General features: G+C 42.5%; 1 protein-coding gene across 1 annotated transcript; it reads right to left on the bottom strand.

The window, feature by feature from the left end:
* Window positions 1–7,436: 7,436 nt before the first annotated feature.
* LOC147582683 (tyrosine-protein phosphatase non-receptor type substrate 1-like) lies at window positions 7,437–48,154 on the bottom strand (the record flags this gene model as incomplete). The annotated part of the gene is made up of 4 exons (XM_086702806.1): window positions 7,437–7,564; window positions 10,905–11,207; window positions 36,872–37,222; window positions 47,959–48,154. Coding segments are annotated over 4 exons (978 nt in total), but the record flags the coding sequence as incomplete, so codon positions are not given.
* Window positions 48,155–59,545: the final 11,391 nt, after the last annotated feature.

Genomic DNA, 59,545 nt, shown 5'->3' with positions numbered 1-59,545 from the left:
GTACCAGAGCCTGGAGTCTGCATTGCATCCTAGGGCTTCTGGGAGGCAAGAAAGATGGAAAAGGAAAAGCTGTCCTAGCAACCAGTTTTACAGACCCGATGACTTTAAAAATTTCTCTCCAGCTCTGACCCTGAACTCCAGACGCCTATGTTCATCTGCCTATTCAACATCGGCACAAGGATGATGAATAAATGCTACATTGAACGTGTTCAAAGCTCAACCCTTAATTCTCACCACCAAGCCTAGTCTACCTGTCTCCCCCATCTCATCCGTTGCTCAGCCTTGCCAGGAAGCCATCACCAATGACTTCCCCTCCATCACATTCCACATTCAGTCTTCAAACGTGTCCCATCATTTCAATCTTTAAGTACCCCTCACATTAGTCACATTCTCTTCATCTCCGCTGGCACCGCCATAGCTCCAGCCACCCTCGCTGCCCCTGGTTTGCTGCTGTAACCTCACATCTGAATTTTCTGGCTACCGGCTTTACTCTGCTTACCCCCCCCCCCCCCAGGCAGGAGTCATGGTGATTTCTTCAAAATGTGTATCTGATCTTGTCATTTGCTCTGTGTATTAAAGCTCTCTAATGTCTTTCCATTCTTCTTTGAGTGAAATCCAAACTCCCCACCATGGCCAAGAGCCCTGTGTGATTGTCTCCTGCCCATTTCGTCAGCATTGTTCTCTGTCCCACTACTCTCTAGTTCCAGCCCTACGGCACCCCCTTCCTCTTCCTTGAAGGTTCCAAACTCCTTCATACCTTAGGTCTTGACACAGTGGGTTCCTGTAACAGGAGTGTATCTCCCCAGGCTCTTGCAACTTTCAGATATCAGCTCAAATATTCCCTTTTCAGAAAGGCTTTCTCTGCTATCCTTTCTAGATAGCTGCCACATAATTCCTGATTACTGTGGAGCTCTCTGTCATTGCCATCGGAAGTACCTTGTGCACATCTTGTGTGCTCTTTATTTTCTCCAGAACACATATCACATTCTTCTTTCTTTTCTTCCTATCCTCCCCCTCCCTCCCTGCTATCTTCCCTCCTTTCTTTAGTATCTGTCTTCATCAGACGGTAAACCCCACAAGAAAAGGGACCATTCCTACCAACGTTCACCAGTGTTTCCTCTGTGTCTAAACAGTGCCTGTTACATAGTACAAACTCGGTAATATTTGTGGAATAAATGAAGACCTTACCTTCTTCGCCATGAGCAATTATTTGGGTGGAAGCTATGGGCTTGCTCAGGACGTGAGCTGTCTCCTGAAGGGATGAGGAACCTTCAGGTCCAAGTTAGGACTCTTCTGACTGCTTCATTTTCCCTCTGGTGTCAAGATACGGGACACCTGGGATAATCACTGTCACCTTCTTGAGGTATGACTTAGGGAGTGAGGAACTACCTAAAGTTTTTTTATGTGTATTTTTTTTTTTAATTTTTTTTTCAACGTTTTTTATTTATTTTTGGGACAGAGAGAGACAGAGCATGAACGGGGGAGGGGCAGAGAGAGAGGGAGACACAGCATCGGAAACAGGCTCCAGGCTTTGAGCCATCAGCCCAGAGCCTGACGCGGGGCTCGAACTCACGGACCGTGAGATCGTGACCTGGCTGAAGTCGGACGCTTAACCGACTGCGCCACCCAGGCGCCCCTTATGTGTATTTTTTAATTGAAGTATAGTTGATGCCTAAAATTCTTGAGCAAATGTTTAAAAAAGGCCACTGTCACGTCTGTGTAGCGTATGGATTGGCGACTCCAGAGTGAGGGTCGTGAGGAGGCAATTGGTGTGATTGAGGTACATGCCGATCAGGGTCTGAGCAACCAGGAAGACGAATGGGAGGGAGCAGAAGTCGTGACACCTGGACACCTGTGGCGTCTAGGACACAAAATACGAGGTGGCAAGTCTCTGCTGTCCTCGCTCAACTCAGAGAAAGTGTCTCCCTAAATTTTGTTCCCTAGGCCCTTTGCTGGCCTCATCCTTGTCCTGGCCCCATTTCTGGAGGGGGAGATGAGGGAGAAAGGCCAGCACATCCCAAGGCTCCCAGCATCGGAGGCTGGGGATGGGGAAGCTGAAGCGGAAGCCGCTCTACTGTCAGTAGAAAATGTTGAAGAGCAGATTCATGCCTGAGGGGTAATGGGGGTTGGGCTCAGCCCTCCGTCCCTGTGACTACAAAGGTTCAAGGCCACAGTTGAACAAACTCACTGTAGGATACCTGTTTCCCCTGGGCATATTTGTCCTACAGAGAGCCTTTCTCCAGAACTTGGCCTACCCTACCTCCCCCAGATCTTCACCAGGGCCATTTTGGGGCTCAGGTACACAGGTGGGCTGATTATTGGAAGGAAAGGAGGGAGGGAGAGAAGATGGATGGATGGATGGATGGATGGATGGATGGATCAATCTACTGACCCTAGATCTACTCCAGGGCTGGAAAAGTGCATGTGTTCTCCCCTTCTGCTCCCATTGAGGACATGGGGCGGGCTTTAACATAGAACAGCAGGCCTGAGAGATTGGGAAGCAATAAAATGAGGGTGAGTCAAGGTCTCCCCATCTGTCCATAGACAGTAGGCGGTGTGGCTCCCTAGAAAGCACTGAGCAGAGCTGTGTCTGAATCCAGGGGTTTTGGTTCCACCACTTGTTACCTGAGTAACACTGAGTGGCTTCCTTCAGGTTCCTCACTTGTAAAATGGAGAATGGTGTCTACCTTGTGCGATTGGTATGAGGATGAAATAATATACTGCATGTGAAGTGCTAGACCCATGGTGACACCCATTAGCTGTGCTTTCTTCCTAATGTGGACTTGTAAATATCGTAACAGGAAGGGAACTTGGGGGCTCTTTAGGCATTGTTCTTCTGTTTTTTTCTTTTGAATCTAAAGGAAGTGTGTAGAAGGGCACCTGTCATAATTTTTGCTTTACGACTCCCTCACTGATTCATGCATGACCCTCTTTTATTAATCTACTTACCTACCCATCCATCCACCCATCCATCTATCCATCCATCCATCCATCCATCCGTCCATCTGTCCGTCTGTCCATCCATCCATCCATCCATCCATCCATCCATCCATCTGTCCCTCTGTCCATCCATCCATCTGTCTGTCCATCCATCTGTCCATTCATCTGTCTGTCCGTCCATCCATCCATCCATCCATCCATCCATCCATCCATCCACCCATCCGTCTGTCCATCCATCTGTCCGTCTGTCCGTCCATCCATCCATCCATCCATCTTCTCTCCCTCCCTCCTTTCCTTCCAATAATCAGCCCATCTATGTACCTATGCATTTAAATATTTATTTATCAACCTTATATTGTTATTACTTCTATTTTTTGTTTATGATGATATGACTATTCATGAAGCCAACATCCAGCATGGAAGCTAGATTCCTGATATTAACTTCCATCTACCTCTATGTACCCACCTTTCTCATCCTTTTCCCCTCCCCCATTCTAGGCGACTACTATTTAAAATCTTTTTTTAGTTTTGTTTTGTTTTGCTGAGAAATTTAGGGGAAAGATCTTTATTTTAAAATTCCATGAACATCGCAAATTATACCAGTCACATTATCCACAGTAAAAATGACTCCTTTAAATAGGACTTTCCTGTTCTTTCTAATTCAAGAGCAAATTCTTGTTTAAGTGACAATAACTGCAGAATTTCAGGCTACACTCAGACCAAAACAAGTCCCTTATTTTTATTTTATTTTATTTTATTTAATTTTTTTGTTATTGTTCCCCTGAGCTAGGACGCTGTATATAAGGCACAGGCTACATATAGAGGGGTAGAAATTATGATCCATGTTCTCAAGGACTTTTGTTTTGACATAGGTTAAAATATTACATGACACCAGAGTAGTAATGTAAGGTTGTAAATAAACCCTAGCCATAAGTGCTAAAAAGATTCTAGTAAGCTTATGAATCATAGGATCCACCACCATCCTTTGTCTGAGAGCTGGCCTTCTCCCAACTTTGTTTTTTTTTTTTTTTTGTTTTTTTTTTAATTTAAATTCAGGTTAGTTAACATACAGTATAGTCTTGGCTTCAGGAGTAGAACCCAGTGATTCATGTCTTACAGATGACACCCAGTGCTCATTCCCCCAAAGTGCCCTCTTTATTGGCCATTTTTATCACCCATTCAGCCCCTCCCTCCACCCACCTCCCCTCCAGCCACCCTCAGTTTGTTCTCTGTATTTAAGAGTCTTAGGATTTGCCTCCCTCTCTGTTTTTTTTTTTTAATTTTTGAAAATATTTTATTTATTTTTGATAGAGAGAGACAGAGCACAAGTGGGGGAGGGGCAGAAGAGAAGGAAACACAGAGTCCAAAGCAGGCTCCACGCTCTGAGCTGTCAGCACAGAGCCCGATGTGGGGCTCGAACTCACAAACTGCGAGATCATGACCTGAGCTGAAGTCGGATGCTCAACCGACTGAGCCACCCAGGAGCCCCTCTCTGTTTTTATCTTAATTTTCCTTCCCTTCCCCCATGTTCATCTGTTGTGTTTCTCAAATTCCACATTGGAGTGAAATTATATGTTTGTCTTTCTCTGCCTGACTTATTGCGCTTAGCATAATACCCTCTAGTTCCATGTGACTATTTAAAATCTTGAGCTCATTGTTCTTTTTTTTTTTTTTTTCAACGTTTATTTATTTTTGGGACAGAGAGAGACAGAGCATGAACAGGGGAGGGGCAGAGAGAGAGGAAGACACAGAATCGGAAACAGGCTCCAGGCTCTGAGCCATCAGCCCAGAGCCTGACGCGGGGCTCGAACTCACGGACCGCGAGATCGTGACCTGGCTGAAGTCGGACGCTTACCGGACTGCGCCACCCAGGCGCCCCTCATTGTTCTTTTTTGAAAAGACACATGCTTATCATATTTATATGTTTCCCTAAAAAACATTTGGTAGCTGTTTTTAGCTTTTAAAAATAATGTCATGCTGTATGAAATCTTTTGGGGCTTACTTCTCTCTCTCTCTTTTTTTTTTTTTTTTTTGCTAAAATTTATCTATTTATTATGTGTAGTTGTAGTTCATTCACTTTTATTGCTGTATAATATTCCATTCTGGGATTGTACTAAATTACTTGCTCATCATTCTGTAGATGTGCATTTGGATTGTTCTCAGGTTTTTCTAATTAAAAAAATTTTTTTTTAACTCTTATTCATTTTTGAGAGACAGAGGGAGACAGAACGCAAGCAGAGGAGGGGCAGAGAGAGGGGGAGACACAGAATCCGAAGCAGGCTTCAGGCTCAGAGCTGTCAGCACAGAGCCCGATGCGGGGCTCGAACTCACGAGCTGTGAGATCATGACCTGAGCCGAAGTTGGATGCCTAACTGAGCCACCCAGGCGTCCCTCAGGTTTTTCTAATTTTAAACTGGGCTACCCCGTATGTATTTGAATATATCTCCTGGAGCACATGTGCAAGGGTTTCTTTGGGTATGTATAACTCAAGGATGTAAATGGCAGGTTATGGGGTATGTGAATGTTCAAGTTCAAATTTTTCAAGCTGTTTTCCAAAGTAGCTCTGCTGATTTACATACCCATCAGCAACATGGGAAAGACCCAGTTGCTTCTTTACTTTTTCTATTTGAATAGGGAAAAATGGCATCTCGGTGTGGTTTTGCTTTGGCCTTTCCCGATCACTAATGAGATTGGACATCTCTTCATAAGTGTATTGGCCGTAAATGTTTCCTTTAATACTATTTTAATGATGATGGGGCACCTGGGTGACTCAGTCGGTTAAGCTTCCAACTGTTTTTTTTTTTCATGTTTGTTTTTGAGAGACAGAGATAGCGTGTGAGTGGGGGAGGGGCAGAGAGAGAGGGAGACACAGAATCCGAAGCAGGCCCCAGGCTCTTAGCTGTCAGCACGGAGCCCGACGCAGGGCTCGAACTCATGGACTGCCAGAGCATGACCTGGGCTGGAGTCAGAGGCTTAACTGACTGAGCCACCCAGGCGTCCCATGAAGCTTCCAACACTTGATTTCAGCTCACGATTCATGGGATCGAGTCCCGTGCTGGGCTCTGTGCTGACAGCTCAGAGCCTGCTGGGGATTCTCTCCCTCCCTCTCTCTCCGCCCTTCCCCTGCTCGTGCATGCACTCTCTCTCTCTCAAAATAAATAAACTTTATAAGAAATACCGTTTTAATGATGGAGCTATAAAGGTTTCATGGCAGCTTGGGTGCCCACAATGGGCTTTCCTGGAGGAGTCAGGGAGGGGCCTTCCGAACTGCAGGTAATGTGTTTCTCCCTGGGTAGGAGCTTGTTTTGCCTCTGCTGGGTTTCTTGCTCAGGGCCATGAACTTCATGCCCAGAATTTCCAGAGAAGCTTCTTTCCTTCATTGGATGTGAGAGTCTACCTCTCACTACTGACTTTCCCGGTCCAGGCTCTCACCTCCACCGGGAACTGTAGGAGACAGGGAGGGACAGCCAGCACCGGACAGGTCTCAGAAGGCTGCTGAGGCAGGAGAAGCTTTGGCAGTGGCTGCAGACGTCATGGCAAGTGCCTCTCCTGGGTCAGCACTCCTAAATAAAACAGGAGGGCACCGAGGATCCTACGTCACTGAGGAGGGCCTTGTGGTGCCCGTGACCTGCCGAGGAAGCGGGGAGCTGGGGCAAAGCCCTTGTTCTCAGACTTCGCCTTGGAGACCACCTTGAGAGTGTTGACTCCAGACTAACTCTCCCTCCTTAAGTGTTCCCCCTGCCCGGACCAGGGGAGCCTGCATCTTTGTGCATCTTTAGACTGGAGCTGGGAGGGGCAGAGGGGACGGTTGACGGGACTGGGGTGTGACTCTTAGGGACGGTCTGGATTCAACATGCCTTCAAGCTGGATGTGCAGCAGGAGTGTGACGTGGCTTCTGCTCTCAGTGCCCCCTGTTGCCCTGGAATCTTCCCGCCCCCTGGAAGCCGTTTCTCTGTCTGAGGTTCCCTCTTAACTTGGAAGGGAATCTCCTCTTGAGGACACAGAAGATGCAAAGTACAGTCAGGGGAAACAACTTCCAGCCAAGCAGGATGAGGGTTCCGAAGAGGGAGCTGAATGTTCTGGCATCTGGTGACGGAAAGATACCAGGATGAACCAGGCTTCCTGCTCCCACCGCTCAACCCCCGGACAGGCTCAGCCTCACCCCAGACTCCGGGAGCAAGCCTGTACCTTGGGTTGAGGGAATCGCCCCGCCTCTCTGAGCCTCAGTTTCCTGATCTTTAAAATGGGGCTTATAACGTGTACCTTAGAACGTTTCTGTGTCAGATGAGAACTCCCAAACACGGTCCCTAGTAGGCCCTCAGTAATTGTTGAGCCTGAACAGCTTTTGAGAGGGTGGGTGGGAATGAGGGACGATAAGTCACTAAATCACAGGAAGATCTGGTGGACTGTGTGTGTGGTCAGGCACCAGCTGTGTGGCGAGAGCAGGACTTCCTGCTGTTTCGTGCCCAAGGCGGCAGCACCCTCTGAAGAGGTTGTCATAATCTGTTCGTCTCCAGCCAGGTGATTTGTACGACTCCAGGGTAAAACCTTTGCCCGTGGCAGGTGAGGCTAGCCAGCTGGAGGCTTGGGACACGGTGCGCTGACACGGTCACTGTGGGTGTAACTGAGACAATAGCCCTTCCTTCATTCCTTCCTATCTTCACGCAAAAGAGGTTCAAGGAGCATCGCTATCCTTCCAGGCACTGCCCTTGGCTCTTGGGATACAGCCTTGAGCAAGACAGACATAGTCCCTGCCTCACGGAGCTCCTGCTCTGGTTGCGGGGAGGGGGGACAGGGAAGAAAAAGCAGTCACGTGACCCTCGGAGGGTTCTGAGAGCCTACACGGGGGCACCTGACCTGGTCCGGAGGTGGGGCAGGTTAGGCAAGAGTTTGTGGAAGAAGTGACCTTTGAGCAGAAATGTGAAGGGCGGATAGGCGTTAAACCACGTGTGGCGGATTGCGTTTTCCAAAAATGGCCATAGCAAGTCCCCAGATGCCTTCTAGAACCTCGCCACTCCCCGCCAGAAGGGGAGCCTACTTTTAAAAAAAAAGTTTGTTTATTTATTTATTTATTTAGGGAGAAAGAGAGACAGAGAAGCGTGAAAGCGTGTGTGCGAGTAGGGGAGGGGCAGAGGGAGGGGCAGAGAGAGAGAGAACCCCAAGCCCTGACAGTGGGGAGCCTGACGTGGGACTTGAACTCACCAACCACAGGATCATGACCTGTGCTGAAGACAGATGCTTAACCGACCGAGCCAGCCAGGCCCGCCCCCCCCCCCCCCCCCCGCCTGCCCCCGAGAGACGAAACACTTGTAATATCTAGGGGTTCTGTCTGTGCGACCATTTAAGTCTGTGATGAACAATTTGAGATATTAACTTTAAAACGTGTGATGTGGATGCCTGGGTGGCTCAGTCAGTTACATGTCCGACTCTTGGTTTCCGCTTAGGTCATGCTCTCACGGTTTGTGAGTTCAAGCCCCACATTGGACTCTGTGTTACTGGTGCGGAGCCTGCGAAGGATTCTCTCTTTCTCTCCCTGTCTCTCTCTCTGTCCTTTCCCCACTTGCTCGCACACTCTCTCTCTCTCAAAATAGATAAGTAAGCTTAAAAAAATATATATGATGAACTACATAGTCCTTCACAATTTTCTCAAAAATGTTTTGAAGACTGCTGTTGAACATCCTGATAAGGATTTTATTTTACTTTTGCGAGAGCAGTGGTGAGCCACCAAGGGCTTTAAGCAAAGGAGGGACAAGATCTGGCTTCCTTTATAAAATGTCCTCGGCTGCTGGGGTTGGAGGGGATGGGCTGTCAAGGGTGATGGTGAGTATGAGAGAAGAGGCTGGGTGTCCAGGTAAGAGATGATGTTGTGAGGCACCTGGGTGGCTCAGTGGGTTCAGCGTCCGACTTCAGCTTAGGTCATGATCTCACGGTTTGTGAGTTCAAGCCCCGCATCGGGCTCTGTGCTGACAGCTCAGAGCCTGGAGCCTGCTTCAGATTCTGTGTCTCCCTCTCTCTCTGCCCCTGCCCTGCTCACTCTCTGTCTCTGTCTCTCAAAAAATGAATAAACGTTAAAGAAGTATATATATATTAAAAAAAAAAAAGAGATGATGTTGCCTTGAACTTGGGGATGAACATGGGCAGTGGCAGCAGAAAGAAATGGATGGGGTCAGAGAGATGTGGGAAGTGAATTTGGTAGAACTTGGTGAGGGGTTGGGTGAGAACAGTTCCCTGGCTTGGACGACTGGGTTGATGGAGTGTCTCTTTATTTATTGATATGGGGAAGGAGAAGGAGCCAGGGGTCTGGAGAAACTACAGAGAGCAGCACGATGCCATCTCTCAGATGACCGTGACCAAAGCACCTTCCTTGGGGAAGGGGGACACTGCCTCGCTCTGGCATCTCTGCGCGGGGACTCTTACAGGACGGAGGTCTGACATGGGCATCCAGAGAGGTGTATTACTGGGTTCACATCCCAGCTCCTGAACTTAAGAGCCACGTGACCTTGGACAAGTCATTTTACTTCCCTGGGCCTTGATTTCCTCATCTGCGTGAAGCAGGGACACATAGCTTCTTTGGGATGCTCTAGGTGGAGGCTGGAATTCTATTTCCAGGCTGGAACCCTCTGGTGGTATCTCTTAGCTAAGCAAAGGCAGATACTATTTAGGGAGGGAGGCATTTCAGAAACAAGGAGCTAGACTCTACGTTGGTGCCACAAATTGCCTTCAATGGAGGCGGTTTGCCGAGGAGACTGTGATGCCGTTAGTGGGTTTTCTCTTTGCTTCCCTTTGGCTGGAGCATACGGAGGAGGGCTGGGACTCTGGAGCCCTGGGAGGGATGTGCTCAGCTGCAGGAGGTGAGTGGGACTCTGCCCTCTGAGGTCACTGGAGGGGGGTGGCTGAAAGAGAGTGCAGACACCCCGGGGATGCCCTTGTGAAGGCCAGGCCGTGAACTTCGGAGCAGCGAGGGTGATGATTTCCTTCACCCCTCCTTCCGTATTTCTGCAAAGTCTGATTCAACCCTCGGTAATAGCTTTGTTTTTATGAAGTCAGAGCAAGAGTGGTGTAGCCTTGTCCGCACTGTCCCCTCCCCCGACTAGGGTGGGTTTGTTTGTTTGTTTGTTTGTTTATTTATTTATTTATTTTCCAACTAGGGTGGGTTTAAGAAGCAGGTTTCAAAAGTAGCGACTGGCAACAAAGCGATGGTTGGTGGTTAGCAATGCAAGAGGGAGAAACTTCCTTGCTGTGGCTCGAAGCCCTGTGTGGCCTGGTCTCTGCTTGTCCCTTTCCCGCCTCTTCTTTCTCCCCCGCACCCTTCTCTTCACTAAGCCCCGGCCACATGGGCCTCCTCTCTGCTGTTCACCGTGTCTCGCTCCCCACCCCCGTCGCGGGGCCTGGGCACACCTGTTTCTTCTGCCTGGAAAACGCTCCACCTTTTGCTTGGCTGACCCCCCCTTTCGTCTTTCATGCCACGGCTGAAACATCGCTTCGCCAAAAAGGCACTTCCTGAGTAAAGCAGACTTCTTCTGTTTTTGTCTGTGTTAACACTTAACTTCTTTCCCCTGCAGCACACGTTACAAGTTAAAACTGTAAAGGTCTTGCGTCTCGTTGATGGGGCCTATGGGATTGTGAGCTTGGTGAAGCAGAACGAGGCCTGTTCTGTTTACCGTGGGATCCCTGGCACCTAGAATAACGCTACCACGTAGCAGATGTTCGGTAAACACTCGTTGAATGGCACGAATGAACCTCTTCCTCCCGAACACAATAGGGCAGAGGGAGCTCTGAAAGAGAAGGACCTGACAATGGCGTCACGTAGGGAGAATGGTCGTATAAGATAGGGAACCTTGTACCCGTCTCATGAGGGGTTTGGTGAAGAATAACCGAGAAGCTGCAGGTGGAGTAGTCCAGACAGGGGAACATGACATAGTCACCCACGGTTGGCCATTTGGGTGGGTGGGTGGGGCCCTTACCTTGGAGGAATTTGGAGATGTTCACGTGCCTTCTGAGTGTACTGTGAGCCACTTGGCAGGTGATCTGGGACTGGAGTGAGGATAAGTCAAGGGTCACCAGGGCAGCACTGACAAGGGTGCAGGACGAAGCATCTTCAGGCAGGAAGATGAGGGTCTCCAGGGCCCGAAGCTCCACGCCATCTTGAAACCATTTCACATGTATATTTTTGGGAAAGAAGCCAGTTGATGTGCAGGTGAGATTCACTCTCTGGCCCGGGCCGACCCTGCTGGAGGGGCCAGAAATCTCCGGAAGAGAGGGCTTCACTTTGAGCAAGGCAAAGTTGAGAGAGAAGAGGAGAAACGAAGATGGCAAGTTACTCTCTGGTGTGATACCCCTGCTTAAGGTTCACCCAGCTAGTCTTACCCCCATCTCTCCTCTCCAGTTTTCTCTTCTGCGTAAGTTTTATTGTGACACATCTTAACATGGCAGCTTGCCAACTGGCCTCGCTGACTGCTTCTCCACCCTTCCAGTCTGCGCTCGGACACCAGACCATGGTGATCAGAACTTGTCATTCCCCATCCTCCGCCCTATCTCCCCTCCTTCCCAAAGTACATTGTTTTAAAAAGTCATATCAGGTAAATAATTAAAAACACATCCCTTGCATGCAGGTGTGCTGTTTCGAAGGGGCACATGCACCCCTATGTTTATAGCAGCACTATCGACAATAGCCAAAGGATGGAAAGAGCCCAAACGTCCATCGATGGATGAATGGATAAAGAAGACGTGGTATATCTATACAATAGAGGATTACTCGGCAATCAAAAAGAATGGAATCTTGCCATTTGCAATGACGTGGACGGAACTGGAGGGTATTAATGCGAAGCGAAATTAGTCAGAGGAAGACGAATATCCTATGACATCACTCGTATGAGGACTTTAAGACACAGAACAGATGAACACAAGGGAAGGGAAGCAAAAATCATATAAAAACAGGGAGGGGGACGAAACCTAAGAGACTCTTCAATATGGAGAACAAACAGAGGGTTACTGGGGGGGTTGTGGGACAGGGGGTGGGCTGAATGGGTAGGGGGCATTAAGGAATCTGCTCCTGAGATCCCTGTGGCACTATATGCTAACTAACCTGGATGTAAATTAAAAAATAAATAAATTACAAAAAAACGAAATAAAACACATCCCTTGCTTCCTCTCCTGGAAAAAAAATTACAGACCAACCACTTTTAACTATTTCGGTTGATCCTTTGGACATTTCTGTGTTTCTAAATAACATGTTTATACAATTATTTCTCTGTTTTTCAGTTTTATATATTATGGATAGACCTTCTACTATGGAAGATAATGGTTTAGCTCTCTTACATCTCCCTCTACCTGCCATTCACATTTCCTTTCCTTATGTCCTCCTATCATAGACACATTAAAATCATTTACCAGTATCAGCCTTTATATTTCTATGACCAAAGGAGCATTGTTCACAACGGGGCCATTTAATATATATCATGATTGCCTTTTCTTTCTTGTATAGCTTTTTGTTTTCCTAGGACTTTTAATCTCTCTTCTTTAAAGTTTTTATTTATTTATTTTTTATTAAAAAAAAAATTTTTTTTTTTTAATGTTTACTTCTGAGAGAGAGAGAGACAGAGTGTGAGCAGGGGAGGGGCAGAGAGAGAGGGAGACACAGAATCTGAAACAGGCTCCAGGCTCTGAACTGTCAGCACAGAGCCCGACGTGGGGCTCGAACCCACAAACCGTGAGATCACGACCTGAGCCAAAGTCGGACGCTTAACTGACTGAGCCACCCAGGCGCCCCATAAAGTTTTTATTTATTTAAGTAATCTCTGTACCCAACGTGGGGCTCAAACTCATGACCCAGAGACCAAGAGTCACACCTCTTCCCACTGAGCCAGCCAGGCACCCCTAATCGTCTCGTCCTTTTCATTTGCATAATTTTTATGAACCTGTGACAAATTCATCTGTGTCAGATATGTAGATTGCTTTGGGTAATATTAGCATTTTAACAATATTTGTTCTTCCTTTCCAGGAGCATGGAATCTTTTTCCGTTGTTTTTTGTGTCTTCAATTTCTTTCATAAGCTTTCTATAGTTTTCAGCGTGTAGATTTTTCACCTCTTTGGTGAGATTTATTTCTAGGTATTTTATGGGTTTTGGTGCAATTATAAATGGGACCAATTCCTTGGTTTCTCTTTCTGTTGCTTCATTGTTGGTCTATAGGAATGCAACCGATTTCTGTGCATTGATTTTATATCCTGTGACTTTGCTGAATTCATGGGTCAGTTCTAGCAGTTTTTGGTGGAATCTTTTGGGTTTTCCATATAGACCATCATGTCATCTGCGAGTAGTGAAAGTTTGACTTCCTCCTGGCCAATTTGGATGCCTTTAAAAAAAATTTTTTTTTAATGTTTATTTATTTCTGAGACAGAGACAGAGCATGAGTGGGGGAGGGGCAGAGAGCGAGGGAGACACAGAATCAGAAGCAGGCTCCAGGCTCTGAGCCCGACGCGGGGCTCGAACTCACAGACGGCAAGATCATGACCTGAGCTGAAGCTGGACGCTCAACTGACTGAGCCACCCAGGCACCCCAGATGCCTTTTATTCCTTTGTGTTGTCTGATTGCTGAGACTAAAGCTTCCAATACTACGTTGAATAACGGTGGTGAGAGTGGACATCCCTGTCGTGTTCCTGACCTCAGAGGGAAAGCTCTCAGTTTTCCCCCATTGAGGATGGTATTAGTGGTGGGTCTTTCATATATGGCTTTTATGATCTCGAGGTACGATCCTTCTATCCCTATTTCATTGAGGGCTTTTATCAAGAAAGGATGCTGTATTTTGTCAAATGCTTTCTCTGCATCTGTTGAGAGGATCATGTGGTTCTTGTCCTTTCTTTTATTGATGATGTATCATATCGATTGTTTTGCAGATACTGAACCAGCCCTGCATCCCAGGTATAAATCCCACTTGGTCGTGGTGAATAATTCTTTTAATGTATTGTTGGATCCCATTGGCTAGTATCTTGTTGAGGATTTTTGCATGCAGGTTCATTGGCGAAGTTGGTCTCTAGTTCTCCTTTTTAGTGGGGTCTTTGTCTGGTTTTGGAATCAAGGTAATCCTGGCTTCACAGAATGAGTTTGGAAGTTTTCCTTCCATTTCTACTTTTTGGAATAGCTTCAAAGGAATAGGTGTTAACTCTTCTTTAAATGTTTGGTAGAATATCCCTGGAAAATCACTTGGTCCTGGACTCTTGTTTTTTGGGAGATTTTTGACTACTAATTCAGTTTCTTTACTGGTTATGGGTCTGTTCAAATTTTCTATTTCTTCCTGTTTCAGTTTTGGTAGCATATATGTTTCTAGGAATTTGTCCATTTCTTCCAGATTGCCCATTTTATTGGCATAGAGTTGCTCATAATATTCTCTTATTATTGTTTTTATTTCTGCTGTGTTGGTTGTGGTCTCTCCTCTTTCATTGTTGATTTTATTTACTGGGGTCCTTTCCTTTTTCTTTTTGATCAAACTGGCTAGTGGTTTATCAATTTTGTTAATTCTTTCAAAGAACCAGCTTCTGGTTTCATTGATCTGTTTTACTGTTTTTTGTACGTTTGTTTGTTTTGTTTTTGTTTTTGTCTCAATAGCATAGATTTCTGTTCTCATCTTTATTATTACCTGCTGCCTGCTGTTTTTGGGTTTTATTTGCTATTCTTTTTCCAGCTCTTTAAGGTGTAAGGTTAGGTTATGTATCTGAGACCTTTCTTCCTTCTTTAGGAAGGCCTGGATTGCTATATACTTTCCTCTTATGGTCGTCTTTGCTGCCTCCCAGAGGTTTGGGGCTGTGGTGTTATCATTTTCGTTGGCTTCCGTGTACTTTTTAATTTCCTCTTTAACTTCTTGGTTAGCCATTCATTCTTTAGTATGATGGTCTTAGTCTCCAAGTATTTGTTATCTTTCCAAATTTTTCTTGTGGCTGATTTCAAGTTTCATAGCGTTGTGGTCTGAAGATATGCATGGTATGATCTCGATCTTTTTGTACTTGTTGAGGGCTGATTTGTGTCCCAGCATGTGATCTATTCTGGAGAATGTTCAATGTGCACTGAAGAAGAATGCGTATTCCACTGCTTTAGGATGAAATGTTTTGAATATATCTGTTAAGTCCATCTGGTCCAGTGTGTCATTCAAAGCCATTGTTTCCTTGTTGATTTTCTGTTTAGCTGATCTATCCATTGCCGTAAGTGGGGTGTTGAAGTCCCCTACTATTACGGTATTTTTATCAATGAGTTTCTTTATGTTTGTGATTAGTTGATTTATATATTTGGGCACTCTACGTTTGGAGCATAAATGTTTTCAGTTGTTAGATCTTCTTGGTGGGTAGACCCCTTAATTATGATATAATGCCCTTCTACATCACTTGTTACAGTCTTTATTTTAAAATCTAGATTATCTTCTGAAATAAGTATGGCTACTATGGCTTTCTTTTGGCGACCATTAGCATGATAGATGGTTCCCCATCCCCTTATTTTGAATCTGAAGGTGTCTTTAGGTCTAAAATGTTTTTCTTGTAAACAGCATAGAGATGGATCTTGTTTTCTTACCAAATCTGTTACCCTATGTCTTTTGACATTTATTTATTTTTGAGAAGAGAGAGACAGAGCATGAGTGGAGGAGGAGAGAGAAAGAGGGAGGCACAAAATCTGAAACAGGCTCCAGGCTCTGAGCTGTCAGCACAGAGCCCCATGCAGGGCTCGAACTCACGGACTGCGAGATCATGACCTGAGCCGAAGTTGGACGCTTAACCGACTGAGCCACCCAGGCACCCCTGCCCTGTATCTTTTGATTGGAGCATTTAGTCCATTGACGTTTAGAGTGAGTACTGAAAGATATGAATTTATTGCCATTATGTTGCCTGTAGAGTTGGGAGTCTCTGATGGTGTTCTCTGGGCCTTTCTAGTCTTTGTTGCTTTTGATCTTTTTTTTTTTTTTTTTTTTTTTTTTTTTAAGCTTCGCGTAGAGAGTTCTCCTTAAAATTTCTTGCAGGGCTGGTTTAGTGGTCATCAACTCCTTTAATTTTTGTTTGTCTGGGAAACTTTTAATCTCTCCTTCCATTTTGAATGACAGCCTTGCTGAATAAAGAATTCTTGGCTAATGTTTTTCCGATTCAGCACATTGGACGTATCCTGCCCCTCCTTTCTGGCCTGCCAAGTTTCTGTGGATAGGTCTGCTATAAACCTGATCTACTTTCCCTTGTAGGTTAAGGACTTTTCTTTCCCTTGCTGCTTTCATGATTCTCTCCTTGCCTGAGTATTTCGTGAATTTGACTATGATACGCCTTGTTGATGGTCGGCTTTTGTTGACTCTAATGGGGGTCGTCTGTGCTTCCTGGATTTTGATGTCTGTGTCTTTGCCCAGGTTAGGAAAGTGTCCCGCTATGATTTGCTCACACAACCCTGGGGAGGACTGTGAAGGTCAAGGGTCCACGGTGGTCAAAGCCCAGTATGTAAGTGGGAAAGTGACAGGAGATGGGTGGGGCAGCTCGCCTGGTAGGCCATCATGGATTCCCCTCGGCTTTCCTGTGAGATGGGCGGGCACTGCCGTGTTTGAAGTGTGATGGGCTCCCCTGCTGCCCTGAGGGGAGGAGGCTGAGGTGTGCATAGGTGGGAGCAGGGACACCAGAATTGAGGGACTATAGCAATAATTCAGGTGAGTGCTGACACCAACTTGGACCAAGGTGGTACCTTGAAGGTGGTGGGAAGTGAGGGATTCTGGGTCTTTTTTGAACACAGAGACAATAAGATGTGGAGTATGACTTGGACATGAGGTCTGAGGGAAAAGAAGATCAAGGATCAAATTATGGAAAGAGCCTCAATGTCCACCAACTGACGAATGGGTAAAGAAGAGGCGGTTTCGGGGCGCCTGGGTGGCGCAGTCGGTTAAGCGTCCGACTTCAGCCAGCTCACGATCTCGCGGTCCGTGAGGTCGAGCCCCGCGTTGGGCTCTGGGCTGATGGCTCAGAGCCTGGAGCCTGTTTCCGATTCTGTGTCTCCCTCTCTCTCTGCCCCTCCCCCGTTCATGCTCTGTCTCTCTCTGTCCCAAAAAAAATAGGTAAACGTTGAAAAAAAAAAAAAAAGAGGCGGTTTCTATATACAATGGAATACTACTTGGCCATGAGAAAGAATGAAATCTGGCCGCTTGCAGCAACATGGATGGAACTGGAGGGTATGAGGCTAAGTGAAATAAGTCAGGCAGAGAAAGACAGATACCATGTGTTTTCACTCTTATGTGGATTCTGAGAAACTCAACAGAAAACCAGGGGGGAGGGGTAGGGGGAACAAAAAGAACAAAAAGAAAAAAAAAGTTACAGAGAGGGAAGGAGGCAAACCATAAGAGACTCTTAAATACTGAGAACAGACTGAGGGTTGATGGGGGGGTGGGGGGAAGGGGAAAGTGGGTGATGGGCATTGAGGAGGGCACCTGTTGGGATGAGCACTGGGTATTGTACGGAAACCAATTTGACAATAAATTTCATTAAAAAAAAAAAAAGAAGAAGGTCAAGGGTCATTCTAAGATTTTTGACATCTGTGGTGGACAGTCTGTAAGATCTCCCAGTGATCCCTGCTTCCTGGAACTCACATCCATGTGCAGTCTGCCTTGAGAGCAGGCTGCACCTAGTGACTCAGATCTAAATGAATAAAATACAGGGACACCTGGGTGGCTTGGTTGGTTAAGTTTCTGACTCTTGATCTCGGCTCCGGGTTATGATCTCATGGTTCATGAGATCGAGCCCTCAGTTGGGCTCTATGCTGACAGCACGGAGCCTGCTTGGGATTCTCTCTCTCTCTCTCTCTCTCTCTCTCTCTCTCTCTCTCCGTGCTCCTTCCCTGCTTGTGTGCTCTCTCTCTCTCTCTCAAAGTAAAATAAACTTAAAAGAAAATTTAAATGAATAGAATACAGCAAAAGTGATGGGATGTCACTTCTAAAATTAGGTCTCGAACATTCTGTGACTCCTGTCTTGTGCATCTTCTCTCTCTGGCTACCCTAAGGAAGATCAGCTGTCATGTTGTAAGCTGCTCCATGGAGAAATCCATGAGGTAATGGATCAGTCTTCAGTCAGTGTCTTCAGTCAGTGGCCGGCAAGCGTCTGAGTCTTGTCAACAGGAAGTGAACTTGAAAGCAGACCCCCCTCCCCCCAGTCAAGCCTTGAGTTGACAGTTGCTGGGGCTGACACCCTAACTTCACCTGAGCCAGAGGACCCAGGCTGTGAGAAATGTTTGTGAGATAAGCCGTGAGAAAATGTTTGTTGTGTTAAGCCACTGGGCTTAAAGTAATGAAAAAAATTTTTTTTTAAATGTTTATTTTTGGGAGAGAAAGAGACAGAGCACGAGTGGGGGAGGGGCAGAGAGAGAGGGAGACACAGAATCCGAAGGAGGCTCCAGGCTCCGAGCTGTCAGCACAGAGCCCCACGCGGGGCTGGAACTCACGAACTGCGAGATCACGACCTGAGCGGAAGTCGGATGCTTAACCGACTGAACCACCCCGGTGCCCCTAAAGTAATTTTTTTTTTTTTTTTTTTAATGCAGCAACGGAAAACTAATATAGCATGCTAGAGCATTTGTACTTTAAAAAAGCAGGGTTGAGAAGCATGCAGCATGCTATAAATTGTGTCTTCCCTTGATACAGATTCAAAACCACCCCCCTGAGCTGGAGAAGTTGGGGCTGGGGCTGAGTGGGAAATGGGCAAGGCTCAGGAGAATTTAGACATGAGGATGGGACTCAGGACCCTTCGTTCTCCCTCCCTAGGGAGGTGTGATGACCCCCTCCCCCCCCGCCAAGACCTCCTGTACAGCCGCCCCAGGTTTTGTCCAGAGAACTCCCTGGGGGCTGTGGTGTGGACAGGCATGTGGGGGGGCAGGTGTCCAGTGAGCCGGGGCATGTGGAGCCCTTCCGACCTCAAAGGCGCCTCTCAGTCCAAGTTCCTCAGGAGGGAAGGGGCAACAGAGACTGAAGTTCCTGCAGTGCTGGAAAGGGAGTGGCTGCGGACGCACGTCCATGTGTCTGTTCAGTCAGTGCAAGTGTCTGCCTATCTACTTGTGCCAGCGTTTGCTCCACCTTGGGAGGTGTAGAGGGAGTCGATGTTCAGCCCTGTGAGGTCAGACACTGCCCCCTCTCTGGGTCCTAGTCCCCCGAACCATTCCTCAGGCATCTTTCGCAAGCCCTGGATCCGGCCCCATTTCCCCCATTATCACACCTGAGATGGAGATTCTAAGAAGGTTCCAGGGAATCCCTGGGGAGGTGAGAGTTGTGTGTCCCTCTTATCTCCAGATGCACTTCGGCCTCATGTGACCTCAGGGCTCTTGGACTGACGACTCCTGACCTTAGCGTGCACCTGGGCCAGGCTGTGGCCACAACCTTGCCTTACCTCCCTGAGCCTCGTCTCCACTTACAATCTGGCCCTCTGCTTCCTGCAGAATGGAGGGTTGAGACCTCCATTACCAGCAGTACCTTGCGGCACAGGTGGAGGGCCACAAAAGGAAGGGTGGGCCCCACCCTCGGAGGGCATGGGAGTCCATATTCCAGTGTCTTCACTTTCCCATCATTGGTGACAACTGTTTGTCCTGTCCTGTGCTCTGCCTGGCACAGAAACAAACCTGAGGCAGCAACCCGGGCAAATACACACACATCTCCCACTGCTGGGCGAGAAAAAAGGAGGGGCAGGCAGCCTTAGTCATTCAATCATCTTGCACTGCCTTGTTTACTCCTCAGCATAGTCCTAGGACTTGGGTATTATTATCTGCAGGTTGGTGAGAAAACTCAGGCTCAGAAATTTTAGGAAACTTTGCAGGGTCACAAAGCAGTGAAGAGTCCAAATCATGTCTGTGAAACACTATGCTGATCACTGCTGCCTCTTTAGGGCAAGAAAGGACAGGATCTCCAGACATCCAGAGGGGGACTAGGAGAATAACGACACAGGCACAGGAATGTTTGTCTACACGGGTAGTAAACGGAATACAGACACGTTTCTGTTGGGAGATTTTCAAGGCTCCCCTGCTCAGCATGGGACTTGGGCTCAACAGGATCTGAGGAAATACTAAAAGGCCCCCTGGCAAGAAGCCATTCTTGGGAGAACGAAGAGGTCATTCAAGGGAACACAGACTTCCCTAGCTTAGGGATCTCAGACATTACCTAGTCCTCCCATCACCTACATCCTGAAACACACTTTGTGGATGCATGAGACCTAAAAGGATGCCCAGCACATCATAAATAGGAGATCTCTCTGGGGAGTTGGATTGCAGGTACTTGACTTCTAATAGATATTTAGCTTCTGATCTGTATATTTATATAAATCTGGATTGTTCGGATGTGTGTATGGGAGAGATGGAGTGAGGGAAGGAGCAGGCTTTATTTTTACAACTTAAAATCTCATGGTTTTGAAAAGAAATTTTGAAGGAAAGATGATGGTGCCTCCATCAGCAAGTCATGGAGGTCTTGCCATTGGCTACTTCTCAGACTTACCCAGATAAACAGAAACGCAAAATGTCATTTTTGCAGCGGCCTCCTGCCGCCCATCTTGTTCTGCCCGGCAGGTGAGCATAGCCCCTTGGTTAGTTCTGTTCACCAGGATCGAGCTGTGCACAGCGTATAGTCCATCTCTGCTCATGGTAGGGGTCAAGGTCTTATCTGTCTGGGAGACATGTCCATTCTTCAGCCAGGTCAGCTGTATGCCATGGGGATAGAACTTCTTTGCCTTGCAGGTGACATTTACCTTTTTCTTTGAGATGGGCTGTTCAAAAATAGTCATGTTGGGTGGAACTGAAATAGCATAGGACAAAGGCTCAGACCCCGTGAAACAATCAGATTCACCTTGCTTATTAGTCAGTGGCTGTTTACTTAGCACCTACTTAGCATGTGACAATTCCTTGCACATGGTAGGTGCTATTATTATTTAGACTTATTCACTGGAGTAAATTTGGGGAGAACTGTTTTCCAAAGCTAGGTCACAGCCTGGCCCCACGTGGTGTCACCTACCTAGTATAGTCTTAGACAAATCGGCATTCCCCTGAAGAGCATAATGTGAGCTTAGGTGATTCCCATCACAGCTGACATAGGAGTGGAAGTCCTGTAGAGTCAGGGCTCCCTCAGTGGTACTGGCGATTTTGTAGGAATTGCTGTCCCTCATCTGGACGATGTGTGTCTGGAGGGATGAAATTTCCTTCCCATTTCTGAACTGCTTCAGGGTGATGTTTTTGGGAAAGCCGCCATAGGACATACAGCTGTAATTCACAGGTCGCCCCATTGGGGCCCTTTCCAAGGGACCTATTACCACAGGCAGAGAGGGCGGGGCTACAAGAAGGAAGAATAATGTACAGTTAATGTTGCTAAGCCGGGCAGTATTGTATGTGCTTCATATAATCTTTTTTTTTTAACTTTATTTTTTATTTTTAAAATTTACATCCAAATTAGTTAGTATATAGTGAAGCAATGATTTCAGTAGATTCCTTAATGCCCCTTACCCATTTAGCCCATCCCCCCTCCCACAACCCCTCCAACAACCCTCTGTTTGTTCTCCACATTTATGAGTCTCTTCTGTTTTGTACCTCTCACTGTTTTTATATTATTTTTGTTTCCCTTCCCTTATGTTCATCTGATTTGTGTCTTAAAGTCCTCATATGAGTGAAGTCATATGGTTATTGTCTTTCTCTGACCGACTCATTTCACTTAGCATAATACCCTCCAGTTCCATCCACGTCATTGCAAATGGCAAGATTTCACTCTTTTTGGTTGCCGAGTAATACTCCATTGTATATATATATATATATATATATATATATATATATATATATATACACACCACATCTTCTTTATCCATTCATCCATCGATGGACATTTGGGCTCTTTCCATACTTTGGCTATTGTTGATAGTGCTGCTATAAACATGGGGGTGCATGTGCCCCTTCGAAACAGCACACCTGTATCCCTTGGATAAATGCCTAGTAGTGCAATTGCTGAGTCGTAGGGTAGTTCTATTTAGTTTTTTTGAGGAACCTCCATACTGTTTTCCAGAGTGGCTGCACCAGCTTGCATTCCCGCCAACAATGCAAAAGAGATCCTCTTTCTCTGCATCCTCGCCAACATCTGTTGTTGCCTGCGTTGTTAATGTTAGCCATTCTGACAGGTGTCAGGTGGTATCTCATTGTGGTTTTGATTTGTATTTCCCTGATGATGGGTGATGTGGAACATTTTTTCATGTGTCGGTTGGCCATCTGGATGTCTTCTTTGGAGAAGTGTCTGTTCATGTCTTTTGGCCATTTCTTCACTGGATTATTTGTTTTTTGGGTGTTGAGTTTGATAAGTTCTTTGTAGATTTTGGATACTAACCCTTTATCTGATACGTCATTTGCAAATATCTTCTCTCATTCCGTTGGTTGCCTTTTAGTTTTCCCGATTGTTTCCTTTGTTGTACAGAAGCCTTTTGTCTTGATGAGGTCCCAATAGTTTCATTTTTGCTTTTGTTTCCCTTGCCTCCGGAGATGTGTTGAGTAAGAAGCCGCTGCGGCCAAGATCTAAGAGGTTTTTGCCTGCTTTCTCCTCGAGGATTTTGATGGCTTCCTGTCTTACATTGAGGTCTTTCATCCATTTTGAGTTTATTTTTGTGTATGGTATAAGAAAGTGGTCCAAGTTCATTCTTCTGCATGTCGCTGTCCAGTTTTCCCAGCACCACTTGCTGAAGAGACTGTCTTTATTCCATTGGATATTCTTTCCTGCTTTGCCAAAGATTAGTTGCCCATATGTTTGTGGGTCCATTTCTGGGTTCTCTCGTCTGTTCCATTGATCTGAGTGTCTGTTCTTGTGCCAGTATCATACTGTCTTGATGATTACAGCTTTGTAGTATAGCTTGAAGTCTGGGATTGTGATGCCTCCTGCTTTGTTTTCTCTTTCAAGATTGCTTTGGCTGTGCTTCATATAGTCTCAATTCTGGCAACTCCATGATTAAGTATGGTAATGTTCATTCTTTAAACAAGGAGATGGAGGCTGGCAGAGGCAAGGAATACACTAACAATTTGCAGAACCAGAACTGGAATGTACGTTTCTCTGATCACATAGCTTATGCTCTTTCTTCAGGCCACATTGTTTCTGTGTGCAGAAGCCACCTTGCTGTGTCTTTCTCACTTTTGGTATTGATGAGTTCCACTGCTCATTCTCATCTAATAAGGTTTAGACAGCTACGAATAGAAAGGAGCTTTCTTAACCTGATATGTATCTACCAAAATCCTAAAACGGCATATCATCTGTGATGTGCAACTTCACAAAAGTGTCCTTGAAAATGATGATCAGGGCACCCACTCTCACTGCGCTGTTCAACTCTATACTGGCAATCCTGGTCAATGCAGTGAAACAAGTAATGAATTAATAACGATTGGAAAAGAGGAAAAAATGTTACAGACACAGAGCACACAAGTCAATCTGTTGACTAAAAGAGTAATGGGTTGGAAAACCCACACATACATGGGAATTTGGGGATTGGTGAGAAAAGAGAGTGAGCCAGGCAACATGTGGTGTTGGGGGAAATGACCTTTTTATAACTCTCATTGAACAATAAGAAATAAATTCCAAACAGATTAAATTCTTATGTCTAAAACTTGATAAAACTGTTAGGAGAAAAAAAAAAAAAAGAATATCTTTATGTCTTTGGGATGGGAACGAATTTAAGATAAGATCCTTAAAAAAAACAACTGATTCAGATTTGTGAAGTCGACTGTAAAGGCTTATAACGGTGACCGTAACAAGGATAAACATTGCATATGATAAGAAACACCATAAACAAAATTTAAAGGCATGCAATAAATAGGGGAGAGAAAGGAAATAATAAATGTAAGAGTAGAAGTTAATGTAACAGGAAATGAGACATGCATGAAAGAGACATGCTTGACAAAACCAAAAGTTAGTTCTTTGAATGTTAGAATCCTCTGGTAAGGACGGTAAGAAAGGGAGAGAGAGGAGTGAGGTAAGGGAGAGGGAGGAAGGAAGAGAGAGAGGGAGGGGAATGTAGTCAGTGTCAGGAGTGAAAAGGGGGCATTACTATAGATCATGCACATGTTAAAATGATGAAGAGAGAATATCACGAAGAGCAATATAAGATGTAAAATTTAGAAGAAATGGAAACTACCTGGAAAATGTAAGTTATCAAAGCTGCATAAGAATAGGACATACGGAGTCCCCAAACCATAAAAGATACTGATTTAGTGATTTAAAAAAAAATGCTTCTTATAATGAAAACTTCAGATCTAGATCTGAATTCACAGGCAATATCTACCAAACATTCAAGGGAAATAATTTCAATCTTACACAAGCTTTTCTAGAGAAATAGGAAAACAAGGTATATTTCCCAACTCATTTTTTGAAGCCAGCATACCCTCAAAAGAATGGGATGGAATACACTGAACTTTTATTATTACTGTATTCCATCATTACTCATCAAGAAAGTAAAAAATAATCCATAAGGCATTTGTGAAAATAGTATGAAAATTTAACAAGCTTGCTAGATACAAATCAATGCACACACATTAATTTTGACGGATATTAGAAAGTGAAAAAAAAATTTAAACGATGTCATTTTGTGATAGTGTCCACTATATTATGTTGGAATCAATGTAACAAGAACTGTGATGTGCTCAGTTGACACATCAAAGGGAGCAGCATTTTTCTAGCATCCATACTTGTTGAAGGCTTCCACTGTGAGAGATTTAAGGTTACTTAATATACTCCAAGCTCACAACTCATGTGGCTGGAGGATTGGTATTGAATTGACAACATCAGAAGAACAGGAAATGTGATGTGTTTTACGCGTGTCAATACAGGAATGATCTGTTCCTGTTCTATAGAGAATGGAAATTGGAAGTCAGACACCTTTTCCAAAAGAGGGTCTCAAACAGTTTGTAATTTTCTCTTAAATCGTTAGGAGACTTGGAGCCGTTTGTTCATTTATCTTCCGATATGTTGTTTAATTTTTTTTTTTTAACGTTTATTTATTTTTGAGACAGAGAGAGACAGAGCATGAACAGGGGAGGGGCAGAGAGAGAGGGAGACACAGAATCTGAAACAGGCTCCAGGCTCTGAGCTGTCAGCACAGAGCCCGACACGGGGCTCGAACTCACGGACCGCGAGATCATGACCTGAGCCGAAGTCGGAGGCTTAACCGAGTGAGCCACCCAGGCACCCCTCATTCGATAGTTTTAAGGTGTGTGTGTGTGTGTGTGTGAGTGTGTGTGTATTAGAAATTTTCTAAATACAAGATCATGTTATTTGTGAATAGAGGTAATTTTGCTTCTTTCCACTTTAGATGTCCTTTAAAAAAATTATTATTGGGGCGCCTGGGTGGTTCAGTCAGTTAAGCTGCCGACTCCAGCCTAGGTCATGATCTAGCTGTTCCTGAGTTCAAGCCCTGCGTCAGGCTCTGTGCTGACAGCTCAGAGCCTGGAGCCTGTTTCAGATTCTGTGTCTCCCTCTCTCTCTCTGTCCTTCCCCACTCATGCTCTGTCTGTCTCTCTCAAAAATAAATAAACATTAAAAAAATCTTCTTATAAAAAAATTATTATTGTTACCTAGTTGCCTTGGCTGGAACATTTAGTACCATGTTGAACAGAAGTGATGAGAACAGACATCTTTGTCTTGTTCTTGATCTAACTGATGGGGAAAACATCCAGCCTTTCACCATGAAAAGTGAGGTCATCTATGGGTTATGCATGTTTGCCCTTTACTAAAGGGTTGAGGAAGTTGCCTTATATTCTTAGTTTGTTGAGTTTTTAAAAAAATTTTTTTGGGGCGCCTGGGTGGCGCAATCGGTTAAGCGTCCGACTTCAGCCAGGTCACGATCTCGCGGTCCGTGAGTTCGAGCCCCGCGTCGGGCTCTGGGCTGATGGCTCAGAGCCTGGAGCCTGTTTCCGATTCTGTGTCTCCCTCTCTCTCTGCCCCTCCCCCGTTCATGCTCTGTCTCTCTCTGTTCCAAAAATAAATAAAAAACGTTTGGAAAAAAAAAATTTTTAAAAAAATAAAAAAATAAATAAAAAAAAATTAAAAAAAATTTTTTTAATATTTATTTATTTTTGAGAGATAGAGCATGAGCAGGGGAGGGGGAGAGAGAGAGAGAGGGAGACATAGAATCCGAAGCAGGCTCCAGGCTCTAAGCTGTCGGCACAGAGCCCGATGCAGGGCTTGAACTCAGGAACGAATGGCAAGATCATGACCTAGTTGAGTATTTTTATAATGAAAGGGTTTTTAATTTTGTCAAATGCTTTTTATGTACCTCTTGGGAGGATCATGTGGTTTTCTTTTTATTATATCGATATGGTTTATTACATTAATCAATCTTTGGATAGTCAAACAAGCTTGCCCGTATGGGATAAATCCCACTTGGTCGTGGTGTATGATGCTTCCTGTGTGTTACCGGATTCAGTTTGGTAGTATTTTATTGAGGATCTTTGTGTTCACATTCATGAGCTATGTTTGTCCGTGCTTTTGTCTTTGTGATGTCCTTGCCTGGCTTTGATATCGGGGGACTTTTGTGATCACTAACTTAATGTGTTTTCTTGTGATCGATAGTTTCAAATACTCCTTCTTCTTGAGTCGGTTTTGGTAGTTTTTGTGCCTTTCTAGGAATTTGTCCATTTCATCTAAGTTATCTAGTTTAACAGGCACACAGTAGTTCATGGAATTCCTGTATAGTCTTTTTATTTCTGGAAGGTCACTATATAATGTCCCTTATTTCATTTGATTCTAGTAATTTGTCTTCTTTTCTTTTTTCTGGTGCATCTAGCCAAAGGTTTGCCAATTTTGTTGATCTTTTTTTTTTTTTTAATTTTTTTTTCAACATTTATTTATTTTTGGGACAGAGAGAGACAGAGCATGAACGGGGGAGGGGGCAGAGAGAGAGGGAGACACAGAATCGGAAACAGGCTCCAGGCTCCGAGCCATCAGCCCAGAGCCTGACGCGGGGCTCGAACTCACGGACCGCGAGATCGTGACCTGGCTGAAGTCAGACGCTTAACCGACTGCGCCACCCAGGCGCCCCTTTGTTGATCTTTTCAAAGAGCCACTTTAGCTTTATTTATTTATTTTTTTTAGCTCATATGGTAATTCTATCTTTAACTTTTTTTTATTATTATTTTTTTTTATTTTTTAAATTTATATATGAAATTTATTGTCAAATTGGTTTCCATACAACACCCAGTGCTCATCCCAAAAGGTGCCCTCCTCAATACCCATCACCCACCCTCTCCTCCCTCCCACCCCCCATCAACCCTTAGTTTGTTCTCAGTTCTCAACAGTCTCTTATGCTTTGGCTCTCTCCCACTCTAACCTCTTTTTTTTTTTTTTTTCCTTCCCCTCCCCCATGGGTTCCTGTTAAGTTTCTCAGGATCCACCTAAGAGTGAAACCATATGGTATCTGTCTTTCTCTGTATGGCTTATTTCACTTAGCATCACACTCTCCAGTTCCATCCACGTTGCTACAAAAGGCCATATTTCATTTTTTCTCATTGCCACGTAGTATTCCATTGTGTATATAAACCACAATTTCTTTATCCATTCATCAGTTGATGGACATTTAGGTTCTTTCCATAATTTGGCTATTGTTGAGAGTGCTGCTATGAACATTGGGGTACAAGTGCCCCTATGCATCAGTACTCCTGTGTCCCTTGGATAAATTCCTAGCAGTGCTATTGCTGGGTCATAGGGTAAGTCTATTTTTAATTTTCTGAGGAACCTCCACACTGCTTTCCAGAGCGGCTGCACCAATTTGCATTCCCACCAACAGTGCAAGAGGGTTCCCATTTCTCCACATCCTCTCCAGCATCTATAGTCTCCTGATTTGTTCATTTTGGCCACTCTGACTGGCGTGAGGTGATACCTGAGTGTGGTTTTGATTTGTATTTCCCTGATAAGGAGCGACGCTGAACATCTTTTCATGTGCCTGTTGGCCATCCGGATGTCTTCTTTAGAGAAGTGTCTATTCATGTTTTCTGCCCATTTCTTCACTGGGTTATTTGCTTTTCGGATGTGGAGTTTGGTGAGCTCTTTATAGATTTTGGATACTAGCCCTTTGTCCGATATGTCATTTGCAAATATCTTTTCCCATTCCGTTGGTTGCCTTTTAGTTTTGTTGGTTGTTTCCTTTGCTGTGCAGAAGCTTTTTATCTTCATAAGGTCCCAGTAATTCACTTTTGCTTTTAATTCCCTTGCCTTTGGGGATGTGTCAAGTAAGAGATTGCTACGGCTGAGGTCAGAGAGGTCTTTTCCTGCTTTCTCCTCTAAGGTTTTGATGGTTTCCTGTCTCACATTCAGGTCCTTTATCCATTTTGAGTTTATTTTTGTGAATGGTGTGAGAAAGTGGTCTAGTTTCAACCTTCTGCATGTTGCTGTCCAGTTCTCCCAGCACCATTTGTTAAAGAGACTGTCTTTTTTCCATTGGATGTTCTTTCCTGCTTTGTCAAAGATGAGTTGGCCATACGTTTGTGGGTCTAATTCTGGGGTTTCTATTCTATTCCATTGGTCTATGTGTCTGTTTTTGTGCCAATACCATGCTGTCTTGATGATGACAGCTTTGTAGTAGAGGCTAAGGTCTGGGATTGCGATGCCTCCTGCTTTGGTCTTCTTCTTCAAAATTACTTTGGCTATCCGGGGCCTTTTGTGGTTCCATATGAATTTTAGGATTGCTTGTTCTAGTTTCGAGAAGAATGCTGGTGCAATTTTGATTGGGATTGCATTGAATGTGTAGATAGCTTTGGGTAGTATTGACATTTTGACAATATTTATTCTTCCAATCCATGAGCAGGGAATGTCTTTCCATTTCTTTAAATCTTCTTCAATTACCTTCATAAGCTTTCTATAGTTTTCAGCATACAGATCCTTTACATCTTTGGTTAGATTTATTCCTAGGTATTTTATGCTTCTTGGTGCAATTGTGAATGGGATCAGTTTCTTTATTTGTCTTTCTGTTGCTTCATTGTTAGTGTATAAGAATGCAACTGATTTCTGTACATTGATTTTGTATCCTGCAACTTTGCTGAATTCATGTATCAGTTCTAGCAGACTTTTGGTGGAGTCTATCGGATTTTCCATGTATAATATCATGTCATCTGCAAAAAGCGAAAGCTTGACTTCATCCTTGCCAATTTTGATGCCTTTGATTTCCTTTTGTTGTCTGATTGCTGATGCTAGAACTTCCAGCACTATGTTAAACAACAGCGGTGAGAGTGGGCATCCCTGTCGTGTTCCTGATCTCAGGGAAAAAGCTCTCAGTTTTTCCCCGTTGAGGATGATGTTAGCTGTGGGCTTTTCATAAATGGCTTTTATGATCTTTAAGTATGTTCCTTCTATCCCGACTTTCTCAAGGGTTTTTATTAAGAAAGGGTGCTGGATTTTGTCAAAGGCCTTTTCTGCATCGATTGACAGGATCATATGGTTTTTCTCTTTTTTTTTTGTTAATGTGATGTATCACGTTGATTGATTTGTGAATGTTGAACCAGCCCTGCATCCCAGGAATGAATCCCACTTGATCATGGTGAATAATTCTTTTTATATGCCGTTGAATTCGATTTGCTAGTATCTTATTGAGAATTTTTGCATCCATATTCATCAGGGATATTGGCCTATAGTTCTCTTTTTTTACTGGGTCTCTGTCTGGTTTAGGAATCAAAGTAATACTGGCTTCATAGAATGAGTCTGGAAGTTTTCCTTCCCTTTCTATTTCTTGGAATAGCTTGAGAAGGATAGGTATTATCTCTGCTTTAAACGTCTGGTAGAACTCCCCTGGGAAGCCATCTGGTCCTGGACTCTTATTTGTTGGGAGATTTTTGATAACCGATTCAATTTCTTCGCTGGTGATGGGTCTGTTCAAGCTTCCTATTTCTTCCTGATTGAGTTTTGGAAGAGTGTGGGTGTTCAGGAATTTGTCCATTTCTTCCAGGTTGTCCAATTTGTTGGCATATAATTTTTCATAGTATTCCCTGATGATTGTTTGTATCTCTGAGGGATTGGTTGTAATAATTCCATTTTCATTCATGATTTTATCTATTTGGGTCATCTCCCTTTTCTTTTTGAGAAGCCTGGCTAGAGGTTTGTCAATTTTGTTTATTTTTGCAAAAAACCAACTCTTGGTTTCGTTGCTCTGCTCTACAGTTTTTTTTATTTTTTTATTTTTTTTTCAACGTTTATTTATTTTTGAGACAGAGAGAGACAGAGCATGAACGGGGGAGGGGCAGAGAGAGAGGGAGACACAGAATCGGAAACAGGCTCCAGGCTCTGAGCCATCAGCCCAGAGCCCGACGCGGGGCTCGAACTCACGGACCGCGAGATCGTGACCTGGCTGAAGTCGGACGCTTAACCGACTGCGCCACCCAGGCGCCCCAATTTTTTTTTTTTTCAACGTTTATTTTTTTTGGGACAGAGAGAGACAGAGCATGAACAGGGGATGGGCAGAGAGAGAGGGAGACACAGAATCGGAAACAGGCTCCAGGCTCTGAGCCATCAGCCCAGAGCCTGACGCGGGGCTCGAACTCACGGACCGCGAGATCGTGACCTGGCTGAAGTCGGACGCTTAACCGACTGCGCCACCCAGGCGCCCCTCTACAGTTTTTTTAGATTCTATATTGTTTATTTCTGCTCTGATCTTTATTATTTCTCTTCTTCTGCTGGGTTTAGGCTGCCTTTGCTGTTCTGCTTCTATTTCCTTTAGGTGTGCTGTTAGATTTTGTATTTGGGATTTTTCTTGTTTCTTGAGATAGGCCTGGATTGCAATGTATTTTCCTCTCAGGACTGCCTTCGCTGCGTCCCAAAGCGTTTGGATTGTTGTATTTTCATTTTCGTTTGTTTCCATATATTTTTTAATTTCTTCTCTAATTGCCTGGTTGACCCACTCATTCGTTAGTAGGGTGTTCTTTAACCTCCATGCTTTTGGAGGTTTTCCAGACTTTTTTCTGTGGTTGATTTCAAGCTTCATAGCATTGTGGTCTGAAAGTATGCATGGTATGATTTCAATTCTTGTAAACTTATGAAGGGCTGTTTTGTGACCCAGTATATGATCTATCTTGGAGAATGTTCCATGTGCACTCGAGAAGAAAGTATATTCTGTTGCTTTGGGATGCAGAGTTCTAAATATATCTGTCAAGTCCATCTGATCCAATGTATCATTCAGGGCCCTAGTTTCTTTATTGACTGTGCGTCTAGATGATCTATCCATTTCTGTAAGTGGGGTGTTAAAGTCCCCTGCAATGACCACATTCTTCTCAATAAGGTTGCTTATGTTTATGAGTAATTGTTTTATATATTTGGGCGCTCCGGTATTCGGCGCATAGACATTTATAATTGTTAGCTCTTCCTGATGGATAGACCCTGTCACTATTATATAATGTCCTTCTTCATCTCTTGTTACAGCCTTTTGTTTAAAGTCTAGTTTGAAAAAAAAAAATAAAGTCTAGTTTGTCTGATATAAGTATGGCTACTCCAGCTTTCTTTTGGCTTCCAGTAGCATGATAAATAGTTCTCCATCCCCTCACTCTAAATCTAAAGGTGTCCTCAGGTCTAAAATGAGTCTCTTGTAGACAGCAAGTAGATGGGTCTTGTTTCTTTATCCATTCTGATACCCTATGTCTTTTGGTTGGCGCATTTAATCCATTTACATTCAGTGTTATTATAGAAAGATATGGGTTTAGAGTCATTGTGATGTCTGTATGTTTTATGCTTGTAGTGATGTCTCTGGTACTTTGTCTCACAGGGTCCCCCTTAGGATCTCTTGTAGGGCTGGTTTAGTGGTGACAAATTCCTTCAGTTTTTGTTTGGGAAGACCTTTATCTCTCCTTCTATTGTAAATGACAGACTTGCTGGATAAAGGATTCTCGGCTGCATATTTTTTCTGTCTAGCACACTGAAAATCTCGTGCCAATTCTTTCTGGCCTGCCAAGTTTCAAAAGAGAGATCAGTCACGAGTCTTATAGGTCTCCCTTTATATGTGAGGGCACGTTTACCCCTTGCTGCTTTCAGAATTTTCTCTTTATCCTTGTATTTTGCCAGTTTCAGTATGATATGTTGTGCAGAAGATCGATTCAAGTTACGTCTGAAGGGAGTTCTCTGTGCCTCTTGGATTTCAATGCGTTTTTCCTTCCCCACTTCAGGGAAGTTCTCAGCTATTATTTCTTCAAGTACCCCTTCAGCACCTTTCCCTCTCTCTTCCTCCTCTGGGATACCAATTATGCGTATATTATTTCTTTTTAGTGTATCACTTAGTTCTCTAATTTTCCCCTCATACTCCTGGATTTTTTTATCTCTCTTTTTCTCAGCTTCCTCTTTTTCCATAACTTTATCTTCTAGTTCACCTATTCTCTCCTCTGCCTCTTCAATCCGAGCCGTGGTGGTTTCCATTTTGTTATGCATTTCGTTTAAAGCGTTTTTCAGCTCCTCGTGACTGTTCCTTAGTCCCTTGATCTCTGTAGCAAGAGATTCTCTGCTGTCAGCTATACTGTTTTCAAGCCCAGCGATTAATTTTATGACTATTATTCTAAATTCACTTTCTGTTATATTATTTAAATCCTTTTTGATCAGCTCATTAGCTGTTGTTATTTCCTGGAGATTCTTCTGAGGGGAATTCTTCCGCTTGGTCATTTTGGATAGTCCCTGGCGTGGTGAGGACCTGCAGGGCACTTCCCCTGTGCTGTGGTGTATAACTGGAGTTGGTGGGCGGAGCCGCAGTCAGACCTGATGTCTGCCCCCAGCCCGCCGCTGGGGCCACAGTCAGACTGGTGTGTGCCTTCTCTTCCCCTCTCCTAGGGGCGGGATTCACTGTGGGTTGGGGTGGCCTGTCTGGGCTACTTGCACACTGCCAGGCTTGTGATGCTGGGGATCTGGCGTCTTAGCTGGGGTGGGTAGGCAAGGTGCACAGGGGCAGGAGGGGCAGGCTTAGCTTGCTTCTCCTTAGGTGATCCACTTCAGGAGGGGCCCTGTGGCAGCAGGAGGGAGTCAGATCCGCTGCCGGAGGTTTGGCTCTGCAGAAGCGCAGAGTTGGGTGTTTGCCCGGAGCGAGCAAGTTCCCTGGCAGGAACTGGTTCTCTTTGGGATTTTGGCTGGGGGATGGGCGGGGGAGATGGCGCTGGCGAGCGCCTTTGTTCCCCACCAAACTGAGCTCTGTCGTCTGGGGGCTCAGCAGCTCTCCTTCCCTTTGTCCTCCAGCCTTCCCGCTTTCTGAGCAGAGCTGTTAACTTATGACCTCCCAGACGCTAAGTCGCGCTTGCTGTCAGAACACAGTCCGTCAGGCCCCTCCGCTTTTGCAAGCCAGACTCGGGGGCTCTGCTTGGCCGGCGAGCCGCCCCTCCGCCCCGGCTCCCTCCCGCCAGTCCGTGGAGCGCGCACCGCCTCGCCGCCCTTCCTACCCTCTTCCGTGGGCCTCTCGTCTGCTCTTGGCTCCGGCGACTCCGTTCTGCTAATCCTCTGGCGGTTTTCTGGGTTATTTAGGCAGGTGTAGGTGGAATCTAAGTGATCAGCAGGACGCGCGGTGAGCCCAGCGTCCTCCTACGCCGCCATCTTCCCTCTCTCTCCACTTTAGCTTTAATGGACTTTATTTTTCTATTCTTTATTTCATTAACTACCATTGTAACTTTTACTGTTTCTTCCCTTCTTTTTTTTTTCTTTAGGTTTAATTCTACTCTTGTTCAAGTATTTTAGGTGGAAAGTTATGTTATTGATCTGAGATCACCTTTTAAGAATTATAGATGTTTACAGCTACACATTTCCATCTAAGCACGTTGTTAGCTGTATCCAGAAGTTTTTGCATATTTTTTCCATTTTCATTCATCAAAAGTATTTCATGATTTCCTTTCTGATTTCTTTTATAACCCATTGATTAGGAATGTACCGTTTAATTTCCACATGTATAAGTTTTTCGTATTTCTTCCTGGTTTCTTTTTTTAATTTTTTTGATGTTTTTATTTATTTTTGAGACAGAGAGACAGAGCACGAGCAGGGGAGGGGCAGAGAGAGAGAGGGAGACACCGAATCCGAAGCAGGCTCCAGGCTCCGAGCTGTCAGCACAGAGCCCGACGCGGGGCTCGAACTCACAGACTGTGAGATCATGACCTGAGCCGAAGTCGGGCGCTCAACTGACTGAGCCACGCAGGCGTCCCTTCCTAGTTTTATTTTTAATTGTATTCCATTGTGGTTGGAGAATATAGTTTGTATTATTTCTATTCTCTTAAGTTTGCTGAGTTTTGTGTTATGGATTATTGGATGATCTATCCTGGAGAATGTTCCATGTGCATTTGAGAAGAATGTGTATTCTGCTGATATTTGATGGTTGTGTTCTACAATTGTCTGTTGGGGCTAGTTGCTTTATATTAGTGTTTCACTCCTCTGTTTCCTTGGTTGTTTTCTGCATAATTGTTCTATCTGTTTCCAAAAGTGAAATATTGAAGTCTGTAAGTATTATTGTTGAATTCTCTATTTTCCCTTTATTTCTGTTAATTTTTACTCCACATATTTAAAAAAAAATTTTTTTTTCAACGTTTTTATTTATTTTTGGGACAGAGAGAGAGGGAGACACAGAATCGGAAACAGGCTCCAGGCTCTGAGCCATCAGCACAGATGCCTGACGCGACTCATGAACCGCGAGATCATGACCTGAGCTGAAGTCGGACGCTTAACCGACTGGGCCACCCAGGCGCCCCTAAAATGACCCTTTTAATCTCAAATAACATTTTTTTTTGTTTTGATGTCTATTTTCTCTGATATTAGTATAGCTCCTTTTGCTTTCTCGTGGTTGCCTTTTGCGCGATACATCTTTTGCTTTCTTTTACTTGCGGTCCGTTTGTATCACTGAATCTAAAGTGTATCTCCTGTAGATAGCATATAGTTGGATCTTTTTTAAAAATCCAGCATGGGGGCGCCTGGGTGGCGCAGTCGGTTAAGCGTCCGACTTCAGCCAGGTCACGATCTCGCGGTCCGTGAGTTCGAGCCCCGCGTCGGGCTCTGGGCTGATGGCTCAGAGCCTGGAGCCTGTTTCCGATTCTGTGTCTCCCTCTCTCTCTGCCCCTCCCCCGTTCATGCTCTGTCTCGCTCTGTCCCAAAAATAAATAAACGTTGAAAAAAAAAATTAAAAAAAAAAAATCCAGCATGACGGTCTCTCTGCATTTTGTTTAGAATATTTAATCCATTCACATTTAATTGTATTAATATAGTTAGATTTACGTTTGCTATTTTACTGTTTGTTTTCTGTATTTCTCATCTCTTTTTTTTGTTCCCCTCTTTATCCTTGACTCCTTTCTTTCGCATTAAGTATTTTCCCATGTAGCATCGTATTAAAAAACTTTAATACATATACATGTATATCTGTATATAATGTTTATTTATTTTGAGAAAGAGAGAGAGAGAGAGAGAGAGAGAGAGAGAGAGAGAGAGAGAGGAGCCCGAGCAGGCTCTGTGCTGTCAGCACTTTCTCATATGTTACATGAGGGATTTGGACCTGGTGGTGGACCTATGTTGTTTTCAGTCTGTTTAGTGTTTTTTTTTTACCGAGTGATGGATTCCCTACCTAGTGCCTCCTCTCCCTTGCAGTTAGAGTAAGTGAAAATGTTGGGCATATGACACAGGAAAGGCAATTTCAAATGATTCCCTGGGATTCATTTGTGGAGGCTGGGAGGAAGATAACTCTCTTTCCATCCTGGCTGCTAAGCTGGGTGAGTGAATATTAAATTTTTTCGTTGATTTTCCTCATCATATGGAGAAGAGCCATTTGTACCAGATGACAACAAAGCCAGGGAGAGATGAATAGAGATGAGAGAATTTTAGAGAATAAGAATCTTGGTGACACTATTCCCTTTAATGCTTGATTCCTAAAGCTCTGCCTTGGAGGGATCTAGAATCCTTCTCAACTGTAGGATCATTTGAACTTCTGTTTTTGGTTTAAACTAATGTATTTGGTTCTTAGCCCTTGTAAAGGAGGTTCTTCATTCTTCACGACTATGTAGAGCATGCTAGAGAGAGCCCAGACCAATCTCACCTCTTTCCTCTACTGTCTGTACTCACGGATCTCCTTGAATTTCAGTTTCCTCATCTGTACAATAAGGACGAGCATCCTTATATTCAAGCTGCTATGCAGGTAAATACAGTAATATGGGAAAAGTACTTGGCTATGATAGATGCCTGATAAATGATAGTGTTATACTATTTCCAATTTAATAATTTCTCATGCTGGATATTTCTCAGAGTTTAGAGGGCAACTTGAGTAGCAAACACTGAGAAAAATTAAGATTTGGAAGTAGAGGAATTGATGCAGTTATATTTCAACAATCTGTGGCTATGGACCTTTATCACCTGAAAACCCTTAGGACAGTGCTGACTTTAAGCAAACTGACTTAACAAAATGTTCTCTCTCTCAGAACTGGGAGTCCAGAGGTGGCGTTGGACCAAGAAAATATGGGCATGCACTGGTGTCAACCCATACTCTACGTATCTCTGCACTCCTCTAGAGCAGAATTTTCAACTGATTCATTTCATGATGAGATGATGTCTCTCTGGAGCACATGGGTATCACAATTCCTTGTCCTCATGCAATAGGAAAGAGAATTCATCAGTTCCCAGGTTTCTCTACAAGCCTGTCCATTTCTTGTATACACCTAAATTGGCTTAAGCCAGTCCCATATTTGAGTCAACCACTGCTAGGGGACATGACATCATCTTAATAGGTTTAGTCTAGCTATCCGGGGTGGGTCACATGTTTAGGAGTCAAAAGAAATAATCCTCACCATTCCATTAATCTTTCGGAGTCTCAGTTTCCCTTCCTGTAAAATATTTAGCTCACAGGTTGCTGAGAGAATTAAACAAGGTCACTGTGTATAATAATAATATTTGGCATAGTGTAACTGCTCAGTGAATGGAGGATATTGTAACTGAAATAATATATCATAAAACAAGGGGTAGAGGAGACATACTCACTAATAACAGACACCTGGGTGCCCGGACCTGGCTGGAACTCCTTGTCAGGTTGCCCCTCCTTGAACTTCACGCAGTAGTAGGTGCCGGCGTCTGAAAGAGAGATTTCACTGATGTGGATGGAAAAGTCTGTGTTGCCAGCTTTGATGGTGCGTCCAATTTCTTTTACTCTGGGAAAGATACCTGCTTTGAAATTGTAGGTTAATTCCCGGTGTGACCCAGTTCCCTTGAAGCATAAGACAGGTCCTTTGGGGAACGAATCTGGTACCCTGCAACTCAAGGTGACTGTGTCTCCAGTCGATACAGTCTGTGTCATCTCAGCTTGTTGCACCTGGAATAGCTCATGTGAGGTTCCTGCAAAGAAACTCAAAATCATTTCTTACTTCCCATGCTCTGACCTAGAGAGGATGGGAGAGAACTTGGATCCAGATCATGGTCAGACCCCATTCATTAATTAGTTCTTTTAATGCCACATGGGAGCACGCACACGCTGAGTTTAGAGGGGCCTCTGCAAGTGGTGGAAGCTCCTGACCTCACCGACTGAGGGGGGGTCAGTGCAGGGGATCAGCTGTATCACCTCCCCAGTTCCACATGTCAGCCTCTAACCAAAGTAAGAGGACAGGGAGGAAGAGGGCTGGGATTATGAATTGGTAGTGTTCATGGAGAGAGACTAGTGCCTCCCCCATCTAAATGCCAAAGATCACATTTGGAGATGGGTCCAAGTACCCTCTGCCCACCTCATACTTACAGTGCATTTGGGATTGACCTTCATCTCTTTTATTTATTTATTTATTTATTTATTTATTTATTTATTTATTTAATGTTTGAGTTAGTTAAAATATAGTGCACTACTGGTTTCAGAGGCAGAATTCAGTGATCATCACTTAGATATAACACCCAGTGCTCATCATAACAAATGCCCGTCTTAATACCTATCACCCATGTAGCCCATCTCCCACCCACCTACCTCCATCAACCTTCAGTTTTTCTCTATCATTCAGAGTCTCTTGTGGTTTATTTCCCTTTCTTCTCTTTCCTTTCCCCTTCCCATGTATTAATTTGTTTTATTTCTTAAATTTCACCTAAGTGAAATCATATGATATTTGTCTTTCTTTGATTTACTTATTTCTTTTTTTTTCAATATATGAAATTTATTGTCAAATTGGTTTCCATACAACACCCAGTGCTCATCCCAAAAGGTGTCCTCCTCAATACCCATCACCCACCCTCCCCTCCCTCCCACCCCCCATCAACCCTCAGTTTGTTCTCAGTTTTTACGAGTCTCTTATGCTTTGGCTCTCTCCCACTCTAACCTCTTTTTTTTTTTTTTCCTTCCCCTCCTCCATGGGTTTCTGTTAAGTTTCTCAGGATCCACCTAAGAGTGAAACCATATGGTATCTGTCTTTCTCTGTATGGCTTATTTCACTTAGCATCACACTCTCCAGTTCCATCCACGTTGCTACAAAGGGCCATATTTCGTTCTTTCTCATTGCCATGTAGTACTCCATTGTGTATATAAACCACAATTTCTTGATCCATTCATCAGTTGATGGACATTTCGGCTCTTTCCATAATTTGGCTATTGTTGAGAGTGCTGCTATAAACATTGGGGTACAAGTGCCCCTATGCATCAGTACTCCTGTATCCCTTGGGTCAATTCCCAGCAGTGCTATTGCTGGGTCATAGGGTAGATCTATTTTTAATTTTTTGAGGAACCTCCACACTGTTTTCCAGAGTGGCTGCACCAATTTGCATTCCCACCAACAGTGCAAGAGGGTTCCCGTTTCTCCACATCCTCTCCAGCATCTATAGTCTCCTGATTTGTTCATTTTGGCCACTCTGACTGGCATGAGGTGATATCTGAGTGTGGTTTTGATTTGTATTTCTCTGATGAGGAGCGACGTTGAGCATCTTTTCATGTGCCTGTTGGCCATCCGGATGTTTTCTTTAGAGAAGTGTCTATTCATGTTTTCTGCCCATTTCTTCACTGGGTTATTTGTTTTTTGGGTGTGGAGTTTGGTGAGCTCTTTATAGATTTTGGATACTAGCCCTTTGTCCGATATGTCATTTGCAAATATCTTTTCCCATTCCGTTGGTTGCCTTTTAGTTTTGTTGGTTGTTTCCTTTGCTGTGCAGAAGCTTTTTATCTTCATAAGGTCCCAGTAGTTCATTTTTGCTTTTAATTCCCTTGCCTTTGGGGATGTGTCAAGTAAGAAATTGCTATGGCTGAGGTCAGAGAGGTCTTTTCCTGCTTTCTCCTCTAGGGTTTTGATGGTTTCCTGTCTCACATTCAGGTCCTTTATCCATTTTGAGTTTATTTTTGTGAATGGTGTGAGAAAGTGGTCTAGTTTCAACCTTCTGCATGTTGCTGTCCAGTTCTCCCAGCACCATTTGTTAAAGAGACTGTCTTTTTTCCATTGGATGTTCTTTCCTGCTTTGTCAAAGATTAGTTGGCCACATGTTTGTGGGTCTAATTCTGGGGTTTCTATTCTATTCCATTGGTCTATGTGTCTGTTTTTGTGCCAGTATCATGCTGTCTTGATGATTACAGCTTTGTAGTAGAGGCTAAAGTCTGGGATTGTGATGCCTCCTGCTTTGGTCTTCTTCTTCAAAATTACTTTGGCTATTCAGGACCTTTTGTGGTTCCATACAAACTTTAGGATTGTTTGTTCTAGTTTCGAGAAGAATGCTGGTGCAATTTTGATTGGGATTGCATTGAATGTGGATAGCTTTGGGTAGTATTGACATTTTGACAATATTTATTCTTCCAATCCATGAGCATGGAATGTTTTTCCATTTCTTTATATCTTCTTCAATTTCCTTCCTAAGCTTTCTATAGTTTTCAGCATACAGATCTTTTACATCTTTGGTTAGATTTATTCCTAGGTATTTTATGCTTCTTGGTGCAATTGTGAATGGGATCAGTTTCTTTATTTGTCTTTCTGTTGCTTCATTATTAGTGTATAAGAATGCAACTGATTTCTGTACATTGATTTTGTATCCTGCAACTTTGCTAAATTCATGTATCAGTTCTAGCAGACTTCTGGTAGAGTCTATCGGATTTTCCATGTATAATATCATGTCATCTGCAAAAAGTGAAAGCTTAACTTCATCTTTGCCAATTTTGATGCCTTTGATTTCCTTTTGTTGTCTGATTGCTGATGCTAGAACTTCCAACACTGTGTTAAACAACAGCGTTGAGAGTGGACATCCCTGTTGTGTTCCTGATCTCAAGGAAAAAGCTCTCAGTTTTTCCCCATTGAGGATGATGTTAGCTGTGGGCTTTTCATAAATGGCTTTTATGATCTTTAAGTATGTTCCTTCTATCCCGACTTTCTCGAGGGTTTTTATTAAGAAAGTTGCTGGATTTTGTCAAAAGCCTTTTCTGCATCGATTGACAGGATCATATGGTTCTTATCTTTTCTTTTATTAATGTGATGTATCACATTGATTGATTTGCGAATGTTAAACCAGCCCTGCATCCCAGGAATGAATCCCACTTGATCGTGGTGAATAATTCTTTTTATATGCTGTTGAATTCAATTTGCTAGTATCTTATTGAGAATTTTTGCATCCATATTCATCAGGGATATTGGCCTGTAGTTCTCTTTTTTTACTGGGTCTCTGTCTGGTTTAGGAATCAAAGTAATACTGGCTTCATAGAATGAGTCTGGAAGTTTTCTTTCCCTTTCAATTTTTTGGAATAGCTTGAGAAGGATAGGTATTATCTCTGCTTTAAACGTCTGGTAGAACTCCCCTGGGAAGCCATCTGGTCCTGGACTCTTATTTATTGGGAGATTTTTGATGAGTGATTCAATTTCTTCGCTGGTTATGGGTCTGTTCAAGCTTTCTATTTCCTCCTGATTGAGTTTTGGAAGCCTGTGGGTGTTTAGGAATTTGTCCATTTCTTCCAGGTTGTCCAGTTTGTTGGCATATAATTTTTCATAGTATTCCCTGATAATTGCTTGTATCTCTGAGGGATTCGTTTAATAATTTCATTTTCATTCATGATTTTATCTATTTGGGTCATCTCCCTTTTCTTTTTGAGAAGCCTGGCTAGAGGTTTATCAATTTTGTTTATTTTTTCAAGAAACCAACTCTTGGTTTCGTTGCTCTGCTCTACAGTTTTTTTAGATTCTATATTGTTTATTTCTGCTCTGATCTTTATTATTTCTCTTCTTCTGCTGGATTTAGGCTGTCTTTGCTGTTCTGCTTCTATTTCCTTTAGGTGTGCTGTTAGATTTTGTATTTGGGATTTTTCTTGTTTCTTGAGATAGGCCTGGATTGCAATGTATTTTCCTCTCAGGACTGCCTTCGCTGCATCGCAAAGTGTTTGGATTCCAAACAATATGGAATATATTGTTTCCATATATTTTTTAATTTCTTCTCTAATTGCCTGGTTGACCCACTCATTCTTTAGTAGGGTGTTCTTTAACCTCCATGCTTTTGGAGGTTTTCCAGACTTTTTCTTGTGGTTGATTTCAAGCTTCATAGCATTGTGGTCTGAAAGTATGCATGGTATGATTTCAATTCTTGTATACTTATGAAGGGCTGTTTTGTGACCCAGTATGTGATCTATCTTGGAGAATGTTCCATGTGCACTCGAGAAGAAAGTATATTCTGTTGCTTTGGGATGCAGAGTTCTAAATATATCTGTCAAGTCCATCTGATCCAATGTATCATTCAGGGCCCTAGTTTCTTTATTGACTGTGCGTCTAGATGATCTATCCATTTCTGTAAGTGGAGTGTTAAAGTCCCCTGCAATTACCACATTCTTATCAATAAGGTTGCTTATGTTTGTGAGTAATTGTTTTATGTATTTGGGGGCTCCTGTATTCAGCGCATAGACATTTATAATTGTTAGCTCTTCCTGATGGATAGACCCTGTGATTATTATATAATGCCCTTCTTCATCTCTTGTTACAGCTTTTAATTTAAAGTCAGTTTGTCTGATATAAGTATGGCTACTCCAGCTTTCTTTTGACTTCCAGTGGCATGATAAATAGTTCTCCATCCCCTCACTCTCAATCTGAAGGTGTCCTCAGGTCTAAAATGAGTCTCTTGTAGACAGCAAGTAGATGGGTCTTGTTTCTTTATCCATTCTGATACCCTATGTCTTTTGGTTGGTGCATTTAATCCATTTACATTCAGTGTTATTATAGAAAGATATGGGTTTAGAGTCATTGTGATGTCTGTAGGTTTCATGCTTGTAGTGATGTCTCTGGTACTTTGTCTCACAGGATCCCCCTTAGGATCTCTTGTAGGGCTGGTTTAGTGGTGACGAATTCCGTCAGTTTTTGTTTGTTTGGGAAGACCTTTATCTCTCCTATTGTAAATGACAGACTTGCTGGATAAAGGATTCTCGGCTGCATATTTTTTCTGTTCATCACATTGAAGATCTCCTGCCATTCCTTTCTGGCCTGCCAATTTTCAGTAGAGAGATCAGTCACGAGTCTTATAGGTCTCCCTTTGTATGTTAGAGCACGTTTATCTCTAGCTGCTTTCAGAATTTTCTCTTTATCCTTGTATTTTGCCAGTTTCACTATGATATGTCGTGCAGAAGATTGCTTCAAGTTATGTCTGAAGGGAGTTCTCTGTGCCTCTTGGATTTCAATGCTTTTTTCCTTCCCCAGATCCGGGAAGTTCTCAGATATTATTTCGTCAATTACACCTTCGGCACCTTTCCCTCTCTCTTCCTCCTCTGGAATACCAATTATGCGTATATTATTTCTCTTTAGTGCATCACTTAGTTCTCTAATTTTCCCCTCATACTCCTGGATTTTTTTATCTCTCTTTTTCTCAGCTTCTTCTTTTTCCATAATTTTATCTTCTAGTTCACCTATTCTCTCCTCTGCCTCTTCAATCCAAGCCATAGTTGTCTCCATTTTATTTTGCAGTTCATTGATAGCATTTTTTAGCTCCTCCTGGCTGTTCCTAAGTCCCTTGATCTCTGTAGCAAGAGATTCTCTGCTGTCCTTTATACTGTTTTCAAGCCCAGCGATTAATTTTATGACTATTATTCTAAATTCACTTTCTGTTATATTGTTTAAATCCTTTTTGATCAGTTTGTTAGCTGTTGTTATTTCCTGGAGATTCTTTTGAGGGGAATTTTTTGTTTCGTCATTTTGGATAGTCCCTGGAGGGGTGCAGAACTGCCGGGCACTTCCCCTGTGCTGTGGTGTATAACTGGAGTTGGTGGGCGGGGCCGCAGTCAGACCTGATGTCTGCCCCTAGCCCACCACTGGGGCCACAGTCAGACTGGTGTGTGCCTTCTCTTCCCCTCTCCTAGGGGTCGGATTCACTGTGGGGTGGCGTGGCCCATCTGTGCTACTTGCACACTGCCAGGCTTGTGGTGCTGGGGATCTGGCGAATTAGTTGGGGTGGATCGGCAAGGTGCACAGGGGCGGGAGGGGCAGGCTCAGCTCGCTTTTCCTTCGGAGATCCGCTTCGGGAGGGGCCCTGCGGCACCGGGAGGGAGTCAGACCCGCCTGAGGGATGGTTCCGCAGAAGCACAGCGTTGGGTGTTTGCGCGGAGCGAGCAAGTTCCCTGGCAGGAACTGGTTCCCTTTGGGATTTTGGCTGGGGGATGGGCGAGGGAGATGGCGCTGGCGAGCACCTTTGTTCCCTGTCAAGCTGAGCTCTGTCGTCCGGGGCTCAACAACTCTCCCTCCCGTTGTCCTCCAGACCTCCCGTTCTCCGAGCAGAGCTGTTAGCTTATAACCTTCCAGATGTCAAGTCCCGCTTGGTGTCGGAACACACTCTGTCTGGCCCCTCGGCTTTTGCCAGCCAGACTCTGGGGCTCTGCTTGGCCGGCGGGCCGCCCCTCCGCCCCGGCTCCCTCCCGCCAGTCCGTGGAGCGCGCACCGCCTCTCCGCCCTTCCTACCCTCTTCCGTGGGTCTCTCGTCTGCGCTTGGCTCCGGAGACTCTGTTCTGCTAGTCTTCTGGCGGTTTTTTGGGTTATTTAGGCAGGTGTAGGTGGAATCTAAGTGATCAGCAGGACGCGCGGTGAGCCCAGCGTCCTCCTACGCCGCCATCTTCCCAGGATCGGAAAAGTGTTTATTCAACTCTTCTGCCTGTTTCTTAACTGGGTTGTTTGTTTTTTGAGTGTTGAGTTTGATAAGTTCTTTATAGGTCTTGGATACTAACCCTTTACCAGGTATGTTATTTGCAAATATCTTCTCCTATTCCATGGGCTGCCTTTTCATTTTGTTGATTGTTTCTTTCTCTGCAGATTTTTATCTTGATGAAATCCCAATAACTTATGTTTCCTTTTGTTTCCCTTGCCTTTGGTGACATGTCTGGTGAAAAGTGGCTCTGACTGAGGTCAAAGAGGTAGCTGCCTATGTTCTGTTCTAGGATTTTGATGGTTTCCTGACACACATTTAGGTTTTTCATCCATTTTGAATTTGTTTGTGTATGGTGTGAGAAAGTGGCCCAGGTTCATTCTTCTGCATGTCGCCATCCAGTTTTCCCAACACCATCTGTTGAAGAGATTGTCTTTTTTCCATTGGGTGTTCTTTCCTGCTTTGTTGAAGATGAGTTGACCACATAGTTATGGGCCCATTTCTGGGTTTTCTATTCTGTTCCATTGATCCATGTGTCTGTTTTTGTGCCTGTACCATACTGTCTTGTTGACTACAGCTTTGTGATATAGCTTGAAATCCAGAATTGTGATACCTCCACTTTTGTTTTTCTTTTTCAGGATTACTTTGGCTATTTAGGGTCTTTTATGGTTCCATACAAATTTTAGGATTTTTGATCTAGCTCTGTGAAGAGTGCTGGTGGTATTTTGATAAGGATTACATTAATGTGTAGATTGCTTTGGGTAGTATAGACATTTTAACAATGTGAGTTCTTCCAATCCATGAGCATGGAATGTTTTCCCATTTCTTTGTGTCCTTTTCAATATCTTTCAATGCTATGAAACTTGAAGTCAACCACAAGAAAATATATGGGAAGCTCCCAAATACATGGAGTCTAAAGAACATTCCACTAAAGAATGAAAGGGTTAACTAGGAAATTAAAGAAGAAACAAAAAAACATAGAAGCCAATGAAAATGAAAACATGACAGTACAGACCTTTTAGGATGCGGCAAAGGGAGTCCTAAGAGGAGAGTATATTGCAATTCAGGTTTATTTCAAGAAGCAAGAAAGATCCCAAATACATAATCTAACCTTACATCTAAAGGAGCTAGGAAAAGAACAGCAAATAAAGCCTAATGCCAGCAGAAGGGAAATAATAAAGATTAGAGCAGAAATAAATGATATGGAAACAAAAAAACCAGTACAACAGATCAATGAAACTAAGAGATGGTTCTTTGAAAGAATAAACAAAATTGATAAATCCCTAGCCAGACTTATAAAAAAGAGATAGTTCCCAAATAGATAAAACCATGAATGAAAGAGGAGAGATCACAACCAATACCACAAAAATAAAAACAATTACAAGAGAATACTACGAAAAATTGTATACCAACAAACTGGACAATTGGGAAGAAATGGACAAATTTCTAGAAACTCACAAATTACCAAAATTGAAACAGGAAGAAACAGAAAATTTGAACAGGACCATAACCAGCAAAGAAATTAAATCAGTTCTCAAAAATCCCCCAACTACAAGTCTTGGGCCAGATGGCTTACCAGGGGAATTCTACCAGACATTTAAAGAAGAGTTAATACTTATTCTTCTCAAATTGTTGCAAGTGGAAGGAAAGCTTCCAAACTCATTCTGTGAATCCAGCATTACCTTGATTCCAAACTAGACACAATCCCCACTAAAAAAAATTACAGGCCATTATCCCTGATGAACCTGGATGCTAAAATTCCCAACAAGATACTAGCAAATCGAATTCAATAATACGTTAAAAGAATTATTCACCATGATCAAGTGGGATTTATTCCTGGGCTGCAGGGCTGGTTCAATATTTGCAAATCAATCAACGTGATACATCATATTAATAAAAGAAAGGATAAGAACCATATGATCTTGTCAATAGATGAAGAAAAAGCATTTGACAAAATACAGCATTCATTCTTGATAAAAACCTCAACAAATTGGGGATAGATGGAACATACCTCGACATCATAAAGGCCATATACAGAAGACGTACAGCTAATATCATCCTCAATGGTGAAAAACTGAGCGCTCTTCCCCTATGGTCAGGAAGGAGACAAGGATGCCCACTCTCATCATTATTATTTAACAAAACACTGAAAGCCTTAGCCTCAGCAATCAGACAACAAAAAACATAAAGGCCATACAAATCAGCAAGGAAGAAGTCAAACTTTCACTATTTGCAGACATGATACTCTGTAGGAAACGGGAGAGACTCCACCAAAATTTGCTAGAACTAATACATGAATTCAGTGAAGTTACAGGATATAAAATCAATGTGCAGAAATCTGTTGCATTTCTATACACCAATAACAGTGCAGCAGAAAAAGAAATCAGGGAAGTGATCCCATTTACAATTGCACCAAAAACAATAAGGTACCTAGGAATAAACCTAACTAAAGAGGTGAAAAATCTGTATTCACTAAAACCTATAGAAGACTTACGAGAGATATTGAGGAGGACATCTCTTTTCTGAAGGGTGAGCAGCCACGGAATTTGTGGAGATATTAGTGCTGACAGGTATGGAGAAAGGGGAAGTCGAGAGAGAGGAAACCTAAAGAATTGGGGGAGGGGCATTTAGGATTACTATATGTGCATGCAGGCAGGGTGTGGTTCCTCTGCTTATCTCTCAAGATAGAAAAGAGAGACAGTTTCCTCTTCCCAACAAAAGAGAGTAGAGCCTCAAGGGACCTTGTCAATTTTGAAGGGTCCACGACTGACCCCCGACACCCACTGCCACCAATATCCCTACCACATGCTGTGTCAGGTCCTGGTAATATCTCTCCTTTCAGGTTGGCAAACCATCAATATCACTGATGGGGTGAGGTGCAGGTTAGAGAGACAAGGGAACTCCTGGCTGGGGAGGCTGGGAGAGAATGGCAGGTAGGCTGCCTACACTCACATTTTCTAGCTTGAGGGAAATGTGTAAATGTTCCGTGGCCAGTTGGATGGCCTAGAACGTGGGTGGACTTGAGGAGAACATGACTGGGGAAGACTGGTTTTCCTAGCAGAACAGATGGATACCCTAATCTCACTGTATTTAATGGAATTAACTCAGAGCATAGGAGGAAGCAGGAAACACTGCTTGTCCTCAGAGAATCAGAGAACAGCAGAGGGCAGACCAGGGAAGGATCAAGTGTGAGGAGAGTGAGTCAACCCCTCCAGGACAGCTTTTCCAAACAAGACCTGGGAGTGGGTGACACACAGGGACCTTCCTGTTGGTCTCATGGTTTCCCAGAAGCCATAGTAGGAGACCACACTCATTCACTCACTTCCTGTGTGGAGGATATGCCTTGGCTGCATTGTGGTGGTTGCTCAGGAACCTTCCACCAGGCCCCAGTGACATTCCAGTTAGAAACGGGGGAGTGGAATTGTGCAGGCTTGTAGAGGTTGCCTCCCTGTGGATCCCTTTGTTTTGGCTCAGGTGATTTTGGGTTTAGGGCGCAAACTCTGCTATGTTGAGATTTTGTCTTGGGTCTGGAAGATAAGATGTGGCTACAAGGGTCAGTGAATGGAAATTGGGTCTCAGGGCATAGGTTAAAAGAGACTCAGTGGATAGCTGTCTTCCCAGGATTATCTCCTCAATTTAGGAAAGCGAGTCATCCATCAAGCTCTCGGTTTTCTCACTTTTGGATCTTGCAGTGCACACTGTAGTTGCATTTTGCCTACTGGATGTCTTCCTATGTGGGAGTTTCCCTTGCCAAATGTCATCAGGTGTTTTTTTTTTTTGTTTTTGTTTTTTTGTTTTTTTTTTGGAGTTGGTTGTCAGGGACCGGTCCACATGACTTGATTCAATATTGGGCACAGGACTGTAGAATGGTCGATCAGTAGGGCCATCTGTAGAATACTACTAGCCTATGGGGTTGTTTGTAGATGAAGGGGCACTGTATCCAGTGTAGAACAATGATTTGGTGCATGTTGTATATTTTTTAAAGTTGATATTTACAAACCCAGAAGTGCGTCAGTCTGTATCACCATTTACATACACGTAGGTGTCTGAACCCGTCACATGCTCATCAGGATGCCCGTTTCTTAATGTGACACAGTAGTAGGTGACAGAATATCCAGGCAACACATCACTGATGCAGATGGAGTAGTCTGTTTGGTTGACCATTGTGTTTTCCACTTGGGTTAGTCTGGGGAGGTGGTTTCCATTGAAACTATAGATTAATTGTCATTCCTGCCCATTCTTCCTGAAGCAAGCACAAGATATTCCCTGCTGGGGATAGAGTAGACATGTTGCAGCCAAGAATGACAGCATCTCCTGAGTTGACCAACATTAACTTTTCAGTCTGGTTCACCTGGAGCTCTTCACCTGAAGTTCCTGGAAAGAAATTTGGAATCACATACCCTATTTTAGCCCAAGGTAGCCTTAGGTTCTTGTACTACGTCAAGGTGGGGTCTCATCACATACTCTTTCAGCAACATGTCCTGGCACCGACTGTATGAAAATTACAGATCTCGTTGCCATATGGGATGAAGGGAAGGAAACCAGCATTCAGAGAGGAGGATAGCACTTTCCTTCTGCATCAGGGTATGAGGATGACCTGGAACATGGGAGACACTAAATAAACACTTAGTGGGTGAACTGTGAACTGGCAGACAGCTAAATGGCATTAAGACATGGCAGCAGGGAGCTGACCAAACTGAAATCAGGGTGGTGTGATCAGCCTGCCTGCTTTTGTTTGGCCCTAACAGGATTCATGAATTATATCCCTGGGGTAGTAGACAGCCAGGAAGGTGACTGGGTGTGAAACAATGCTTGGGAAGCTCAGCTTTCTGAATTCTCACAGGATTTCCTGATGTCAATTTGAAAAGGAGGGTATGAGGGAGGTTTGCTGAGAGAACAAAGAGAACTGCATTGTTGGGCTTGGTGGTCTCAGTTCAGACCTCCCCAAATACTGGGGAATGTGGAGTTATTGTACGTGGAACTCAGCTCCCTTTGCCTGGGTTCCAAGAAGCAAGGTCTAAGGGAGGGTGATAAACAGGACCTCTCCTTTAGCTCTGGCATCCCCCAAATACAGCTTAAGGCTCTGACAGGAGACCACAACTACTCATTGACGTCCAGTGTGGGGAATATGGTCCCAGACTGGTTTGTGTGGCCACTCAGGTCCCTGTTGGCAAGCCCAGTCACACTCTAGTCCATGATGGGAGATATGTGTAGGCCTGGAGAGACTCATTTTGCTTGGGGTTCCAGAGAGTAGAATGACCTCCTTTCCGTTGAAGAGATAAAGGGCATCTGGGGACAAACCTCATCACTGCTGAGACTCTTTTCTGGATCAGCCAGGAGCTAAGATTTTGGCTGTCAGAGGCAGAAAATGGAAGCGGACTTTAGGCATGACAGACACAATAGACACCTTTGTCCCTCACATTGCTTGAGTCAGAGAGCCTCCATGGAGGGATTTCTAGGGCAGGGGTGATGAACTTCCTTAGTGTGAGGGAAGTGATTCCTTGGAAATTGTAGCTGAGAAGTTCATTTTCCTTCTTTATTTGTTATTTGGGATGAAAAGTATTTGAATGGATGTCTTCAAATTAAGGGATTGGTTTCTCCAAAACCAATAGATGAGCTTAAAACAAAAGTTCTACCATTTATGTATAAAATATTAATTAAGCCTATAAATGAGTAAAGATATTAATATTTGGGCTATTAGCCGATTCCCCTTTCAAGGAGCCATTCCCAGTCCCTGTCCCCAAAGTGAAGATAGAAAAAGTCCAAAGTGAAAAGTCAGCAATATGTGAATTTGAGCAATCTATGAAATGACCCATAAAAACATATTGCCATGTGAAGTGATATTTCTCCAATGAATGATATACTCAAGATCTATTTGTACTAATTTTAAGGAAGTATCTCTCTATTATACATATGGCTATATAGAGAGAGTATTTATATATAATATATATATTTAAACTTACTCAACTACTCTTCTTTCAGACTTACCCCCTTTTTTCCTAGAGTTTGTACAAAATAAAAATATTTTAGGTTTACCTTTGTGCCAAAGGGTATTTCTTAATTTGGCAATATTTTAAAAGTTCACCTTATTTAAAAGTTCACCTTATTGGTATTTTTGGGGAAGGAAATGAAAAAAAAAAAAAGAATACTCCTAAATCCATGTGTTTTCCCAACTGTATGTTGAAAGGTGAAAAAGCTTACAGTTTATGAGGATCTGAGGGACCTCAAGACACTAAATTCTCTAATCAAAAGACATAGAGTGGATGAATGGGTATAAAACAAAACCAACTCAATACTTCCTACAAGAGACTTGCTCCAGTTTTAAGGACACACAGAGACTGAAAATGAAAGGATAAAAAAAAATCCGTGTAAATGGAACAACAACAACGAAAAACAGGGGTAGCTATACTCATGTCAGATAAAATAGACTTTAAGCCAAAGATTGACTCTAGTAAGAGACAAAGGTCATTAATGATAAAGGGTCAACCCAACAAGAATTGATATGTCATTTGTAAATATTTATGCACCCAACACAGGCGTACTCAAATATTTAAAGCAAAAATTAACAGACCTGATGGGAGAAGTAGATAGCAATACAGTAATGGTGGGGAAGTTCATTATGCTACTTTCAACAATAGATCTATCATCCTGAGAAAAAAATCTATAAAGAGCTTTGGATCTAAACCACATGTTAGACAAGAAGGATTTATCATTTACTCTCAATAAATCTGGTACAGAGGGAAAGTACCTCAGCATAATGAAGCCCATAGATGACAAGCCCACAGCTAACATCGTACTCAACAGGGAAGCTTTCCCTGTACGATTAGGAACAAGACAAGGATGTCCACTCTCATCACTTTTATTCAACATAGTATTGGAAATCTGAGCGAGAGCAATTGAGTAAGAAAGGTATAAAAGGCATCCAAATCGGAAAGGAAAATGTAAAATTGTCACTATTTACAGATGACACGATATTGTATACAGAAAATCCTAAAGACTTTACCAAAAAACTATTAGAATGAATAAATGAGTTTTGTAAAGTCACGGGTACTAAATCAATATATAAAAATATCTTATGTAAGCATAACCAACTATCAGAGAAATTAAGAAAACAATCCCATTTATAATTGTATCAAGAAGAATAAGATACCTAGGAATAAACTTAACCAAAAAGGTGAAAGATCTATATGCTGAAATCTGTAAGGTATTGATGAAAGAAATGGAAGAAGACATATATAAAGATAGTCCATGCTCATGGATTGGAAGAATTAATATAATTAAAGTACCTATACTACCCAAGTCAATCCACAGATTCAAGGTTATCCCTGTCAATTTTCCAATGGCGTTTTTCATGAATAGAGCAAACAGTCCCAAAATTTGCATAGAGCCACAAAAGACCTCAAATAACCAAAGCAAGCTTGAAAAAGAAGAACAAAGTTGGAGGCATCATGCTTCCTGATTTCAAACTGTATTAGAAAGCTACAGTAATCAAAACAGTATGGTATTGGCATAAAAATAGACAATGGAATGGAATAGACAATGGAAGGGACAATGGAATGGAATAGAGAGCCCATCCATAAACTTATGCATATGTGGTCAATTACGTTTTGACAAAGGTGACAATATACAGCGGGGAAAGAATAGTCTCATCACTAAATGGTGTTCAGAAAAATAGATGGCCACATGCAAAAGAATAAAGCTGAGCTATTCTCTTACACCATGTACAAAAATCAACTCAAAATAAATTAAAGGCTTGAACATAAGACCTAAAGCCATAAAACTAGAAAAAAAAACATAGGAAAGAAACTCCTTGACATGAGTCTTAGCAATGTTTTGTTGGATTTGATACTAAAGCAATGGCGACATAAGTAAAAATAGACTAGTAGGACTGAATCAAATGGAAAAGCTTCTGTACAACAAAGGAAACCATCATCAAAATGAAAAGGTAAGCTATCAATGGGAGAAAATATTTGCAAATCTGGTAAGGAGTTAATATCCAAAATATAAAAGGAATTCATACAACTAAATAGCAAAAAAGCCCCAAGCAACAACAACAAAACCCAATAGTACAATTTAAAAATTGGCAGAGGAACTGAACGGACTTTTTTTTTTGTTTTTTCCAAAGAAGACATACAAATGGCCAACAGGTGCATAAAAAGGTATTCAACATCACTGATAACCAGGGAAATGCAAATCAGAATCACAATGATATCACTTCACACATCTTAGAATGGCTGTCAGAAGACAAGAGCTAACAGGTGTTGGTGAGGTTGTGGAGAAAAGAGATTTCTTGTCCATCATTTTTGGGAATGTAAATTGGTGCAGCCACCGTGGAAAAGAGTATGGAGTGTCCTCAAAAAATTAAAAATATGACTATCATATAGTCCAGCACCATATATATCTTAGCATATATCACATATTATACTACCATATAATCCAGCAATTCCACTTCTGGGCCTATATCCAAAGAAAATGAAACCACTATCTTGAAGAGGTGTCTGCACTCCCATGTTCATTGCAGAATTATTTACGATAGCCAAGACTGGAAAACAACCTAAGTGTCCATCAATGGATGAATGGATAACAAAAATGTTAACAGATATCACAATGTATAATGGGATTTTAATTAGCCATTAAAAAGAAGGAAAACTTGCCATTTGCAACAACACGGGTAGACCTGGAGGTCATTATGCTGAGATAAGTCAGAGAAAGACAAATACTGTGATCTCACTTGTATGTGGAATCTAAAAAAAACAAACTCACAGATATAGAAAACAGATAGGTGGTTGCCAGAGGTGAGGCCTTGGGGGTGGGGGAAAGAGGTGAGGGTGGTCAAAAGATACAAACTTCCAGTTATGAGTTAACTAAGTTCTGGGGACAAAAAGTTTGTGACTATGTGAAGTGACAGATGTTCACTCAACTTTATTGTAATCATTTTGCAATATATACATATATCAAATCATTACATTGTACCCCTCACATAAAAATGATGTATGTTGACTATATCTCAGTAAAACCGAGCAAAAAACCCTAAACGTATTTCACTTAAAGGATTGCTCTTTATTACATGTCTTTGTCATTAAAGCTTTTAATCACTACTATCACTGTCATTACATGACATCACATGTCATGTTATGAAATGATAATGATAGATGATAGTTGCTTCTGTTTGGTCTGTGATTAATAACATTTCAAGTTGCCAGAAAAAAAAATCTATACTGTTTCAAACTAACCTAGGCCAATTTGGCCATGCGTAATTATTGGGTTCTTTTAGATCGGTCATGATAGCCTCGGTTAGTTGGGATAGGAAAAGCCTCTAGATTTCTTCCCCCAAAACGTTGCCACCAAGTCACATATTACAGTGAGAGAGAGATATAATCTGAATTATGTCACTCACACAAACATTACTCACTAGATATAAAAACAGTCATATAGTCAGTTTTGCCGACTCAATGAAGTTGAACCTCTGTGTCCTTTTCCGCTGTGTGTTTTTAAAATCATCTTAACCATTTTTAAGAGTACAGTTCAGTACAGCCCATCATTGGAATTATTGGAAATAGATCTCCAGAACTTTTTCTTCTTACGAAACTGAAACTCTGTAGCCATCAACAACCCCCATTCCCCTCTCCCTCCAGCTCTTATTAACCGTGATTCTGTTTTTGGTCTTGGTGAGTTTGACTACTCTTGATATCTCCTATCAGTATAATCATACAGAATTTGTCTTTATGTGATTAGCACATTGACTTAGCATAATGTCCTCAAGATTCATCCACGTTGTAGCATGTGATGGTATTTTCTTCGCTTTTTCTGTCATTGTTAATAGCAGATAGTTGTTGAGCATCTATTGATTATTAGGCTTGTTTGAGATATTTTTGACCAATGAAAAAAACAGGGGTAAAGAAAACTAACTTTTTAAATAAATTTCTCTGAATTGACAGATTATCCATGCTAAGATATCTTAACTAAGTCTTATATTAAGGTGTCTGCTGTATTTTTTATGTAGTAATTCTTTTTTTTTTTTTTAATTTTTTTTTCAACATTTTTTATTTATTTATGGAACAGAGAGAGACAGAGCATGAACGGGGGAGGGGCAGAGAGAGAGGGAGACACAGAATCGGAAACAGGCTCCAGGCTCTGAGCCATCAGCCCAGAGCCCGACGTGGGGCTCGAACTCACGGACCGCGAGATCGTGACCTGGCTGAAGTCGGACGCTTAACCGACTGCGCCACCCAGGCGCCCCAGTAATTCTTTTTTTTTAAAGTTTATTTATTTTGAGAGAGCAAGGGAGTGCACAAATGGGGGCGGGGCAGAGGGAGAGAGGCAGGGGAAGGGAGAGAGAGAGGGAGAGAGAGGGAGGGAATCCCAAGCAGGCTTTGTGCTGTCAGCACAGAGCCCCACTTAGGGCTCAAACTCACGAACTGTGTGATCATGACCTGAGCTGAAGTCGGACGCTTAATGACTGAGCCACCCAGGTGCCCCTAGGTCGTAATTTTTACGTCTATATTCTACTATATATGCATAGTTTTGTAAAAGTTAATACTTGTAGAATAAATGAGTTCTTTGAAAAACCCAGACAACTTATTGTCAGTCCATCACCAATTCTACTAGCTTGCAAAATCTTCTGCATTTAAAAAATATATTTTATTTTATTTTTATTGTGGCAAAAAACATAAAATTCACCATCTTAACCAGTTTCAAGTGTACAGGGTAGTGTTGTTATTCACACAGTTATGCAACAGATATTCAGAACTCTCATCTTGCAAAACGGAAACTCTGTACCCGCAGAATAGCTCTCTTTCTCCCTGTTCTTCCAGGCTATGGTAAGCTTTCTACTTCGTTTCTATGCGTTTTACTATTGTAGGTAGATATCTCATATAAGTGGAATCATACAGAATTTGCCGTTTTGTGACTGGCTTATTTCATTTAGTATGATATTCTCAACATTCACCCAACATTTTAGCACGTGGTAGGACTTCCTTTTTAGGGCTGAATAATATTCCATTGTATGTATACGCCACATTTTGTTTATCATTCATCTATTGATGGGTATTTGGGTTGCTTCCATTTCTTGGCTATTGCAGATAGCGCTGCTATGAACAGGGTGTGAAGCTATCTCTTTGAGACCTGGATTTCAATTCTTTTGGATATATACCCAAAAGTGGGATCGCTGGAACATATGGTAGTTCTGTTTTTAATCTGTCAAGGAAATACCTACCAAGGAACATATCATACCATACCATACTACCATATGGACGAGTGTCTTGTCCATAGAACCTGGCAGTATTATACAGTCCTACCTACATGCACAAGGGTTTCAGTTTCTCCGTATCCTCATCAACACTTATTATTATTATTATTTTTTTTTTTTAAATTTTTTTTTTTTTTCAACGTTTATTTATTTTTGGGACAGAGAGAGACAGAGCCTGAACGGGTGAGGGGCAGAGAGAGAGGGAGACACAGAATCGGAAACAGGCTCCAGGCTCTGAGCCATCAGCCCAGAGCCTGACGCGGGGCTCGAACTCGCGGACCGCGAGATCGTGACCTGGCTGAAGTCGGACGCTTAACCGACTGCGCCACCCAGGCGCCCCTATTATTTTTAATAGTAAAAAATTCTAATAGATGTGAAGTGATAACTCATTGTGGTGTTGATTTGCTTTTCTCTGATCATTAGTGAAGTTGAGCATCTTTTTCATGGGATAGTTGGCCAGTCACTTTATCATCTTTGGAGAAACATCTTTTCAATTCCTTTGCCCACTTTTTAATTGGTTATTTTGTTGCTGTTGGTTTGTAGGAATTATTTATATTTTCTAGATATTAACCCTTATCAGACACACGATTTACAAATATTTTCTTCCATTCCACAGGTGGCCTTTTTATTCTGTTCATTGTGTCCTTGGGTGCACAGAAAATGTTCAAGTTTGATGGAGGTCTATTTGTGTATTTTTGCTTTTATTGTCTGCTTTTGGTGTCATCCAAGAAATTACTTCCATATCCAATATCTTGAAGATTTTCCCTCATGTTTTCTTGTAGGAGTCTTGCAGTTTTGGGTCTTACATTTAGCTTAGTTAGCCCGTTTTGGTTAAATTTTACGTACGGTTGGTGTAAGATAAAGGTTCAATATCATTCTTTTGCAGGTGGATATCCAGTTTACCCAACACTGTTTTTTGAAGAGATTGTCCTTTCCCAGTTGAGTGCTTTTGGCATCCTTGTTGAAGATCATTCAACCAATACATGAGGGTTTATTTCTGGCTCTCTGTTTTGTTTTATTGGTCCATACGTCTGTCTTTTTGCTGGTACCGCATTGTTTGATTACTGTTTCTTTGCAGTAAATTTTGGGGTTCCTTGAGATTTGCTATGACTATTAGGATGGATTTTTCTATTTCAGAAGAAATTGTCATTGGGATATTGATGGAGATTGCATTGTATCTCTAGATTGCTTTGGGTATTACTGCCATATTAACAATATTGAGTATTACAATCCATGACCATAAGATGTCATGCCATTTATGTCTTCTTTAATTTCTTTTAGCATTGATTTGTAGTTCTTCGTATACACATCTTTCGCCATCTTGGTTAGATTTATTGCTAAGTTTTTTATTCTTTTTGATGCCATTGTAAATGGAATTAAAAAAAAAATTTCCTTTTAAATTATTCATTCCATGGAAACAAACTGATTTTGTGTCCTGCAACTTTTCTGAATTATTTTATTAGTTATAACAGTTTGTGTGTGTGTGTGTGTGTGTGTGTGTGTGTGTGTGCGTAATCTTTAGTGTTTTCTACATATAAAATCAACTATGAATAGAGATACTTTTACTTCTTCCTTTCCAATTTGAATGACTTTTATTTCCTTCTCTTGCCTAATTTCTCTGACTAGGACTTCTTTTTTTTTTTAATTTTAAAATTTTTATTATTTATTTTTGAGAGAGAGAGACAGAGTGTGAGCAGGGGAGTGGCAGAGAGAGAGAGAGAGGGAGACATAGAGTCTGAAGCAGCTCCAGGCTCCAAGCTGTCAGCACAGAGCCCAACGCGGGGCTCAAACTCATGCACCACGAGATCATGACCTGAGCTGAAGTTGGAAGCTTAACCAACTGCCACCCAGGCGCCCCGCTGACTAGGACTTCTAATACTATGTTGAATAGAGTGATGTCTGTTCCTAATCTTAGAGGAAAAGCTTTTAGCCTTTCACCATTTAGTATGATGGTAGCTGTGAGCTTTCCACATATGCTATTTATTATATTGAGGTAGTTTTCTTCTATTCCTGTTTTTTACTGATAAAATGATATTGACTTTTGTCAAATGCTTTTTATATCTCAGTTGAGAGGATTATGTGTTTTTGGCCTTCATTCTGTTAATGTGGTATATTACATTGATGATTTTCATATATTGAACCATCCTTGCATTCTGGGAATAAATCCCAGTAGGTCATGGGGTATAATCCTTTTAATATATCTTAAATTTGGTTTGATAGTATTTTATTGAAGATTTTTTGATCAATATTTACCATGTATATGGTCTGTAGTTTTCTTAAATTTTTTTTCTTTTTTAAAAGTTTTTTTTTTTTTTTTTTTTTTGAGAGAGAGAGAGAGCAAGCAGGGGAGGGACAGAGAATGAGGGAGAGTACACGCGAGAGAATCCCAGGTGGGCTGACAGTGCAGAGTCCATTGTGGGGCTCGAACTCAGGAACCGTGAGATCATGATCTGAGCTGAAACCAGGAGCCGGGCCCTTAAATGACTGAGCTACCCAGGCTCCCCTAGTCTGTAGTTTTCTTGTAGTATCTTTGGCTTTGGTATCAGAGTAATGCTGGCTTCATAAAACAAGTTTGGAAGTGTTTCTTCTTATTCAGTTCTTTGAAAGAGTTTGAGGATTTATGTTAAATCTTCTTTAAATGTTTGGTAGAATTCTCGAGTGAAATTATCTAGTTCTGGGCTATTTGTTGGATAGTTTATGAGAACTGATTTAATCTCGTTACTGGTTATTGGTCTGTTCAGATATTCTATTTCTTCATGACTCAATATTGGTAAGTTGTGCGTTTCTAGTAATTTATTCTAGGTTTTTATTAATTCTAGGTTATCCAATTTATTGAGGTATAGTTGTTCATAGCATTCTCTTATAATCCTTCTTATTTCTGTGGCTTCGATTGTATTGTCCCCTCTTTCATTTCTAATTTTAGTTGAGTCTTCTTTTTTTAATCTAGCAAAAGGTTTGTCAGTTGGTCTTTTAAAAAAACCAGCTCTTAGTTTCGTTGAATTTTTAAAATTGTCTATTTTGTTTACCTGTGCTTTAATCTTTGTATTTTCTTCCTCCTGCTTGCTTTGTGTTTAGTTATTGAGTTGAAAAGTTAGGCTTTTGCTTTGAGATCTTTCTTCTTTTCTTTTTTTTTTCTGGTTCCTCTTTAAAAGTTTTATTTAAATTCAAGTTACTTAACATACAGTGTAGTATTGGTTTCAGGAGTAGAACCCAGTGATTCATCACCTACATATAACACCCAGCGTTCATCCCAACAACTGCCCTCCTTAATGCCTATCACCCATTTAACCCACCCTCCCACCCACCTCCTCAACCACCATCAGTTTGTTCTTGGCATGTAAGAGTCTCTTAAGTTTGGTTTCCCTGTCTGTTTTTAGCTTATTTTTCCTTTGCTTCTGTGTTCTGTTGTGTTTCTTAAATTCCACATATGAGTGAAATCCTATGATATTTGTCTTTCTCTGCCTGACTTATTTTGCTTAGCATCATACACTCTACTTCCATCCATGTTGTTGCAAATGGCAAGATTTCATTCTTTTTCATTGCCGAGTAATATTCCATTTGGTATATGCCAAATCTTTCTTTATCCATTCATCAGTTGATGGGCATTTGGACTCTTTCCATAATTTGGCTATTGTTGGTAACACTGGTATAAACACTGGGGTGCATGTACCTCTTCAAATTAGTATTTTTGTATCCTTTGGATAAATACCTAAGAATACAATTGCTGGGTTCTAAGGTAATTCTATTTGTAATTTTTTGAGGAACCTCCACATTGTTTTCCAAAGTGGCTTCGCCAGTTTATATTCCTACCAACCTCTTTCTAATGTATGCATCTATCACCATAAACTCCCTCTTAGAACTGTTTTTACTGAATCCCTTAAGTTTTGGTATGTTGTGTTTTTATTTGTCAGAAGATATTTTCTAATTAACTTTGTGATTTCTTTTTTGATGCTTCGTTGTTTAAGATTGTGTTGTTTAATTTCTGTGTATTTTTAAATTTTTCCTGTTTTTCTTCTGCTGTTGATTTCTAATTACATTCTATTGTACTCAGAAAAGATACTTTCCACCTTTTAAAATTTGTTAAGACTGTTCTGTGACCTACATATGTTCTGTCTTGGAGAATGTTCAGTGTGTACTTTGAGGAGAATGTATATTCTGCTGTTGTTGGGTGGAATGTTCTGTATATGTCTGTTAAGTCTAGTTGGTCTGTAGTGTTATTCTGCTCTTCTGTTTCCTCATTAATCTTCCGATTGTTCATCCATTATTGAAAGTGGGGTCTTGAAATCTCCTTCTCTTATTGTATTTCTCCCTTCAATCCTGTCAATATTTGCTACCAAAATTTAGAGATCTGATGTGTAGTGAAT

Source organism: Puma concolor, chromosome A3 (assembly GCF_028749965.1).
Source record: "Puma concolor isolate L17-30 chromosome A3, mPumCon1.1.hap2, whole genome shotgun sequence".
In the NCBI taxonomy this organism is placed as follows: Eukaryota; Metazoa; Chordata; class Mammalia; order Carnivora; family Felidae; genus Puma; species Puma concolor.
This window is presented reverse-complemented; position numbering and strand designations above follow the sequence as displayed.